Consider the following 72,089-nt stretch of genomic DNA (forward strand, 5'->3'; position numbering starts at 1 on the left):
AAAAATCGTTTTCTGCATTGTCCCATAACTTTGCATGGAAGCTTCAGAACATGAAATTTTCACCTCCCACTATAGCAGAAAGGGTCTTTCTAGTAGTTGCACATCAAATCTAAGCAGTCTGAAGTGTTTTTCCAAAGTTATTAACATTTTTACGTTTGGCGTACCGGAACCCACCTTATCTCAGGCTGAAAACACGTTTTGTGCATTGTGCCATAAATTCTCAGGGAAGATTCAGAAAATGAAATTTTCACCTCCCACTATAGCAGAAAGGGTCTTTCTAGTAGTTGCACATCAAATCTAAGCTGTCTGATGAGTTTTTCCAAAGTCATCAACATTTTCATGTTTGGCGTCCCGGAATCGACCTTATGTCAGTTTGAAAAATTGTTTTCTGCATTGTCCCATAATTTTCCAGGGAAGCTTCAGAACATGAAATTTTGACCTCCCACAAAAGCAGAAAGGGTCTTTCTAGTAGTTGCACATCAAATCTAAGTTGTCCGAAGTGTTTTTCGAAAGCTATCAGCATTTTTTAGGTTGGCGTTCCAGAAACGACCTTATCTCAGTCTGAAAATGCGTTTTCTGCATTGTTCCTTAACTTTGCAGGGAAGCATCAGAACATTAAATTTTCAGCTCCCACTATGACAAACACGTTCTTTCTAATAGTTGCACATCAAATCTAATCTGTCTGAAGTGTTTTTCCAAAGTTATCAACATTCTTATGTTTGGCGTTCCGGAATCAACCTTATCTCAGGCTGAAAACGCGTTTTACGCATTGTGCCATAACTTTGCAGGAAAGCTTCAGAACATGAAATTTTCAACTCCCACTATAGCAGAAAGGTTCTTTCTAGTAGTTGCACATCAAATCTAAGCTGTCTGAAGTGTTTTTCCTAAGTATTCAACATTTTTGTGTTTGGCGTTCTGGAACCCACCTTATCTCAGGCTGAAAACGCGTTTTCTGCATTGTGCCATAACTTTGCAGGGAAGCGTCAGAAAATGAAATTTTAACCACCCACTGTAGCAGAAAGGCTCTTTCTAGTAGTTGCACATCAAATCTAAGCTGTCTGAAGTGTTTTTCCAAAGTTATCAACAGTTTAATGTTTGGCGTTCCGGAACCCACCTTATCTCAGGCTGAAAAAGCATTTTGTGCATTGAGCCATTAATTTTCAGGGAAGATTCAGAAAATGAAATTTTCACCTCCCACTATTGCAGAAAGTGTCTTTCTAGTAGTTGCACATCAAATATAAGCTGTCTGAAATGTTTTTCCAAAGTTGTCAACATTTTTATGTTTGGCGTTCCGGAATCAACCTTATCTCAGGCTGAAAACGCGTTTTCTGCATTGTGCCACAACTATGCAGGGAAGCTTCTGAACATGAAATTTTAACCACCCACTGTAGCAGAAAGGCTCTTTCTAGTAGTTGCACATCATATCTAAGCTGTCTGAAGTGTTTTTCCAAAGTTATCAACATTTTTATGTTTGGCGTTCCGGAATCAACCTTATCTCAGGCTGAAAACGCGTTTTCTGCATTGTGCCACAACTATGCAGGGAAGCTTCTGAACATGAAATTTTAACCACCCACTGTAGCAGAAAGGCTCTTTCTAGTAGTTGCACATCATATCTAAGCTGTCTGAAGTGTTTTTCCAAAGTTATCAACATTTTTATGTTTGGCGTTCCGGAACCCACCTTGTCTCAGGCTGAAAACGCGTTTTCTGCATTGTGCCACAACTATGCAGGGAAGCTACTGAACATGAAATTTTAACCACCCACTGTAGCAGAAAGGCTCTTTCTAGTAGTTGCACATCATATCTAAGCTGTCTGAAGTGTTTTTCCAAAGTTATCCACATTTTAATGTTTGGCGTTCCGGAATTGACCTTATCTCAGCCTGAAAACGCGTTTTACGCATTGTGCCATAACTTTGCATAAAGCTTCAGAACATGAAATTTTCACCTCCCACTATCGCAGAAAGGGTCTTTCAAGTAGTTGCACATCAAATCTAAGCTGTCTGAAATGTTTTTTCCAAAGTTATCAACATTTTTATGTTTGGCGTTCTGGAACCCACCTTATCTCAGTCTGAAAACGTGTTTTTTGCATTGTGCCATAACTTTGCAGGGATGCATCAGAACATGAAATTTTCACCTGCCGCTATAGTAGAAAGGGTCGTTCTAGTAGTTGCACATCAAATCCAAGCTGTCTGAAGTGGCTTTCCAAAGTTATCAACATTTTTATGTTTGGAGTTCCGGAATCAACCTTATCTCAGGCTGAACACCCGTTTTCTGCATTGTGCCATAACTTTGCAGGGATGCATCAGAACATGAAATTTTTACATCCCACTATAGCAGAAAGGGTTTTTCTAGTAGTTGCACATCAAATCTAAGCAGTCTGAAGTGTTTTTCCAAAGTTATCAACCTTTTTATGTTTGGCGTACAGGAATCGACCTTATCTCAGGCTGAAAACGCGTTTTCTGCATTGTGCCATAACTTTGCAAGGAAGCTTCAGAACATGAAATTTTAAAATTGCGCTATAGCAGAAAAGGTCTTTCTAGTAGTTGTACATCAAATCTAAGCTGTCTGAAGAGTTTTTCCAAAGTTATCCACATTTTAATGTTTGGCGTTCCGGAATCGACCTTATCTCAGGCTAAAAACGCGTTATACGCATTGTGCCATAACTTTGCATAAAGCTTCAGAACATGAAATTTTCACCTCCCACTATAGCAGAAAGGGTCTTTCTAGTAGTTGCACATCAAATCTAAGCTGTCTGAAGTATTTTTCCAAAGTTACCAACATTTTTATGTTTGGCGTTATGGAACCCACCTTATCTCAGGCTGAAAACGCGTTTTCTGCATTGTGCCATAACTTTGCAGGGAAGCTTCAGAACATGAAGTTTTCACCACCCACTATAGCAGAAAGGGTCTTTCTACTAGTTGCACATCAGATCTAAGCTGTCTGAAATGTTTTTCCAAAGTTATCAACATTCTTATGTTTGGCGTTCCGGAGTCGACCTTATCTCAGGCTGAAAACGCGTTTTACGCATTGTGCCATAACTTTGGAGGGAAGCTTCAGAACATCGAATTTTCACCGCCCACTATATCAGAAAGGGTCTTTCTAGTAGTTGCACATCAAATCTAAGCAGTCTGAAGTGTTTTTCCAAAGTTATCAACCTTTTTATGTTTGGCGTACAGGAATCGACCTTATCTCAGGCTGAAAACGCGTTTTCTGCATTGTGCCATAACTTTGCAGGAAACTTCAGAATATGAAATTTTAACCTCCCACTATTGCAGAAAGGGTCTTTCTAGTAGTTGCACATCAAATCTAAGCTGTCTGAAGTGTTTTTCCAAAGTTATCTACATTTTCATGTTTGGCGTTCCGGAATCGACCTTATCTCAGGCTGAAAACGCGTTTTCTGCATTGTGCCATAACTTTTCAGGGACGCTTCAGAACATGAAATATTCGCCTCCCACTATAGCAGATAGGGTCTTTCTAGTAGTTGCACATCAAATCTAAGCTGTCTGAAGTGTTTTTCCAAAGTTATCAACATTTTTATGTTTGGCTTTATGGAACCCACCTTATCTCAGGCTGAAAACGCGTTTTCTGCATTGTGCCATGACTTTGCAGGTAAGCTTCAGAACATCAAATTTTCACCTCCCACTATAGCAGAAAGTGTCTTTCTAGTAGTTGCACATCAAATCTAAGCTGTCTGAAGTGTTTTTCCAAAGTTATCAACATTTTTATGTTTGGCGTTCCGGAATTGACCTTATGTCAGGCTGAAAACGCGTTTTCTGCATTGTGACATAGCTTTGCAGGGAAGCTTCAGAACATGAAATTTTAACCTCCCACGATAGCAGAAAGGGTCTTTCTAGTAGGTGCACATCAAATCGAAGCTTTTTGAATTGTTTTTCCAAAGTAATCAACACTTTTATATATGGTGTTCCGGAATCAACCTTATCTGAGGCTGAAAACGCGTTTTACGCATTGTGCCATAACTTTGCAGGAAAGCTTCAGAACATGAAATTTTCAACTCCCACTATAGCAGAAAGGCTCTTTCTAGTAGTTGCACATCAAATCTAAGCTGTCTAAATAGTTTTTCCAAAGTTATCAATATTTTTATGTTTGGCGTTCCGGAGTCGACCTTATCTCAGGCTGAAAACGCTTTTTACGCATTGTGCCACAACTTTGCATTAAGCTTCAGAACATGAAATTTTCACCTCCCACTATTGCAGAAAGGGTCTTTCTAGTAGTTGCACATCAAATCTAAGCTGTCTGAAGTGGCTTTCCAACGTTATCAACATTTTTATGTTTGACGTTCCGGAATCCACCTTATCTGAGGCTCAAAACGCGTTTTCTGCATTGTGCCATATATTCTAAGGGAAGGTTCAGAACATGAAATTTTCACCTCCCACTATAGCAGAAAGGGTCTTTCTAGTAGTTGCGCATCAAATCTAAGCTGTCTGAAGTGTTTTTCCAAAGTTATCAACATTTTTATGTTTGGCGTTCCGGAGTCAACCTTATCTCAGGCTGAAAACGCGTTTCACGCATTGTTCCATAACTTGGCAGGGAAGCTTCAGAACATGAAATTTTCACCTCCCACTATAGCAGAAAGTGTCTTTCTAGTAGTTGCACATCAAATCTAAGCTGTCTGAAGTGTTTTTCCAAAGTTATCTACATTTTTATGTTTGGCGTTCTGGAACCCACCTTATCTCAGTCTGAACACGTGTTTTTTGCATTGTGCCATAACTTGGCAGGGAAGCTTCAGAACATGACATTTTGACGTCCCACTATAGCAGAAAGGGTCTTTCTAGTAGTTGCACATCAAATGTAAGTGGTCTGAAGTGTATTTCAAAAGTTATCAACTTTTTTATGTTTGACGTTCTGAAATCAACCTCATCTCAGGCTGAAAACGCGTTTTACGCATTGTGCCATAACTTTGCAGGGAAATTTCAGAACATGAAATTTTCGGCTCCCACAGTAGCAGAAAGGGTCTTTCTAGTAGTTGCACATCAAATCGAAGCTGTCTGAAGTGTTTTTCCAAAGTTCTCAACATTTTTATGTTTGGCGTTCCGGAATCGACCTTATCTCAGGCTGAAAACGCGTTTTACGCATTGTGCCATAACTTTGCAGGGAAGCTTCAGAACATGATATTTTCACCTCCTACTATAGCAGAAAGGGTGATTCTCGTAGTTGCACATCAAATCTAAGCTGTCTGTAGAGTTTTTCCAAAGTTATCAACATTTTTATGTTTGGCGTTCTGAAATCAACCTCATCTCAGGCTGAAAACGCGTTTTACGCATTGTGCTATAACTTTGCAGGGAAGCTTCAGAACATGAAATTTTCTCCTCCCACTACAGCAGGAAGGGTCTTTCTCGTAGTTGCACATCAAATCTAAGCTGTCTGAAGTGTTTTTCGAAAGTTTTCAACATTTTTATGTTTGGTGTTCCTGAATCGACCTTATCTCAGGCCGAAAACGCGTTTTCTGCATTGTGCCATAACTTTGCAGGGAAGCTTCAGAACATGAAAATTTCACCTCCCACTATAGCAGAAAGGGTATTTCTAGTAGTTGCACATCAAATCTTTGTTGTCTGAAGTGTATTTCCATAGTTATCAACATTTTTATGTTTGGCGTTCTGGAACCCACCTTATCTCTGGCTGAAAACGCGTTTTCTGCATTGTGCCATAACTTTGCAGGGAAGCTTTAGAACATGAAATTTTCTCCTCCCACTATTGCAGAAAGGGTATTTCTAGTAGTTGCACATCAAATCTAAGCTGTCTGTAGAGTTTTTCCTGAGTTATCAACATTTTTATGTTTGGCGTTCTGAAATCAACCTCATCTCAGGCTGAAAACGCGTTTTACGCATTGTGCCATAACTTTGCAGGGAAGGTTCAGAACATGATATTTTCACCTCCCACTCTAGCAAAAAGGGTCTTTCTCGTAGTTGCACATCAAATCTAAGCTGTCTGAAGTGTTTTTCGAAAGTTTTCAACATTTTTATGTTTGGTGTTCCTGAATCGACCTTATCTCAGGCTGAAAACGTGTTTTTTGCATTGTGCCACAACTTTGCAGGGAAGCTTCAGAACATGAAATTTTAACCTCCCACTATAGCAGAAAGGGTCCTTCTAGTAGTTGCACATCAAATCTAAGCTGTCTGAAGTGTTGTTCCAAAGTGATCAACATTTTTACGTTTGGCGTTTCGGAACCCACCTTATCTCAGGCTTAAAACGCGTTTTCTGCATTGTGCCATAACTTCTCAGGGAAGCTTCAGAAAATGAAATGTTCACTTCCCACTATAGCAGAAAGGGTCCTTCTAGTAGTTGCACATCAAATCTAAGCTGTCTGAAGTGTTGTTCCAAAGTGATCAATATTTTTACGTTTGGCGTTTCGGAACCCACCTAATCTCAGGCTGAAAAGCGTTTTTACGCATTGTGCCATAACTTTTCAGGGAAGCTTCCGAACATGAAAGTTTTACCTCCCACTATAGCAGAAAGGGTCTTTCTAGCAGTTGCACATCAAATCTAAGCTGTCTGAAGTGTTGTTCCAAAGTGATAAACATTTTTCCGTTTGGCGTTTCGGAACCCACCTTATCTCAGGCTGAAAACGCATTTAACGCATTGTGCCATAACTTTTCAGGGAAGCTTCAGAACATGAAATGTTCGCCTCCCACTATAGCAGAAAGCGTCTTTCTAGTAGTTGCACGTCAAATCTAAGCTGTCTGAAGTGTTTTTCCATAGATATCAACATTTTTATGTTTGGGGTTCCTAAATCAACCTTATCTCTGGCTGAAAACGCGTTTTCTGCATTGTGCCATATCTTTGCAGGGAAACTTCAGAACATGAAATTTTCAACTCCCACTATAGCAGAAAGGTACTTTCTAGTAGTTGCGCATCAAATCTAAGCTGTCTAAAGTGTATTTCCAAAGTTATCAACATTTTTATGTTTGGCGTTGTGGAACCCACCTTATCTCAGACTGAAAATGCGTTTTCTGCATTGTGCCATAACTTTGCAGGGAAGCTTCAGAACATGAAATTTTCACTTCCCACTATAGCAGAAAGGGTCTTTCTAGTAGTTGCACATCAAATCTAAGCTGTCTGAAGTGTTTTTCCAAAGTTATCAACATTTTTATGTTTGGCGTTACAGAATCGACCTTATCTCAGGATGAAAAATTGTTTTCTGCATTGTTCCATAACTTTGCAAGGAATCTACAGAACATGAAATTTTCACCTCCCACTATAGCAGAAATGGTCTTTCTAGTATTTGCAGATCAAATCTAAGCTGTATGATGTGTTTTTCCAAAGTTATCAACATTTTTATGTTTGGCGTTCCAGAATCGACTTTATCTTAGGCTGAAAACGCGTTTTCCGCATTGTGCCATAACTTTGCAGGGAAGCTTCAGAACATGAAATTTTCACGTCCCACTATAGCAGAAAGGGTCTTACTAGTAGTTGCACATCAAATCTAAGCTGTCTGAAGTGTTTTTCGAAAGTTATCAACATTTTTATGTTTGGCGTTCCGGAATCGACCTTATCTCAGGATGAAAAATCTTTTTTTGCATTGTCCCATAACTTTGCAGGAAAGCTTCAGAACTTGAAATTTTCACGTCCCACTATAGGGGAAAGGGTCTTTCTAGTATTTGCACATCAAATCTAAGCTGTCTGAAATGTTTTTCCAAAATTATCAACATTTTTACGTTTGGCGTTCCAGAATCGACCTTATCTCAGGCTGAAAACGCGTTGTCTGCATGTGCCATAACTTTGCATGGAAGCTTCCGAACATGAAAATTTAACCTCCCACTATAGCAGAAAGGGTCTTTCTAGTAGTTGCAGATCAAATCTAAGTTGTCTGATGTGTTTTTCCAAAGTTATCAACATTTTTATGTTTGGCGTTCCGGAATCGACCTTATCTCAGGATGAAAATTCGTTTTCTGCATTGTCCCATTACTTTGCAGGGAAGCTTCAGAACATGAAATTTTCACGTCCCACTATAGCAGAAAGGGTCTTTCTAGTATTTGCACATCAAATGTAAGCTGTCTGAAGTGTTTTTCGAAAGTTTTCAACATTTTTATGTTTGGTGTTCCTGAATCGACCTTATCTCAGGCTGAAAACGCGTTTCCTTTATTGTGCCATAACTTTGCAAGGAATCTTCAGAACATGAAATTTTCACCTCCCACTACAGCAGAAAGTGTCTTTCTAGTAGTTGCACATCAAATCTAAGCTGTCTGAAATGTCTTTCCAAAGATATCAACATTTTTACGTTTGGCGTTCCGGAATCAACCTTATCTCTGGCTGAAAACGCATTTTCTGCATTGTGCCATCACTTTGCATAAAGCTTCAGAACATGAAATATTCGCCTCCCACTATAGCAGAAATGGTCTTTCTAGTAGTTGCACATCAAATCTAAGCTGTCTGTATAGTTTTTCCTGAGTTATCAACATTTTTATGTTTGCCGTCCCGGAACCCACCTTATCTCAGGCTGAAAACAGGTTTTCTGCATTGTGACATAACTTTGCAGGGAAGCTTCAGAACATGAAATTTTTAGGTCCCACTATAGCAGAAAGGGTCTTTTGAGTAGGTGCATATCAAATCAAAGCTGTTTGAAGTGTTTTTCCAAAGTTATCAACACTTTTATGTTTGGCGTTCCGGAATCGACCTTATCTCAGGCTGAAAACACGATTTACGGATTCTGCCATAACTTTGCAGGGAAGCTTCAGAACATGAAATTTTTACCTCCCACTATAGCAGAAAGGGTCTTTCTAGTAGTTGCACGTCAAATCTAAGCTGTCTGAAGTGTTTTTCCTGAGTTATCAACATTTTTATGTTTGGCGTTCTGAAATCAACCTCATCTCAGACTGAAAACGCGTTTTACGCATTGTGCCATAACTTTGAGGGAAGCTTCAGAACATGAAATTTTAACATCCCATTATAGCAGAAAGGGTATTTCTAGTAGTTGCACATCAAATCTAAGCTGTCTGAAGTGTTTTTCCAAAGTTATCAACATTCTTATGTTTGGCGTTCCGGAATCGACCTTATCTCAGGCTGAAAACGCGTTTCCTGCATTGTGCCATAACTTTGCAGGGAAGCTTCAGAACATGAAATTTTCACCTCCCACTACAGCAGAAAGGGTCTTTCTAGTAGTTGCACATCAAATCTAAGCTGTCTGAAGTGTTTTTCGAAAGTTATCAACATTTTTATGTTTGGCGTTCCGGAATCGACCTTATCTCAGGATGAAAAATCGTTTTCTGCATTGTCCCATAACTTTGCACGGAAGCTTCAGAACATGAAATTTTCACGTCCCACTATTGCAGAAAGGGTCTTTCTAGTATTTGCACATCAAATCTAAGCTGTCTGAAGTGTTTTTCGAAAGTTATCAACATTTTTGTGTTTGGCGTTCCGGAACCCACGTTATCACAAGCTGAAAACGCGTTTTCTGCATTGTCCCATAACTTTGCATACAAGCTTCAGACCAAGAAATTTTCACCTCCCACTATAGCAGAAAGGGTCTTTCTAGTAGTTGCACATCAAATCTAAGCTGTCTGAAGTGTTTTTCGAAAGTTATCAACATTTTTATTTTTGGCGTTCCGGAATCGACCTTATCTCAGGCTGAAAATGCGTTTTACGCATTCTGCCATAACTTTGCAGGGAAGCTTCAGAACATGAAATTTTCAGGTCCCACTATAGCAGAAAGGGGCTTTCTAATAGTTGCACATCAAATCTAAGCTGTCTGAAGTGTTTTTCCAAAGTAATCAACATTTTTACGTTTGGCGTCTTGGAAACCACCTTATCTCAGGCTGAAAACGCGTTTTCTGCATTGTGCCATAACTTTGCAGGGAAGCTTCAGAACATGAAATTTTCACCTCCCACTATAGCAGAAAGGTTCTTTCTAGTAGTTGCACATCAAATCTAAGCTGTCTGAAGTGTTTTTCCAAAGTTATCAACATTTTTATGTTTGGCGTTCCGGAAACGACCTTATCTCGGGCTGAAAACGCGTTTCCTGCATTGTGCCATAACTTTGCAGGGAAGCTTCAGAACATGAAATTTTCTCCTCCCACTGTAGCAGAAAGGGTCTTTCTAGTCGTTGTACATCAAATCTAAGCTGTCTGAAGTGTTTTTCCAAAGTTATCAACATTTTTATGTTTGGCGTCCCGAAATCGACCTTATCTCAGGATGAAAAATTGTTTTCCGCATTGTCCCATAACTTTCCAGGGAAGCTTCAGAACATGAAATTTTGACCACCCACTATAGCAGAAAGGGTCTTTCTAGTAGTTGCACATCAAATCTAAGCTGTCTGAAGTGTTTTTCCAAAGTTATCAACATTTTTATGTTTGGCGTCCCGGAATCGACCTTATCTCAGGATGAAAAATTGTTTTCCGCATTGTCCCATAACTTTCCAGGGAAGCTTCAGAACATGAAATTTTGACCACCCACTATAGCAGAAAGGGTCTTTCTAGTAGTTGCACATCAAATCTAAGCTGTCTGAAGTGTTTTTCCAAAGTTATCAACATTTTTAAGTTTGGCGTTCCGGAACCCACCTTATCTCAGGCTGAAAACGCGTTTTCTGCATTGTGCCATAACTTTGCAGGGAAGCTTCAGAACATGAAATTTTAACCTCCCACAATAGCATAAAGGGTCTTTCTTGTAGTTGCTCTTCAAATCTAAGCTTTCGGAAGTGTTTTTCCAAAGTTATCAACATTCTTATGTTTGGCGTTCCGGAATCGACCTTATCTCAGGCTGAAAACGCGTTTCCTGCATTGTGCCATAACTTTGCAGGGAAGCTTCACAACATGAAATTTTCTCCTCCCACTACAGCAGAAAGGGTATTTCTAGTAGTTGCACATCAAATCTAAGCTGTCTGTAGTGTTTTTTCAAAGTTATCATATTTCTATGTTTGGCGTTCCCGAATTGACCTTGTCTCATGCTGAAAACGCGTTTTCTGCATTGTGCCATCACTTTGCAGGAAAGCTGAAGAATATGAAATTTTCACCTCTCACTATAGCAGAATCGGTCTTTCTAGTAGTTGCACATCAAATCTAAGCTGTCTGAATTGTTTTTCCAAAGTTATCATATTTTTTTGTTTGGCGTTCCGGAACCCACCTTATCTCAAGCTGAAAACGTGTTTTCTGCATTGTGCCATAACTTTGGAGGGAAGCTTCAGAACATGAAATTTTAACCTGTCACCATAGCAGAATGGGTCTTTCTAGTAGTTGCACATCAAATCTAAGCTGTCTGAAGTGTTTTTCCAAAGTTATAAACATTTTTATGTTTGGAGTTCCGGAATCGATCTTATCTCCGGCTGAATACGCGTTTTCTTCATTGTGCCATAACTTTGCAGGGAAGTTTCAGAACTTGAAATTTACTCCTCCCACTATAGCAGAAATGGTCTTTCTAGTAGTTGCACATCAAATGTAAGCTGTGTGAAGTGTTTTTCCAAAGTTATCAACATTTTTATGTTTGGCGTTCCGGAATCGATCTTATCTCCGGCTGAAAACGCCTTTTCTGCATTGTGCCATAACTTTGCAAGGAAGCTTCAGAACAAAAAATTTTCACCTCCCACTATAGCAGAAACGGTCTTTCTAGTAGTTGCACATCAAATCTAAGCTGTCTGAAGTGTTTTTCCAAAGTTATCAACATTTTTATGTTTGGCGTTCCGGAATTGACCTTATGTGAGGCTGAAAACGCCTTTTCTGCATTGTGCCATAACTTTGCATGGAAGCTTCAGAACATGAAATTTTCACCTCCCACTTTAGCATAAAGGGTCTCTCTAGTAGTTGCACATCAAATCTAAGCTGTCTGAAGTGTTTTTCGGAAGTTATCAACATTTTTATGTTTGGCGTTCCGGAATCGACCTTATGTGAGGCTGAAAACGCGTTTTCTGCATTGTGCCATAACTTTGCATGGAAGCTTCAGAACATGACATTTTCACCTCCCACTATAGAATAAAGGGTCTCTCTCGTAGTTGCACATCAAATCTAAGCTGTCTGAAGTGTTTTTCGGAAGTTATCAACATTTTTATGTTTGGCGTTCCGGAATCGACCTCATGTGAGGTTGAAAACGCGTTTTCTGCATTGTGCCATAACTTTGCAGGGAAGCTTCAGAACATGAAATTTTCACCTCCCACGATAGCAGAAAGGGTCTTTCTAGTAGTTGCAGATCAAAACTAAGCTGTCTGAAATGTTTTTCCAAAGTTATCAACAGTTTCATGTTTGGCATTCCGGAATCGACCTTATCTCAGGCTGTAAACCCGTTTTTGCGTATGGTGCCATAACTTTGCTGGGAAGCTTCAGAACATCAAATGTTCACCTCCCACTACAGCAGAAAGGGTCTTTCTAGTAGTTGCACATCAAATCTAAGCTGTCTGAAGTGTTTTTTCCAAATTTATCAACATTTTTATGTTTGGCGTTCCGGAACACATCTTATCTCAGGCTGAAAACGCGTTTTTGCGTATGGTGCCATACCTTTGCAGGGAAGTTTCAGAACATGAAAATTTCACCTCCCACTATAGCAGAAAGGGTCATTCTAGTAGTTTCACGTGAAATCTAAGCTGTCTGAAGTGTTTTTCCAAAGTTATCAACATTTTTATGTTTGGCGTTCCGGAACCGACTTTATCTCTGGCTGACAACCTTTTTTTCCGCATTGTGCCATAACTTTGCAAGGAAGCTTCAGAACATGAAATTTTAACCTCCCACTATAGCAGAAAGGGTCTTTCTTGTAGTTGCTCATCAAATCTAAGCTGTCTGAAGTGTTTTTCCAAAGTTTTCAACATTTTTATGTTTGGCGTTCCGGAATCGACCATATCTCAGGCTGAAAACGCGTATTCTGCACTGTGCCTTAACTTTGCAGGGAAGCTTCAGAACATGAAATTTTCACCTCCCACTATATCAGAAAGGATCTTTCTCGTAGTTGCACATCAAATCTAAGCTGTCTGAAGTGTTTTTCCAAAGTTATCAACATTTTTATGTTTGGCGTTCCGGAACCCACCTTATCTCAGGCTGTAACCGCGTTTTCTGCTTTGTGCCATAACTTTGGAGGGAAGCTTCAGAACATGAAATTTTAACCTGCCACTATAGCAGAAAGGGTCCTTCTAGAAGTTGCACATCAAATCTAACCTGTCTGAAGTGTTTTTCCAAAGTTATCAACATTTTTATGTTTGGCGTTCTGGAACCCACCTTATCTCAGTCTGAAAACGTGTTTTTTGCATTGTGCCATAACTTTGCAGGGATGCCACAGAACATGAAATTCTCACCTCCCACTATAGTAGAAAGGGTCTTTCTAGTACTTACACATCAAATCTAAGCTGTCTGAAGTGTTTTTCCGAAGTTATCAACATTTTTATGTTTGGCGTTCCGGAACCCACCTTATCTCAAGCTGGAAACGCGTTTTCTGCATTGTGCCATAACTTTGCAGGGAAGCTTCAGAACATGAAATTTTCACCTCCCACGATAGCAGAAAGGGTCTTTCTCGTAGTTGCACCTCAAATCGAAGCTGTTTGAATTGTTTTTCCAAAGTTATCAACATTTTTATGTTTGGCGTTCTGGAACCCACCTTATCTCATGCTGAAAACGCGTTTTCTGTATTGTGCCATAACTTCTCAGGGAAGCTTCAGAAAATGAAATTTTCACATCCCACTATAGCAGAAAGGGTCTTTCTAGTAGTTGCACATCAAATCTAAGCTGTCTAAAGAGTTTTTCCAAAGTTATCAATATTTTTATGTTTGGCGTTCCGGAATCGACCTTATCTCAGGCTGAAAACGCGTTTCCTGCATTGTGGCATAACTTTGCAGGGAAGCTTCAGAACATGAAATTTTAACTTCCCACTATAGCAGAAACGGTCTTTCTCGTAGTTGCACATCAAATCTAAGCTGTCTGAAGTGTTTTTCCAAAGTTATCAACATTTTTATGTTTGGCGTACCAGAATCTATCTTATCTCAGGCTGAAGACGTGTTTTTTGCATTGTGCCATAACTTTGCAGGGAATCTTCAGAACATGAAATTTTCTCCTCCCACTATAGCAGAAAGGGTATTTCTAGTAGTTGCACATCAAATCTAAGCTGTCTGAAGTGTTTTTCCAAAGATATCAACATTCTTATGTTTGGCGTTCCGGAACCCACTTATCTCAGCCAGAAAACGCGTTTTACATATTTTGCCATAACTTTGCAGGGAAGCTTGAGAACATGAAATTTTAACATCCCACTATAGCAGAAAGGGTCTTTCTAGTAGTCTCACATCAAATCTAAGTTGTCTGAAGTGTTTTTCCAAAGTTATCAACATTTTTATGTTTGGCGCTCCAGAATCGACCTTATCTCAGGCTGAAAACGCGTTTTCTGCATTGTGCCATAACTTTGCAGGGAAGCTTCAGAACATGAAATTTTAACCTCCCACTATAGCAGAATGGGTCTTTCTAGTAGTTGCACATCAAATCTAAGCTGTCTGAAGTGTTTTTCCAAAGTTATCAATATTTTTATGTTTGGCGTTCCGGAATCGACGTTATCTCAGGCTGAAAACGCGTTTCCTGCATTGTGGCATAACTGTGTAGGGAAGCATCAGAACATGAAATTTTCACCTCCCACTGTAGCAGAAAGGGTCTTTCTAGTAGTTGCACATCAAATCTAAGCTGTCTGAAGTGTTTTTCCAAAATTATCAACATTTTTATGTTTGGCGTTCCGGAATCGACCTTATCTCAGGCTGAAAACGCGTTTTCTACATCGTGCCATAACTTTGCAGGGAATCTTCAGAACATGAAATGTTCACCTCCCACTACAGCAGAAAGGGTCTTTCTAGTAGTTGCAGATCAAATCTAAGCTGTCTGATGTGTTTTTCCAAAGTTATCAACATTTTTATGTTTGGCGTTCCGGAATCGACCTTATCTTAGGCTGAAAACGCGTTTTACGCATTGTGCCATAACTTTGCAGGGAAGCTTCAGAACATGAAATGTTCACCTCCCACTATAGCAGAAAGGGTCTTTCTAGTAGTTGCACATAAAATCTAAGCTGTCTGAAGTGTTTTTCGAAAGTTATCAACATTTTTATGTTTGGCGTTCCGGAATCGACCTTATCTCATGATGAAAAATCGTTTTCTGCATTGTCCCATAACTTTGCAGGGAAGCTTCAGAACATGAAATTTTCACGTCCCACTATAGCAGAAAGGGTCTTTCTAGTATTTGCACATCAAATCTAAGCTGTCTGAAATGTTTTTCCAAAGTTATCAACATTTTTATGTTTGGCGTACCGGAATCGACCTTATCTCAGGCTTAAAACGCGTTTTACGCATTGTGCCATAACTTTGCAGGGAACCTTTCGAACATGAAATTTTCACCTCCCACTATAGCAGAAAGGGTCTTTCTCGTAGTTGCACATCAAATCTAAGCTGTCTGAAGTGTTGTTCCAAAGTTATCAACATTTTTACGTTTGGCGTTCCGGAACCCACCTTATCTCAGGCTGAAAACTCGTTTTGTGCATTGTGCCATAACTTCTCAGGGTAGCTTCAGAACATGAAATTTTCACCTCACACTATAGCAGAAAGGGTCTTTCTAGTAGTTGCACGTCAAATCTAAGCTGTCTGAAATGTTGTCCCAAAGTTATCAACATTTTTACGTTTGGCGTTTCGGAACCCACCTTATCTCAGGCTGAAAACGCGTTTTCTGCATTGTCCCATAACTTCTCAGGGAAGCTTCAGAACATGAAATGTTCACCTCCCACTTAGCAGAAAGGGTCTTTCTAGTAGTTGCACATCAAATCTAAGCTGTCTGAAGTGTTTTTCCAAAGATATCAACATTTTTATGTTTGGCGTTCCAGAATCGACCTTATCTCTGGCTGAAAACGTATTTTCTGCATTGTGCCATAACTTCTCAGGGAAGCTTCAGATCAAGAAAATTTTAACCTCCCACTATAGCAGAAAGGGTTTTTCTAGTATTTGCTCATCAAATCTAAGCTGTCTGAATACTTTTTCCAAAATTATCAACATTTTTATGTTTGGCGTTCCGGAACCCACCTTATCTCAGGCTGAAAACGCGTTTTCTGTTCGGTGCCATAACTTTGCAGGGAAGCTTCAGAACTTGAAATTTTCACCTCCCACTGAAGCAGAAAGGGTCTTTCTAGTAGTTGCACATCAAATCTAAGTTGTCTGAAGTGTTTTTTAAAAGCTATCAACATTTTTTAGGTTGGCGTTCCAGAAACGACATTATCTCGGGCTGAAAACGCGTTTTCTGCATTGTGCCATAACTTTGCAGGGAAGCTTCAGAACATCGAATTTTCACCTCCCACTATAGCAGAAAGGGTCTTTCTAGTCGTTGTACATCAAATCTAAGCTGTTTGAAGTGTTTTTCCAAAGTTATCAACATTTTTATGTTTGGCGTTCCGGAACCCACCTTATCTCGGGCTGAAAACGCTTTTTCTGCATTGTGCCATAACTTTGCAGGGAAGCTTCAGAACATCGAATTTTCACCTCCCACTATAGCAGAAAGGGTCTTTCTAGTAGTTGCACATCAAATCTAAGCTGTCTGAAGTGTTTTTCCAAAGTTATCAACATTTTTAAGTTTGGTGTTCCGGAACCCTCGTTATCTCAGGCTGAAAACGCATTTTCTGCATTGTTCCTTAACTTTGCAGGGAAGCATCAGAACATGAAATTTTCAACTCCCACTATGACAAACAGGGTCTTTCTAATAGTTGCACATCAAATCTAATCTGTCTGAAGTGTTTTTCGAAAGTTATCTACATTTTTATGTTTGGCGTTCCGGAACCCACCTTATCTCAGGCTGAAAACGCGTTTTCTGCATTGTGCCATAACTTTGCAGGGAAGCTTCAGAACATGAAATTTTCATCTCCCACTGTGGCAGAAAGGGTCTTTCTCGTAGTTGCACATGAAATATAAGCTGTCTAAAGTGTTTTTCCAAAGTTATCAACATTTTTATGTTTGAAGTTCCGGAACCCACCTTGTCTCAGGCTGAAAACGCGTTTTCTGCATTGTGCCATAACTTTGAAGGAAAGCTTCAGAACATGAAAGTTTCACCTCCCACTATAGCAGAAAGGGTCTTTCTAGTAGTTACACATCAAATCTAAGCTATCTAAAGTGTTTTTCCAAAGTTATCAACATTTTTATGTTTGGCGTTCCGGAACCCGCCTCATCTCTGGCTGAAAAAGCGTTTTCTGCTTTGTCCCATAACTTTGCTGGGAATCTTTAGAACATGAAATTTTAACCTCCCACAATAGCATAAAGGGTCTTTCTTGCAGTTGCAAATCAAATCTAAGCTGTCTGGAGTGTTTTTCCAAAGTTATCAACGTTTTCACGTTTGGCGTTCCGGAACCCACCTTATCTCAGGCTGAAAACGCGTTTTCTGCATTTTGCCATAACTTTGCAGGGGGCTTCACAACATGAAATTTTCACCTCCCACTATAGATGAAAAGGTCTTTCTAGTAGTTGTACATCAAATCTAAGCTTTCTGAAATGTTTTTTCCAAATTTATCAACATTTTTATGTTTGGCGTTCCAGACTTGACCTTATCTCAGCCTGAAAACGCGTTTTCTGCATTGAGCCATAACTTTGCTGGGAATCTTTAGAACATGACATTTTAACCTCCCACAATAGCTTAAAGGGTCTTTCTTGTAGTTGCACATCAAATCTAAGCTATCTGAAGTGTTTTTCCAAAGTTATCAACATTTTTATGTTTGGCTTTCCGGAACCCACCTCATCTCTGGCTGAAAAAGCGTTTTCTGCTTTGTGCCATAACTTTGCTGGGAATATTTAGAACATGAAATTTTAACCTCCCACAATAGCATAAAGGGTCTTTCTTGTAGTTGCACATCAAATCTAAGCTGTCTGAAGTGTTTTTCCAAAGTTATCAACATTTTTACGTTTGGCGCTCCGGAACCCACATTACCTCTGGCTGAAAACGCGTTTTCTGCATTGTGCGATAACTTTGCTGGGAATCTTTAGATCATGAAATTTTAACCTCCCACTATAGCATAAAGGGTCTTTCTTGTAGTTGCACATCAAATCTAAGCTGTCTGAAGTGCTTTCCCAAAGTGATCAACATTTTTATGTTTGGCGTTCCGGAACCCACCTTTTTTCAGGTTGAAAAGGCGTTTTCTGCATTGTGCCATAACTTTGCAAGGAAGCTTCAGAACATGAAATTTTAACCTCCCACTGTAGCAGAAAGGGTCTTTCTATTAGTTGCACATCAGATCTAAGCTGTCTGAAGTGTTTTTCCAAAGTTATCAACATTTTTAAGTTTGGTGTTCCGGAACCCACCTTATCTCAGGCTGAAAACGCGTTTTCTGCATTGTTCCTTAACTTTGCAGGGAAGCATCAGAACATGAAATTTTCAACTCCCACTATGACAAACAGGGTCTTTCTAATAGTTGCACATCAAATCTAATCTGTCTGAAGTGTTTTTCGAAAGTTATCAACAATTTTATGTTTGGCGTTCCGGAACCCACCTTATCTCAGGCTGAAAACGCATTTTCTGCTTTGTGCCATAACTTTGCTGGGAATATTTAGAACATGAAATTTTAACCTCCCACAATAGCATAAAGGGTCTTTCTTGTAGTTGCACATCAAATCTAAGCTGTCTGAAGTGTTTTTCCAAAGTTATAAACATTTTTATGTTTGGCGTTCTGGAACCCACCTTATCTCAGGCAGAAAACGCGGTTTCTGCATTGTTCCTTAACTTTGCAGAGAAGCTTCAGAACATGAAATTTTCACCTCCCACTATAGCAGAAAGGGTCTTTCTAGTCGTTGCACATTAAATCTAAGCTTTCTGATATGTTTTTCCAAAGTTATCAACATTTTTACGTTTGCCGCTCTGGAACCCACATTATCTCGGGCTGAAAACGCGTTTTCTGCATTGTGCCATAACTTTGCAGGGAAGCTTCAGAACATGAAATTTTAACCTCCCACTGTAGCAGAAAGGGTCTTTCTAGTAGTTGCACATCAAATCTAAGCTGTCTGAAGTGTTTTTCGAAAGTTATCAACATTTTTCTGTTTGGCGTTCCGGAACCCACCTTGTCTCAGGTTGAAAACGCGTTTTATGCGTTGTGCCATAACTTTGACGGAAAGCTTCAGAACATGAAAGTTTCACCTCCCACTATAGCAGAAAGAGTCTTTTTAGTAGTTACACATCAAATCTAAGCTGTCTGAAGTGTTTGTCCAAAGTTATCAATATTTTTATGTTTGGCGTTTCAGAATCGACCTTATCTCAGGCTGAAAGCGCGTTTCACGCATTGTCCCATCACTTTCCAGGGAAGCTTCAGAACATGAAATTTTGACCTCCCACTCTAGCAGAAAGGGTCTTTCTAGTAGTTGCACATCAAATCTAAGCTGTCTGAAGTGTTTTTCGAAAATTATCAACATTTTTATGTTTGGCGTTCCGGAATTGACCTTATCTCAGGCTGAAGACGCGTTTTACGCATTGTGCCATAACTTTGCAGGCAAGTTCCAGAAAATGAAATTTTCACCTCCCACTATAGCAGAAAGGGTCTTTCTAGTAGTTGCACGTCAAATCTAAGCTGTCTGAAGTGTTTTTCCAAATGTATCAACATTTTTATGTTTGGCGTTCCGGAATCGACCTTATCTCAGGCTGAAAACGCGTTTTCTGCATTGTGCCATAACTTTGCAAGGAAGCTTCAGAACATGAAATTTTAACGTCCCACTATTGCAGAAAGTGTCTTTCTAGTAGTTGCACATCAAATCTAAGCTGTCTGAAATGTTTTTTCCAAAGTTATCAACATTTTCATGTTTGGCTTTCCGGGCCCCACCTTATCTCACACTGAAAACGCATTTTCTGCATTGTGCCATAACTTTGCAGGGAAGCTTCAGAACATGAAATTTTCACCTCCCACTGTACCAGAAAGGGTCTTTCTCGTAGTTGCACATGAAATATAAGCTGTCTAAAGTGTTTTTCCAAAGTTATCAACATTTTTATGTTTGGCGTTCCGGAACCCACCTTGTCTCAGGCTGAAAACGCGTTTTCTGCATTGTGCCATAACTTTGAAGGAAAGCTTCAGAACATGAAAGTTTCACCTCCCACTATAGCAGAAAGGGTCTTTCTAGTAGTCACACATCATATCTAAGCTATCTAAAGTGTTTTTCCAAAGTTATCAACATTTTTATGTTTGGCGTTCCGGAACCCGCCTCATCTCTGGCTGAAAAAGCGTTTTCTGCTTTGTGCCATAACTTTGCTGGGAATCTTTAGAACATGAAATTTTAACCTCCCACAATAGCATAAAGGGTCTTTCTTGTAGTTGCACATCAAATCTAAGCTGTCTGGAGTGTTTTTCCAAAGTTATCAACGTTTTTACGTTTGGCGTTCCGGAACCCACCTTATCTCAGGCTGAAAACCCGTTTTCTGCATTTTGCCATAACTTTGCAGGAAGCTTCACAACATGAAATTTTCATCTCCCACTATAGATGAAAAGGTCTTTCTAGTAGTTATACATCAAATCTAAGCTTTCTGAAATGTTTTTTCCAAAGTTATCAACATTTTTATGTTTGGCGTTCCGGAAACCACCTTATCTCTGGCTGAAAAAGCGTTTTCTGCTTTGTGCCATAACTTTGCTGGGAATATTTAGAACATGAAATTTTAACCTCCCACAATAGCATAAAGGGTCTTTCTTGTAGTTGCACATCAAATCTAAGCTGTCTGAAGTGGTTTCCCAAAGTGATCAACATTTTTATGTTTGGTGTTCCGGAACCCACCTTATCTCAGGCTGAAAACGCGTTTTCTGCATTGTTCCTTAACTTTGCAGGGAAGCATCAGAACATGAAATTTTCAACTCCCATTATAACAAACAGGGTCTTTCTAATAGTTGCACATCAAATCTAATCTGTCTGAAGTGTTTTTCGAAAGTTATCAACATTTTTATGTTTGGCGTTCCGGAACCCACCTTATCTCAGGCTGAAAACGCGTTTTCTGCATTGTGCCATAACTTTGCAGGAAGCTTCAGAACATGAAATTTTCACCTCCCACTATAGCAGAAAGGGTCTTTCTAGTAGTTGCACATCAAATCTAAGCTGTCTGAAGTGGTTTCCCAAAGTTATCAACATTTTTATGTTTGGCGTTCCGGAACCCACCTTTTTTCAGGCTGAAAACGCGTTTTCTGCATTGTGCCATAACTTTGCAGGGAAGCTTCAGAACATGAAATTTTCAGCTGCCACTATAGCAGAAAGGGTCTTTCTAGTAGTTGCACATCAAATCTAAGTTGTCTGAAATGTTTTTTCCAAATTATCAACATTTTTATGTTTGGCGTTCCGGAACCCACCTTATCTCAGGCTGAAAACGTGTTTTCTGCATTGTGCCATAACTTTGCAGGGAAGCTTCAGAACATGAAATTTTATCCTCCCACTCTAGCAGAAAGGGTCTTTCTAGTAGTTGCTCATCAAATCTAAGCTGTCTGAAGCGTTTTTCCAAAGTTATAAACATTTTTATGCTTGGCGTTCCGAAACCCACCTTATCTCAGGCTGAAAACGCGGTTTCTGCATTGTGCCATAACTTTGCAGGGAAGCTTCAGAACATGAAATTTTCAACTCCCACTACAACAGACAGGGTCTTTGTAGTAGTTGCACATCAAATCTAAGCTGTCTGAAGTGTTTTTCCAAAGTTATCAACATTTTTAAGTTTGGCGTTCCGGAACCCACCTTATCGCAGGCTGAAAACGCGTTTTCTGCATTGTTCCTTAACTTTGCAGGGAAGCATCAGAACATGAAATTTTCAGCTCCCACTATGACAAACAGGGTCTTTCTAATAGTTGCACATCAAATCTAATCTGTCTGAAGTGTTTTTCGAAAGTTATCAACATTTTTCTGTTTGGCGTTCCGGAACTCACCTTGTCTCAGGTTGAAAACGCGTTTTATGCATTGTGCCATAACTTTGACGGAAAGCTTCAGAAGATGAAAGTTTCACCTCCCACTATAGCAGAAAGAGTCTTTTTAGTAGTTACACATCAAATCTAAGCTGTATGAAGTGTTTTTCCAAAGTTATCAATATTTTTATGTTTGGCGTTCCGGAATCGACCTTATCTCAGGCTGAAAGCGCGTTTCACGCATTGTCCCATCACTTTCCAGGGAAGATTCAGAACATGAAATTTTCACCTCCCACTATAGCAGAAAGGGTTTTTTTAGTAGTTGCACATCAAATCTAAGCTGTCTGAAGTGTTTTTCGAAAGTTATCAACATTTTTATGTATGGCGTTCCGGAATCGACCTTATCTCAAGCTGAAAACGCGTTTTCTGCATTGTGCCATAACTTTGCAGGGAAGCTTCAGAACATGAAATGTTCACCTCCCACTATAGCAGAAAGGGTCTTTCTAGTATTTGCACATCAAATCTAAGCTGTATGAAGTGTTTTTCCAAAGTTATCAACATTTTTATGTTTGGCGTTGCGGAATCAACCTTATCTCAGGCTGAAAACGCGTTTTCTGCATTGTGCCATAACTTTGCAGGCAAGCTTCAGAACATGAAATTTTCAACTCCCACTGTAACAGACAGGGTCTTTCTTGTAGTTGCACATCAAATCTAAGTTGTCTGAAGTGTTTTTCGAAAGCTATCAATATTTTTTAGGTTGCCGTTCCGGACACGGCCTTATCTTGGGCTGAAAACGCGTTTTCTGCATTGTGCCATAACTTTGCAGGGAAGCTTCAGAACATGAAATTTTCACCTCCCACTATAGCAGAAAGGGTCTTTCTATTAGTTGCACATCAAATCTAAGCTGTCTGAAGTGTTTTTCCAAAGTTATCAACATTCTTATGTTTGGCGTTTCGGAATCAACCTTATCTCAGGCTGAAAACGCGTTTTCAGCATTGAGCCATCACTTTGCAGGAAAGCTGCAGAATATTAAATTTTCACCTCCCACTATAGCAGAAAGGGTCTTTCTAGTAGTTGCACATCAAATCTAAGCAGTTTGAAGTGTTTTTCCAAAGTTATCAACATTTTTATGTTTGGCGTTCCGGAATCAACCTTATCTCAGGCTGAAAACGCGTTTTACGCATTGCGCCATAACTTTGCAGGAAAGCTTCAGAACATGAAATTTTCAATTCCCACCACTAAAGCAAAAAGGGTTTTTCTCCTACTTGCACATCAAATGTAAGCTGTCTGAAGTGTTTTTCGATAGTTTTCAACATTTTTATATTTGGCGTTCCAGAATCGACCTTATCTCAGGCTGAAAACACGTTTTCTGCATTGTGCCATAACTTTGCAGGGAAGCTTCAGAACATGAAATTTTCAACTCCCTCTACAGCAGAAAGGGTCTTTCTCGTAGTTGCACGTCAAATCTAAGCTGTCTGAAGTGTTTTTCCAAAGTTATCAACATTTTTATGTTTGGCATTCCAGAATCGACCTTATCTCTGGCTGAAAACGCGTTTTCTGCATTGTGCCTTAACTTTGCAGGGAAACTTCAGAACATGAAATGTTCACCTCCCACTATAGCAGAAAGGGTCTTTCTAGTAGTTGCACATCAAATCTAAGCTGTCTGAAGTGTTTTTCCAAAGTTGTCAACATTTTTATGTTTGGCGTTCCGGAACCCACCTTTTCTCAGGCTGAAAATGCGTTTTCTGCATTGTGCCACAACTTTGCTGGGAAGCTTCAGAACATGAAATTTTCAACTCCCACTATAGCAGAAACGGTCTTTCTAGTAGTTACACATCAAATCTAAGCTGTCTGTAGTGTTTTTCCAAAGTTGTCAACATTTTTATGTTTGATGTTCCGGAATCTACCTTTTCTCAGGCTAAAAACGCGTTTTCTGCATTGTGCCATAACTTTGCAGGGAAGCTTCAGAACATGAAATTTTCTCCTCCGACTATAAGCATAAAGGGTCTCTCTAGTAGTTGCACATCAAGTCTAACCTGTCTGAAGTGTTTTTCCAAAGTTATCAACATTTTAATGTTTGGCGTTCCGGAACCCACCTTTTGTCAGGCTGAAAATGCGTTTTCTGCATTGTGCCACAGCTTTGCAGGGAAGCTTAAGAACATGAATTTTTAACCTCCCACAATAGCAGAAAGGGTCTTTCTAGTAGTTGCACATCAAATCTAAGCTGTCTGAAGTGTTTTTCCAAAGTTATCAACATTTTTATGTTTGGCGTTGCGGAACCCACCTTTTGTCAGGCTGAAAACGCGTTTTCTGCATTGTTCCATAACTTTGCAGCGAAGCTTCAGAACATGAAATTTTAACCTCCCACTATAGCAGAAAGGGTCTTTCTCGTAGTTACACATCAAATCTAAGCTGTCTGAAGTGTTTTTCGAAAGTTTTCAAGATTTGTATGTTTGGTGTTCCTGAATCGACCTTATCTCAGGCTGAAAACGCATTTTACGCATTGTGCCATAACTTTGCAGGAAAGCTTCAGAACATGAAATTTTCACCTCCCATTATAGCAGAAAGGGTCTTTCTAGTAGTTGCACATCAAATCTAAGCTGTCTGAAGTGTTTTTCCGAAGTTATCAACATTTTTATATTTGGCGTACCGGAATCGACCTTATGTGAGGCTGAAAACGCGTTTTCTTCATTGTGCCATACCTTTGCAGGGAAGCTTCAGAACATGACATTTTCACCTCCCACTATAGCATAAAGGGTCTTTCTAGTTGTTGCACATCAAATCTAAGCTGTCTGAAGTGTTTTTCCGAAGTTATCAACATTTTTATGTTTGGCGTTCCGGAATTGACCATATGTGAGGCTGAAAACGCGTTTTCTGCATTGTGACATACCTTTGCAGGGAAGCTTCAGAACATGAAATTTTAACCTCCCACGAAAGCAGAAAGGGTCTTTCTAGTAGTTGCACATCAAATCGAAGGTGTTTGAATTGTTTTTCCAAAGTTATCAACACTTTTATGTTTGGTTTTCCGGAATCAACCTTATCTTAGGCTGAAAACGCGTTTTACGCATTGTGCCATAACTTTGCAGGAAAGCTTCAGAACATGAAATTTTCAACTCCTACTATAGCAGAAAGGGTCTTTCTAGTAGTTGCACATCAAATCTAAGCTGTCTAAAGAGTTTTTCCAAAGTAATCAATATTTTTATGTTTGGCGTTCCGGAATCGACCTTATCTCAGGCTGAAAACGCGTTTCCTGCATTGTGGCATAACTTTGCAGGGAAGCTTCAGAACATCGAATTTTCAATTCCCATTATAGCAGAAAGGGTCTTTCTCATTCTTGCACATAAAATCTAAGCTGTCTGAAGTGTTTTTCCAGAATTATGAACATTTTTATCTTTGGCGTTCCGGAATCGACCTTATCTCAGGTTGAAAACGCGTTTTACGCATGGTGCCATAACTTTGCAGGGAAGCTTCAGAACATCGAATTTTCACCTCCCACTATAGCAGAAACGGTCTTTCTAGTAGTTGCACATCAAATATAAGCTGTCTGAAGTGTTTTTCCAAAGTTATAAACATTTTTATGTTTGACATTCCGGAATCGACCTTATGTGATGCTGAAAACTCGTTTTCTGCAATGTGCCATAACTTTGCAGGAAAGCTTCAGAACATGAAATTTCTACATCCCACTATAGCAGAAAGGGTCTTTCTAGTAGTTGCACATCAAATCTAAGCTGTTTGAAGTGTTTTTCCAAAGTAATCAACATTTTTATTTTTGACGTTCCGGAATCAACCTAATCTCAGGCTGAAAACGCATTTTACGCAATGTGCCATAACTTTGCAGGAAAGCTTCAGAACATTAAATTTTCACCTCCCACTATAGCAGAAAGGGTCTTTCTAGTACTTGTACAACTAATCTAAGCTGTCTGAAGTGTTTTTCCGAAGTTATCAACATTTTTATGTTTGGCGTTCCGGAATTGACCATAAGAGGAGCTGAAAACGCGTTTTCTGCGTTGTGACATAACTTTGCAGGGAAGCTTCAGAACATGAAATTTTCATCTCCCACTATAGCAGAAAGGGTCTTTCTAGTAGTTGCACATCAAATCTAGGCTGTCTGAAGTGTTTTTCCAAAGTTATCAACATTTTTATGTTAGGCGTTCCGGAATCAACCTTATCTCAGGCTGAAAACGCGTTTTCTGCATTATGCCATCACTTTGCAGGAAATCTGCAGAATAAGAAATTTTCACCTCCCACTATAGCAGAAAGGGTCTTTCTAGTAGTTGCACATCAAATCTAAGCTGCCTGAAGTGTTTTTCGAAAGTTATCAACATTTTTTTGTTTGGCGTTCCGGAACCCGCCTTATCTCAGGCAGAAAATGACTTTTCTGCCTTGTGCCATAACTTTGCAGGGAAGCTTCAGAACATGACATTTTCACATCCCACTATAGCAGAAAGGGTCTTTCTAGTAGTTGCACATCAAATCTAAGCTGTTTGACGTGTTTTTCCAAAGTTATCAACATTTTTATGTTTGGCGTTCCGGAATCGACCTTATCTCAGGCTGAATACACGTTTTCTGCATTGTGCCATAACTATGCAGGGAAGTTTCAGAACATGAAATTTACACCTCCCACTATAGCAGAAATGGTCTTTCTAGTACTTGCACATCAAATCTAAGCTGTCTGAAGTGTTTTTCGGAAGTTATTAACATTTTTATGTTTGGCGTTCCGGAATTGACCTTATGTGAAGCTGAAAACGCGTTTTCTGCATTGTGACATAACTTTGCAGGGAAGTTTCAGAACATGAAATTTACACCTCCCACTATAGCAGAAAGGGTCTTTCTAGTAGTTGCACATCAAATCGAAGCTGTTTGAATTGTTTTTCCAAAGTTATCAACATTTTTATGTTTGGCGTTCTGGAACCCACCTTATCTCAGGCTGACAACGCGTTTTCTGCATTGTGCCATAACTTTGCAGGGAAGCTTCAGAACATGAAATTTCTACATCCCACTATAGCAGAAAGGGTCTTTCTAGTAGTTGCACATCAAATCGAAGCTGTTTGAATTGTTTTTCCAAAGTTATCAACACTTTTATGTTTGGTGTTCCGGAATCAACCTTACCTCAGGCTGAAAACGCGTTTTACGCATTGTGCCCTAACTTTGCAGGGAAGTTTCAGAACATGAAATTTTCACCTCCCGCTATTATAGAGAGGGTCTTTCTAGTAGTTGCACATCGAATCTAAGCTGTCTGAAATGTTTTTCCAAAGTTATCAACATTTTTATGTTTGGCGTTCTGGAACCCACCTTATCTCAGTCTGAAAACGTGTTTTTTGCATTGTGCCATAACTTTGCAGGGATGCCACAGAACATGAAATTTTCACCTGCCGCTGTAGTAGAAGGGGTCGTTCTAGTAGTTGCACAAAGAAATTCTAATCTGTCTGAAGTGTTTTTCCAAAGTTATCAACATTTTTATGTTTGGCGTTCCGGAACCCACCTTATCTCAGGCTGAAAACGCGTTTTCTGCATTGTGCCATAACTTTGCAAGGAAGCTTCAGAACATGAAATTTTATAATTGCGCTATAGCAGAAAAGGTCTTTCTAGTAGGTGTACATCAAATCTAAGCTCTCTGAAGTGTTTTTCCAAAGTTATCCACATTTTAATGTTTGGCGTTCCGGAATCGACCTTATCTCAGGCTGAAAACGCGTTTTACGCATTGTGCCATAACTTTGCATAAAGCTTCAGAACATGAAATTTTCACCTCCCACGATAGCAGAAAGGGTCTTTCTAGTAGTTGCAGATCAAAACTAAGCTGTCTGAAATGTTTTTCCAAAGTTATCAACAGTTTTATGTTTGGCATTCCGGAAACGACCTTATCTCAGGCTGTAAACGCGTTTTACGCATGGTGCCATAAATTTGCTGGGAAGCTTCAGAACATCAAATTTTCACCTCCCACAATAGCAGAAACGGTCTTTCTAGTAGTTGCTCATCAAATCTAAGCTGTCTGAAGTGTTTTTCCAAAGTTATCTACATTTTTATGTTTGGCGTTCCGGAATCGAACTTATCTCAGGCTGAAAACGTGTTTTCTGCATTGTGCCATAGCTTTGCAGGGAAGCTTCAGAACATGAAATTTTCACCTCCCACTATAGCAGAAAGGGTCTTTCTAGTAATTGCAAATCAAATCTAAGCTGTCTGAAGTGTTTTTCCAAAGTTATCAACATTTTTATGTTTGAAGTTCCGGAATCGACTTTATCTCAGGCTGAAAACGTGTTTTACGCATTGTGCCATAACTTTGCATAAAGCTTCAGAACATTACATTTTCACATCCCACCATAGCAGAAAGGGTCTTTCAAGTAGTTGCACATCAAATCTAAGCTGTCTGAAATGTTTTTCCAAAGTTATCAACATTTTTATGTTTGGCGTTCTGGACCCCACCTTATCTCAGTCTGACAACGTGTTTTTTGCGTTGTGCCATAACTTTGCAGGGAAGCTTCAGAATATGATATTTTAACCTCCCGCTATTGCAGAAAGGGTCTTTCTTGTAGTTGCACATCAAATCTAAGCTGTCTGAAGTGTTTTTCCAAAGTTATCAACATTTTTATGTTTGGCGTTCCGGAACCCACCTTATCTCAGGCTGAAAACGCGTTTTCTCCATTGTGCCATAACTTTGCAGGGAAGCTTCAGAACATGAAATTTTCACCTCCCACTATAGCAGAAAGGGTCTTTCTAGTACTTGCACATCAAATCTAAGCTGTCTGAAGTGTATTTCAAAAGTTATCAACTTTTTTATGTTTGGCGTTCCTGAATCAACCTTATCTCAGGCTGAAAACGCGTTTAACGCATTGTTCCATAAATTTGCAGGGAAGCTTCAGAACATCGAATTTTCAACTCCCACTATAGCAGAAAGGGACTTTCTAGTAGTTGCACATCAAAGCTAAGCTGTCTGAAGTGTTTTTCCAAAGTTATCAATATTTTTATCTTTGGTGTACCGGAATCGACCTTATCTCAGGCTGAAAACGCGTTTTCTGCATTGTGCCATAACTTTGCAAGGAAGCTTCAGAACATGAAATTTTAAACTTGCGCTATAGCAGAAAAGGTCTTTCTAGTAGTTGTACATCAAATCTAAGCTGTCTGAAGTGTTTTTCCAAAGATATCCACATTTTAATGTTTGGCGTTCCGGAATCGACCTTATCTCAGGCTGAAAACGCGTTTTACGCATTGTCCCATAACTTTGCATCAAGCTTCAGAACATGAAATTTTCACCTCCCACGATAGCAGAAAGGGTCTTTCTAGTAGTTGCAGATCAAAACTAATCTGTCTGAAATGTTTTTCCAAAGTTATCAACAGTTTAATGCTTGGCATTCCGGAATCGACCTTATCTCAGGCTGTAAACGCGTTTTACGCATGGTGCCATAACTTTGCTGGGAAGATTCAGAACATGAAATTTTCACCTCCCTCTATAGCAGAAAGGGTCTTTCTAGTAGTTTCACGTGAATTCTAAGCTGTCTGAAGTGTTTTTCCTAAGTTATCAACATTTTTATGTTTGGCGTTCCGGAATCGACTTTATCTCAGGCTGAAAACGTGTTTTCCGCATTGTGCCATAACTTTTCAAGGAAGCTTCAGAACAAGAAATTTTAAACTTCCACCATTGCAGAAAAGGTCTTTCTGGTAGTTGCACATCAAATCTAAGCTGTCTGAAGTGTTTTTCCAAACTTTTCAACATTTTTATGTTTGGCGTTCGGGAACCCACCTTATCTCAAGCTGAAAACGCGTTTTCTGCATTGTGCCATAACTTTGCAGGAAACTTCAGAATATGAAATTTTAACCTCCCACTATTGGAGAAAGGGTCTGTCTTGTTGTTGCACATCAAATCTAAGCTGTCTGATGTGTTTTTCCAAAGTTATCAACATTTTCATGTTTGGCGTTCCGGAATCGACCTTATCTCAGGCTGAAAACGCGTTTTACGCATTGTGCCATAACTTTGCAGGAAACTTCAGAATATGAAATTTTAACCTCCCACTATTGCAGAAAGGGTCTGTCTTGTTGTTGCACATCAAATCTAAGCTGTCTGATGTGTTTTTCCAAAGTTATCAACATTTTTATGTTTGCCGTTTTGGAACCCACCTTATCTCAGTCTGAAAACGTGTTTTCTGCATTGTGCCATAACTTTTCAGGGAAGCTTCAGAACATGAAATTTTCACCTCCCACTACAGCAGAAAGGGTCTTTCTAGTAGTTGCAGAGCAAATCTAACCTGTCTGAAGTGTTTTTCCAAAGTTATCAACATTTTTATGTTTGGCGTTCTGGAACCCACCTTATCTCAGGCTGAAAACGCGTTTTCTGCATTGTGCTATAACTTTGCAGGGAGACTTCAGAACATGAAATTTTAACCTCCCACTATAGCAGAAAGGGTATTTCTAGTAGTTGCACATCAAATCTAAGTTGTCTGAAGTGTTTTTCCAAAGTTATCAACATTCTTATGTTTGGCGTTCCGGAACCCACCATATTTCAGACTGAAAACGCGTTTTACATATTTTGCCATAACTTTGAGGGAAGCTTCAGAACATGAAATTTTAACATCCCACTATAGCAGAAAGGGTATTTCTAGTAGTTGCACATCAAATCTAAGTTGTCTGAAGTGTTTTTCCAAAGTTATCAACATTCTTATGTTTGGCGTTTCGGAATCGACCTTATCTCAGGCTGAAAACGCGTTTCCTGCATTGTGGCATAACTTTGCAGGGAAGCTTCAGAACATGAAATTTTCAACTCCCACTGTAGCAGAAAGGGTCTTTCTAGTAGTTGCACATCAAATCTAAGCTGTCTGAAGTGTTTTTCCAAATTTATCAACATTTTTATGTTTGGCGTTCTGGAACCCACCTAATCTCAGGCTGAAAACGCATTTTCTGCATTGTGCCATAACTTTTCAGGGAAGCTTCAGAACATGAAATGTTCGCCTCCCACTATAGCAGATAGGGTCTTTCCAGTATTTGCACATCAAATCTAAGCTGTCTGAAGTGTTTTTCCAAAGTTATCAACATTTTTATGTTTGGCGTTCTGGAACCCACCTTATCTCAAGCTGAAAACGCGTTTTCTTCATTGTGCCATAACTTTGCAGGGAAGCTTCAGAACATGAAATTTTCACCTCCCACTAGAGCAGAAAGGGTCTTTCTCATAGATGCACATCAAATCTAAGCTGTCTGAAGTGTTTTTCGAAAGTTTTCAACATTTTTATGTTTGGTGTTCCTGAATCGACCTTATCTCAGGCCGAAAACGCGTTTTACATATTTTGCCATAACTTTGCAGGGAAGCTTAAGAACATGAAATTTTAACATCCCACTATAGCAGAAATGGTCTTTCTAGTAGTTGCACATCAAATCTAAGCTGTCTGAAGTGTTTTTCGAAAGTTTTCAACATTTTTATGTTTGGTGTTCCTGAATCGACTTTATCTCAGGCCGAAAACGCGTTTTCTGCATTGTGCCATAACTTTGCAGGGAAGCTTCAGAACATGAAAATTTCACCTCCCACTATAGCAGAAAGGGTCTTTCGAGTAGATGCACATCAAATCTAAGCTGTCTGAAGTGTTTTTCGAAAGTTTTCAACATTTTTATGTTTGGTGTTCCTGAATCCACCTTATCTCAGGCCGAAAACGCGTTTTCTGCATTCTGCCATAACTTTGCAGGGAAGCTCCAGAACATGAAAATTTCACCTCCCACTATAGCAGAAAGGGTCTTTCTAGTAGTTGCACATCAAATCTAAGCTGTCGAAAGTGTTTTTCCAAAGTTATCAACATTTTTATGTTTGGCGTTCCGGAATCGACCTTATCTCAGGCTGAAAACGCGTTTTCTGCATTGTGCCATAACTTTGCAGGGAAGCTTAAGAACATGAAATTTTAACATCCCACTATAGCACAAATGGTCTTTCTAGTAGTTGCACATCAAATCTAAGCTGTCTGAAGTGTTTTTCCAAAGTTATCAACATTTTTATGTTTGGCGTTCTGGAACCCACCTAATCTCAGGCTGAAAACGCGTTTTCTTCATTGTGCCATAACTTTGAAGGGAAGCTTCAGAACATGAAATTTTCACCTCCCACTAGACCAGAAAGGGTCTTTCTCGTAGATGCGCATCAAATCTAAGCTGTCTGAAGTGTTTTTCGAAAGTTTTCAACATTTTTATGTGTGGTGTTTCTGAATCGACCTTATCTCAGGCTGAAAACGCGTTTTCTGCATTGTGCCATAACTTTGCAGGGAAGCTTCAGAACATGAAAATTTCACCTCCCACTAGAGCAGAAAGGGTCTTTCTCGTAGATGCACATCAAATCTAAGCTGTCTGAAGTGTTTTTCCAAAGTTATCAACATTTTTATGTTTGGCGTTCCGGAATCGACCTTATCTCAGGCTGAAAACGCGTTTTCTGCATTGTGCCATAACTTTGCAGGGAAGCTTCAGAACATGAAATTTTAACCTCCCACAATAGCAGAATGGGTCTTTCTAGTAGTTGCACATCAAATCTTAGCTGTCTGAAGTGTTTTTCTAAAGTTCTCAACATTTTTATGTTTGGCGTTCTGAAATCAACCTCATCTCAGGCTGAAAACGCGTTTAACGCATTGTGCCATAACTTTGCAGGGAAGCTTCAGAAAATGAAATTTTAACCTCCCACTATAGCAGAAAGGGTCTTTCTAGTAGTTGCACATCAAATCTAAGCTGTCGAAAGTGTTTTTCCAAAGTTATCAACATTTTTATGTTTGGCGTTTCGGAATCGACCTTATCTCCGGCTGAAAACGTGTTTTCTGCATTGTGCCATAACTTTGCAGGGAAGCTTCAGAACATGAAATTTTAACCTCCCATTATAGCAGAAAAGGTCATTCTAGTAGTTGCACATCAAATCTAAGCTGTCTTGAAGTGTTTTTCTAAAGTTATCAACATTTTTATGTTTGGCGTTCCGGAATCAACCTTATCTCAGGCTGAAAACACGTTTTCTGCATTGTGCCATAACTTTGCAGGGAAGCTTCAGAAAATGAAATTTTCACCTCCCACTATAGCAGAAAGGGTCTTTCTAGTAGTTGCACATCAAATCTAAGCTGTCTGAAGTGTTTTTCCAAAGTTATCAACATTTTTATGTTTGGAGTTCCGGAATCGACCATATCTCAGGCTGAAAACGCGTTTTCTGCATTGTGCCATAACTTTGGAGGGAAGCTTCAGAACATGAAATTTTCTCCTCCCACTATAGCAGAAAGGGTATTTCTAGTAGTTGCACATCAAATCTAAGTTGTCTGAAGTGTTTTTCCAAAGTTATCAATATTTTTATGTTTGGCGTTCCGGAACCCACCTTATCTCAGGCTGAACACGCGTTTTCTGCATTGTGCTATAACTTTGCAGGGAATCTTCAGGACATAAAATTTTCACCTCCCACAATAGCCGAAAGGGTCTTTCTAGTAGTTGCACATCAAATCTAAGCTGTCTGAAGTTTTTTTCCAAGGTTATCAACATTTTTATGTTTGGCGTTCTGGAACCCACCTAATCTCAGGCTGAAAACGCGTTTTCTGCATTGTGCCACAACTTTTCAGGGAAGGTTCAGAACATGAAATGTTCGCCTCCCACTATAGCAGATAGGGTCTTTCTAGTATTTGCACATCAAATCTAAGCTGTCTGAAGTGTTTTTCCAAAGTTATCAACATTTTTATGTTTGGCGTTCTGGAACCCACCTTATCTCAAGCTGAAAACGCGTTTTCTGCATTGTGCCATAACTTTTCAGGGAAGCTTCAGAACATGAAATGTTCGCCTCCCACTAGAGCAGATAGGGTCTTTCTAGTATTTGCACATCAAATCTAAGCTGTCTGAAGTGTTTTTCCAAAGTTATCAACTTTCTTATGTTTGGTGTTCCGGAATCGACCTTATCTCAGGCTGAAAACGCGTTTCCTGCATTGTGGCATAACTTTGCAGGGAAGCTTCAGAACATGAAATTTTCAAATCCCACTGTAGCAGAAAGGGTCTTTCTAGTAGTTGCACATCAAATCTAAGCTGTCTGAAGTGGCTTTCCAAAGTTATCAACATTTTTATGTTTGGCGTTCCGGAATCGACCTAATCTCAAACTGAAAACGCGTTTTACGCATTGTGCCATAACTTTGGAGGGAAGCTTCAGAATATCGAATTTTGACCACCCGCTATATCAGAAAGGGTCTTTCAAGTAGTTGCACATCAAATCTAAGCTGTCTGAAGTGTTTTTCCAAAGTTATCAACATTCTTATGTTTGGCGTTTCGGAATCGACCTAATCTCAGGCTGAAAACGTGTGTTACGCATGGTGCCATAACTTTGCAGGGAAGCTTCAGAACATGACATTTTCACCTCCCACTATAGCAGAAAGGGTCTTTCTAGTAGTTGCACATCAAATCTAAGCTGTCTGAAGTGTTTTTCCAAAGTTATCTACTTTTTTATGTTTGGCGTTCTGGAACCCATCTTATCTCAGTCTGAAAATGTGTTTTCTGCTTTGTGCCGTAACTTTGCTGGGAAGCCTCAGAACATGAAATTTTCACCTCCCACTATAGCAGAAAGGGTCTTTCTAGTAGTTGCACTTCAAATATAAGCTGTCTGAAGTGTTTTTCCAAAGTTATCAACATTCTTATGTTTGGCGTTCCAGAAACGACCTTATCTCAGGCTGAAAACGCGTTTTACGCATTGTGCCACAACTTTGCAGGGAAGCTTCAAACATGAAATTTTCACCTCCCACTATAGCAGAAAGGGTCTTTCTAGTAGTTTCAGGTGAAATCTAAGCTGTCTGAAGTGTTTTTCCAAAGTTATCAACATTTTTATGTTTGGCGTTCCGGAATCGACTTTATCTCAGACTGAAAACGTGTTTTCCGCATTGTGCCATAACTTTGCAAGGAATCTTCAGAACATGAAATTTTAAATTTCCACTATTGCAGAAAGGGTCTTTCTGGTAGTTGCACATCAAATCTAAGCTGTCTGAAGTGTTTTTCGAAAGTTTTCAACATTTTTATGTGTGGTGTTTCTGAATCGACCTTATCTCAGGCTGAAAACGCGTTTTCTGCATTGTGCCATAACTTTGCAGGGAAGCTTCAGAACATGAAAATTTCACCTCCCACTAGAGCAGAAAGGGTCTTTCTCGTAGATGCACATCAAATCTAAGCTGTCTGAAGTGTTTTTCCAAAGTTTTCAACATTTTTATGTTTGGCGTTCGGGAACCCACCTTATCTCAGGCTGAAAACGTGTTTTACGCATTGTGCCATAACTCAGCATAAAGCATCAGAACATGAAATTTTCACCTCCCACTATAGCAGAAAGGGTCTTTCTAGTAGTTGCAGTTCAAATCTAAGCTGTCTGAAGTGATTTTCTAAAGTTGTCCACATTTTTATGTTTGGCGTTCCGGAACCCACCTTATCTCAGGCTGAAAACGCGTTTTCTGCATTGTGCCATAACTTTGCTGGGACGCTTCAGAACATGAAATTTTCATCTCCCACAATAGCATAAAGGGTCTTTCTAGTAGTTGCACATCAAATCTAAGCTGTCTGAAGTGTTTTTCCAAAGTTATCAACATTTTTATGTTTATCGTTCCGGAATCGACCTTATGTCAGGCTGAAAACGCGTTTTACGCATGGTGCCATAACTTTGCAGTGAAGCTTCAGAACATCGAATTTTCACCTCCCACTATAGCAGAAAGGGTCTTTCTAGTAGTTGCAGATCAAATCTAAGCTGTCTGAAATGTTTTTCCAAAGTTATCAAAATTTCTATGTTTGGCGTTCTGGAACCCACCTTATCTCAGTCTGAAAACGTGTTTTACGCATTGTGCCATAACTTTGCAGGGATGCCACAGAACATGAAATATTCACTTGCCGCTATAGTAGAAAGGGTCTTTCTAGTAGTTGCACATCAAATCTCAGCTGTCTGAAATGTTTTTCCATAGTTATCAACATTTTTATGTTTGGCGTACCGGAATCGACCTTATCTCAAGCTGAAAACGCGTTTTCTGCATTGTGCCATAACTTTGCAGGGAAGCTTCAGAACATGAAATTTTCACCTCCCACTATAGCAGAAAGGGTCTTTCTAGTAGTTGCACATCAAATGTAAGCGGTCTGTAGTGTATTTCAAAAGTTATCAACTTTTTTATGTTTGACGTTCCTGAATCGACCTTATCACAGGCTGAAAACGCGTTTTACGCATTGTTCAATTACTTTGCCGTGAAGCTTCAGAACATGAAATTTTCACCTCCCACTATAGCAGAAATGGTCTTTCTAATCGTTTCACGTGAAATCTAAGCTGTCTGAAGTGTTTTTCCAAAGTCATCAACATTTTTATGTCTGGAGTTCCGGAATCGACTTTATCTCAGACTGAAAACGTGTTTTCCGCATTGTGCCATAATTTTGCAAGGAAGCTTCAGAACATGAAATTTTAAACTTCCACTATAGCAGAAAGGGTATTTCTGGTAGTTGCACATCAAATCTAAGCTGTCTGAAGTGTTTTTCCAAAGCTCTCAACATTTTTATGTTCAGCGTTACGGAATCGAGCTTATCTCAGGCTGAAAACGCGTTTTACGCATTGTGCCATAACTTTGCATAAAGCTTCAGAACATTACATTTTCACATCCTACTACAGCAGAAAGGGTCTTTCTAGCAGTTGCACATCAAATCTAAGCTGTCTGAAGTGTTTTTCCAAAGTTATCAACATTTTTATGTTTGGCGTTCCGGAATCAACCTTATCACAGCCTGAAAACGCGTTTTCTGCTTTGTGCCATAACTTTGCAGGGAAGCATCAGAATATGAAATTTTCAACTCCCAATATTGCAGAAAGAGTCTGTCTTGTAGTTGAACATCAAAACTAAGCTGTCTGAAGTGTTTTTCCAAAGTTATCAACATTTTTATGTTTGGCGTTCCGGAATCGACCTCATCTCAGGCTGAAAACGCGTTTTACGCATTGTGCCATAACTTTCCAGGGAAGCTTCAGAACATCGAATTTTCACCTCCCACTATAGTAGAAAGGGTCTTTCTAGTAGTTGCACTTCAAATCTAAGCTGTCTGAATTGTTTTTCCAAAGTTATCAACATTTTTATGTTTGGCGTTCCGGAATCGACCTTATCTCAGGCTGAAAACGCGTTTTACGCATTGTGCAATAACTTTCCAGGGAAGCTTCAGAACATCGAATTTTCACCACCCACGATAGCAGAAAGGGTCTTTCTAGTAGTTGCACATCAAATCTAAGCTGTCTGAAGTGTTTTTCCAAATTTATCAACTTTTTATGTTTGGCGTTCCGGAATCGACCTTATCTCAGGCTGAAAACGCGTTTTACGCATTGTGCCATAACTTTGCAGGGAAGCTTCAGAACATGAAATATTCACATGCCACTATAGCAGAAAGGGTCTTTCTAGTAGTTGCACATCAAATCTAAGCTGTCTGAAGTGTTTTTCCAAAGTTATAAACATTTTTATGTTTGGCGTTCCGGAACCCACCTTATCTCAGGCTGAAAACGCGTTTTCGGAATTGTGCCATAATTTTGCAGGGAAGCTTCAGAACATGAAATTTTAAACTTGCGCTATAGCAGAAAGGGTCTTTCTAGTAGTTGTACATCAAATCTAAGCTGTCTGAAGTGGCTTTCCAAAGTTATCAACATTTTTATGTTTGGCGTTCCGGAATCGACCTAATCTCAAACTGAAAACGCGTTTTACGCATTGTGCCATAACTTTGGAGGGAAGCTTCAGAATATCGAATTTTGACCACCCGCTATATCAGAAACGGTCTTTCAAGTAGTTGCACATCAAATCTAAGCTGTCTGAAGTGTTTTTCCAAAGTTATCAACATTCTTATGTTTGGCGTTTCGGAATCGACCTAATCTCAGGCTGAAAACGTGTTTTACGCATGGTGCCATAACTTTGCAGGGAAGCTTCAGAACATGACATTTTCACCTCCCACTATAGCAGAAAGGGTCTTTCTAGTAGTTGCACATCAAATCTAAGCTGTCTGAAGTGTTTTTCCAAAGTTATCTACTTTTTTATGTTTGGCGTTCTGGAACCCACCTTATCTCAGTCTGAAAACGTGTTTTTTGCATTGTGCCATAACTTTGCAGGGAAGCCACAGGACATGAAATTTTCACCTGCCGCTATAGTAGAAAGGGTCTTTCTAGTAGTTGCACATCAAATCTAAGCTGTCTGAAGTGTTGTTCCAAAGTTATCATATTTTTTTGTTTGGCGTTCCGGAACCCACCTTATCTCAGGCTGAAAACGCGTTTTAGGAATTGTGCCATAACTTTGCAGGGAAGCGTCAGAACATGAAATTTTAAACTTGCGCTATAGCAGAAAGGGTCTTTCTAGTAGTTGTACATCAAATCTAAGCTGTCTGAAGTGTTTTTCCAAAGTTATCAACATTTTAATGTTTGCCGTTCCGGAATCGACCTCATCTCAGGCTGATAACGCGTTTTACGCATTGTGCCATAACTTTGCAGGGAAGCTTCAGAACAAGAAATTTTCACCTCCCACTATAGCAGAAAGGGTCTTTCTAGTAGTTGCACATCAAATCTAAGCTGTCTGAAGTGGCTTTCCAAAGTTATCAACATTTTTATGTTTGACGTTCCGGAATCAACCTTATCTCAGGCTGAACACCCGTTTTCTGCATTGTGCCATAACTTTGCAGGGATGCATCAGAAAATTCCATTTTAAAGTTCCACAATAGCAGAAAGGGTCTTTCTAGTAGTTGCACATCAAATCTAAGCTGTCTGATATGTTTTTCCAAAGTTATCTACTTTTTTCTGTTTGGCGTTCCGGAATCGACCTTATCTCAGACTGAAAACGCGTTTTACGCATTGTGCCATAACTTTGCAGGGATGCATCAGTACATGAAATTTTCACCTCCCACAATAGCATATAGGGTCTTTCCAGCAGTTGCACATCAAATCTACGCTGTCTGAAGTGTTCTTCCAAAGTTATCAAAATTTTTATGTTTGGCGTTCCGGAACCCACCTTATCTCAGGCTGTCAGCGCGTTTTCTGCATTGTGGCATAACTTTGGAGGAAAGCTTCAGAACATGAAATTTTCAACTCCCACTGTAGCAGAAAGGGACGTTCTAGTAGTTGCACATCAAATCTAAGCTGTCTGAAGTGTTTTTCGAAAGTTATCAACATTTTTATGTTTGGCGTTCCGGAATCGACCTTATCTCAGGATGAAAACGCGTTTTCGGAATTGTGCCATAATTTTGCAGGGAAGCTTCAGAACATGAAATTTTAAACTTGCGCTATAGCAGAAAGGGTCTTTCTAGTAGTTGTACATCAAATCTAAGCTGTCTGAAGTGGCTTTCCAAAGTTATCAACATTTTTATGTTTGGCGTTCCGGAATCGACCTAATCTCAAACTGAAAACGCGTTTTACGCATTGTGCCATAACTTTGGAGGGAAGCTTCAGAATATCGAATTTTGACCACCCGCTATATCAGAAACGGTCTTTCAAGTAGTTGCACATCAAATCTAAGCTGTCTGAAGTGTTTTTCCAAAGTTATCAACATTCTTATGTTTGGCGTTCCGGAACCCACCTTATCTCAGGCTGTCAGCGCGTTTTCTGCATTGTGGCATAACTTTGGAGGAAAGCTTCAGAACATGAAATTTTCAACTCCCACTGTAGCAGAAAGGGACGTTCTAGTAGTTGCACATCAAATCTAAGCTGTCTGAAGTGTTTTTCGAAAGTTATCAACATTTTTATGTTTGGCGTTCCGGAATCGACCTTATCTCAGGATGAAAAATCGTTTTCTGCATTGTCCCATAACTTTGCATGGAAGCTTCAGAACATGAAATTTTGACCTCCCACTATAGCAGAAAGGGTTTTTCTAGTAGCTGCACATCAAATCTAAGCTGTCTGAAGTGTTTTTCCAAAGTTATCAACATTTTTATCATTGGCGTTCCGGAATCAACCTTATCTCAGGCTGAAAACGCATTTTCTGCATTGTGCCATAACTTTGCAGGGAAACTTCAGAACATGAAATTTTCACCTCCCACTATAGCAGAAAGGGTCTTTCTAGTAGTTGCACATCAAATCTTAGATTTCTGAAGTGTTTTTTCAATGTTATCATATTTTTATGTTTGGCGTTCCGGAATTGACCTTGTCTCATGCTGAAAACGCGTTTTACGCATTGTGCCGAAACTTTGCAGGGAACCTTCAGAACATCAAATTTTCACTTCCCACAATGGCAGAAAGGGTCTTTCTAGTAGTTGCACATCAAATGTAAGCGGTCTGAAGTGTATTTCAAAAGTTATCAACTTTTTTATGTTTGACGTTCCTGAATCGACCTTATCACAGGCTGAAAACGCGTTTTACGCATTGTTCAATTACTTTGCCGTAGTAGCTTCAGAACATGAAATTTTCACCTCCCACAATGGCAGAAATGGTCTATCTAGTAGTTGGACATCAAATCTAAGCTGTCTGAAGTGTTTTTCCAAAGTCATCAACATTTTTATGTCTGGAGTTCCGGAATCGACCTTATCTCAGGCTGAAAACGCGTTTTACGCATTGTGCCACAACTTTGCAGGGAAGCTTCAGAACATGAAATTTTCACCTCCCACTATAGCAGAAAGGGTCTTTATAGTAGTTTCACATCAAATCTAAGCTGTCTGAAGTGTTTTTCCAAAGTTATCAACATTTTTATGTTTGGCGTTCCGGAATCGACCTTATCTCAGGCTGAAAACGCGTTTTACGCATTGTGCAATAACTTTCCAGGGAAGCTTCAGAACATCGAATTTTCACCACCCACGATAGCAGAAAGGGACTTTCTAGTAGTTGCACATCAAATCTAAGCTGTCTGAAGTGTTTTTCCAAAGTTATCAACATTTTTATGTTTGGCATTCCTGAATCGACCTTATCTCAGGCTGAAAACGCGTTTTCTGCATTGTGCCATAACTTTGGAGGGAAGCTTCAGAACATGAAATTTTCTCCTCCCACTATAGCAGAAAGGGTATTTCTAGTAGTTGCACATCAAATCTAAGTTGTCTGAAGTGTTTTTCCAAAGTTATCAATATTTTTATGTTTGGCGTTCCGGAACCCACCTTATCTCAGGCTGAACACGCGTTTTCTGCATTGTGCTATAACTTTGCAGGGAATCTTCAGGACATAAAATTTTCACCTCCCACAATAGCCGAAAGGGTCTTTCTAGTAGTTGCACATCAAATCTAAGCTGTCTGAAGTTTTTTTCCAAGGTTATCAACATTTTTATGTTTGGCGTTCTGGAACCCACCTAATCTCAGGCTGAAAACGCGTTTTCTGCATTGTGCCACAACTTTTCAGGGAAGGTTCAGAACATGAAATGTTCGCCTCCCACTATAGCAGATAGGGTCTTTCTAGTATTTGCACATCAAATCTAAGCTGTCTGAAGTGTTTTTCCAAACTTATCAACATTTTTATGTTTGGCGTTCTGGAACCCACCTTATCTCAAGCTGAAAACGCGTTTTCTGCATTGTGCCATAACTTTTCAGGGAAGCTTCAGAACATGAAATGTTCGCCTCCCACTAGAGCAGATAGGGTCTTTCTAGTATTTGCACATCAAATCTAAGCTGTCTGAAGTGTTTTTCCAAAGTTATCAACTTTCTTATGTTTGGTGTTCCGGAATCGACCTTATCTCAGGCTGAAAACGCGTTTCCTGCATTGTGGCATAACTTTGCAGGGAAGCTTCAGAACATGAAATTTTCAACTCCCACTGTAGCAGAAAGGGTCTTTCTAGTAGTTCCACATCAAATCTAAGCTGTCTGAAGTGTTTTTCCAAAGTTATCAACATTTTTATGTTTGGCGTTCTGGAACCCACCTAATCTCAGGCTGAAAACGCGTTTTCTGCATTGTGCCACAACTTTTCAGGGAAGGTTCTGAATATGAAATGTTCGCCTCCCACTATAGCAGATAGGGTCTTTCTAGTATTTGCACATCAAATCTAAGTTGTCTGAAGTGTTTTTCCAAAGTTATCAACATTTTTATGTTTGGCGTTCTGGAACCCACCTTATCTCAAGCTGAAAACGCGTTTTCTGCATTGTGCCATAACTTTTCAGGGAAGCTTCAGAACATGAAATGTTCGCCTCCCACTATAGCAGATAGGGTCTTTCTAGTAGTTGCACATCAAATCTAAGCTGTCTGAAGTGTTTTTCCAAAGTTATCAACATTTTTATGTTTGGCGTTCCGGAATCGACCTAATCTCAAACTGAAAACGCGTTTTACGCATTGTGCCATAACTTTGGAGGGAAGCTTCAGAATATCGAATTTTGACCACCCGCTATATCAGAAACGGTCTTTCAAGTAGTTGCACATCAAATCTAAGCTGTCTGAAGTGTTTTTCCAAAGTTATCAACATTCTTATGTTTGGCGTTTCGGAATCGACCTAATCTCAGGCTGAAAACGTGTTTTACGCATGGTGCCATAACTTTGCAGGGAAGCTTCAGAACATGACATTTTCACCTCCCACTATAGCAGAAAGGGTCTTTCTAGTAGTTGCACTTCAAATATAAGCTGTCTGAAGTGTTTTTCCAAAGTTATCAACATTCTTATGTTTGGCGTTCCGGAAACGACCTTATCTCAGGCTGAAAACGCGTTTTACGCATTGTGCCACAACTTTGCAGGGAAGCTTCAAACATGAAATTTTCACCTCCCACTATAGCAGAAAGGGTCTTTCTAGTAGTTTCAGGTGAAATCTAAGCTGTCTGAAGTGTTTTTCCAAAGTTATCAACATTTTTATGTTTGGCGTTCCGGAATCGACTTTATCTCAGACTGAAAACGTGTTTTCCGCATTGTGCCATAACTTTGCAAGGAATCTTCAGAACATGAAATTTTAAATTTCCACTATAGCAGAAAGGGTCTTTCTGGTAGTTGCACATCAAATCTAAGCTGTCTGAAGTGTTTTTCCAAAGTTGTCAACATTTTTATGTTTGGCGTTCCGGAACCCACCTTATCTCAGGCTGAAAACGCTTTTTCTGCATTGTGCCATAACTTTGCATAAAGCTTCAGAACATTACATTTTCACATCCTACTACAGCAGAAAGGGTCTTTCTAGCAGTTGCACATCAAATCTAAGCTGTCTGAAGTGTTTTTCCAAAGTTTTCAACATTTTTATGTTTGGCGTTCGGGAACCCACCTTATCTCAGGCTGAAAACGTGTTTTACGCATTGTGCCATAACTCTGCATAAAGCATCAGAACATGAAATTTTCACCTCCCACTATAGCAGAAAGGGTCTTTCTAGTAGTTGCAGTTCAAATCTAAGCTGTCTGAAGTGACTTTCCAAAGTCATCAACATTTTTATGTTTGGCGTTTCGGAATCGACCTTATCTCAGGCTGAAAACGCGTTTTACGCATTATGCCATAACTTTGCATAAAGCTTCCGAACATTAAATTTTCACATCCCACTATAGGAGAAAGGGTCTTTCTCGTAGTTGCACATCAAATCTAAGCTGTCTGAAGTGTTTTTCTAAAGTTGTACACATTTTTATGTTTGGCGTTCCGGAACCCACCTTATCTCACGCTGAAAACGCGTTTTCTGCATTGTGCCATAACTTTGCTGGGACGCTTCAGAACATGAAATTTTCATCTCCCACAATAGCATAAAGGGTCTTTCTAGTAGTTGCACATCAAATCTAAGCTGTCTGAAGTGTTTTTCCAAAGTTATCAACATTTTTATGTTTATCGTTCCGGAATCGACCTTATGTCAGGCTGAAAACGCGTTTTACGCATGGTGCCATAACTTTGCAGTGAAGCTTCAGAACATCGAATTTTCACCTCCCACTATAGCAGAAAGGGTCTTTCTAGTAGTTGCAGATCAAATCTAAGCTGTCTGAAATGTTTTTCCAAAGTTATCAAAATTTCTATGTTTGGCGTTCTGGAACCCACCTTATCTCAGTCTGAAAACGTGTTTTACGCATTGTGCCATAACTTTGCAGGGATGCCACAGAACATGAAATATTCACTTGCCGCTATAGTAGAAAGGGTCTTTCTAGTAGTTGCACATCAAATCTCAGCTGTCTGAAATGTTTTTCCATAGTTATCAACATTTTTATGTTTGGCGTACCGGAATCGACCTTATCTCAAGCTGAAAACGCGTTTTCTGCATTGTGCCATAACTTTGCAGGGAAGCTTCAGAACATGAAATTTTCACCTCCCACTATAGCAGAAAGGGTCTTTCTAGTAGTTGCACATCAAATGTAAGCGGTCTGAAGTGTATTTCAAAAGTTATCAACTTTTTTATGTTTGACGTTCCTGAATCGACCTTATCACAGGCTGAAAACGCGTTTTACGCATTGTTCAATTACTTTGCCGTGAAGCTTCAGAACATGAAATTTTCACCTCCCACAATGGCAGAAATGGTCTATCTAGTAGTTGGACATCAAATCTAAGCTGTCTGAAGTGTATTTCCAAAGTCATCAACATTTTTATGTCTGGAGTTCCGGAATCGAGCTTATCTCAGGCTGAAAACGCGTTTTACGCATTGTGCCATAACTTTGCATAAAGCTTCAGAACATTACATTTTCACATCCTACTACAGCAGAAAGTGTCTTTCTAGCAGTTGCACATCAAATCTAAGCTGTCTGAAGTGTTTTTCCAAAGTTATCAACATTTTTATGTTTGGCGTTCCGGAATCAACCTTATCACAGCCTGAAAACGCGTTTTCTGCTTTGTGCCATAACTTTGCAGGGAAGCATCAGAATATGAAATTTTCAACTCCCAATATTGCAGAAAGAGTCTGTCTTGTAGTTGAACATCAAAACTAAGCTGTCTGAAGTGTTTTTCCAAAGTTATCAACATTTTTATGTTTGGCGTTCCGGAATCGACCTCGTCTCAGGCTGAAAACGCGTTTTACGCATTGTGCCATAACTTTCCAGGGAAGCTTCAGAACATCGAATTTTCACCTCCCACTATAGTAGAAAGGGTCTTTCTAGTAGTTGCACTTCAAATCTAAGCTGTCTGAATTGTTTTTCCAAAGTTATCAACATTTTTATGTTTGGCGTTCCGGAATCGACCTTATCTCAGGCTGAAAACGCGTTTTACGCATTGTGCAATAACTTTCCAGGGAAGCTTCAGAACATCGAATTTTCACCACCCACGATAGCAGAAAGGGTCTTTCTAGTAGTTGCACATCAAATCTAAGCTGTCTGAAGTGTTTTTCCAAAGTTATCAACTTTTTATGTTTGGCGTTCCGGAATCGACCTTATCTCAGGCTGAAAACGCGTTTTACGCATTGTGCCATAACTTTGCAGGGAAGCTTCAGAACATGAAATATTCACATGCCACTATAGCAGAAAGGGTCTTTCTAGTAGTTGCACATCAAATCTAAGCTGTCTGAAGTGTTTTTCGAAAGTTATCAACATTTTTATGCTTGGCGTTCCGGAACCCACCTTATCTCAGGCTGAAAACGCGTTTTCGGAATAGTGCCATAACTTTGCAGGGAAGCTTCAGAACATGAAATTTTAAACTTGCGCTATAGCAGAAAGGGTCTTTCTAGTAGTTGCACATCAAATCTAAGCTGTCTGAAGTGTTTTTCCAAAGTTATCAACATTTTTATGTTTGGCGTTCCGGAACCCACCTTATCTCAGGCTGAAAACGCGTTTTCATCATTGTGCCATAACTTTGCATAAAACTTTAGAACATGAAATTTTCACCTCCCACTATAGCAGAAAGGGTCTTTCTAGTAGTCGCAGATTAAATCTAAGCTGTCTGAAATGTTTTTCCAAAGTTTTCAACTTTTTTATGTTTGGCGATCTGGAACCCACCTTATCTCGGTCTGAAAACGTGTTTTTTGCATTGTGCCATAACTTTGCAGGGAAGCCACAGGACATGAAATTTTCACCTGCCGCTATAGTAGAAAGGGTCTTTCTAGTAGTTGCACATCAAATCTAAGCTGTCTGAAGTGTTGTTCCAAAGTTATCATATTTTTTTGTTTGGCGTTCCGGAACCCACCTTATCTCAGGCTGAAAACGCGTTTTAGGAATTGTGCCATAACTTTGCAGGGAAGCGTCAGAACATGAAATTTTAAACTTGCGCTATAGCAGAAAGGGTCTTTCTAGTAGTTGTACATCAAATCTAAGCTGTCTGAAGTGTTTTTCCAAAGTTATCAACATTTTAATGTTTGCCGTTCCTGAATCGACCTTATCTCAGGCTGAAAACGCATTTTCTGCATTGTGCCACAACTTTGCAGGCAAGCTTCAGAACATGAAATATTCACATGCCACTATAGCAGAAAGGGTCTTTCTAGTAGTTGCACATCAAATCTAAGCTGTTTGAAGTGTTTTTCCAAAGTTATCAACATTTTTATGTTTGGCGCTCAGGAATCGACCTTATCTCAGGCTGAAAACACGATTTACGCATTCTGCCATAACTTTGCAGGGAATCTTCAGAACATGAAATTTTCATATTCCGCTATAGCAGAAAGGGTCTTTCTAGTAGTTGCACATCAAATCTAAGCTGTCTGAAGTGTTTTTCGATAGTTTTCAACATTTTTATATTTGGCGTTCCTGAATCGACCTTATCTCAGGCTGAAAACGCGTTTTCTGCATTGTGCCGTAACTTTGCAGGGAATCTTCAGAACATGAAATTTTCACCTCCCATAATAGCAGAAAGGGTCTTTTTAGTAGTTGCACATCAAATCTAAGCTGTTTGAAGTCTTTTTCCAAAGTTATCAACATTTTTATGCTTGGCGCTCCGAAACCCACCTTATCTCAGGCTGAAAACTCGTTTTCTGCATTGTGCCATAACTTTGCAGAGAAGATTCAGAACATGAAATTTTCACCTCCCACTATAGCAGAAAGGGTCTTTCTAGTAGTTGCACATCAAATCTAAGCTGTCTGAACTGTTTTTCCAAAGTTATCAACATTTTAATGTTTGCCGTTCCGGAATCGACCTTATCTCAGGCTGAAAACGCGTTTTACGCATTGTGCCATAACTTTGCATAAAGCTTCAGAACATGAAATTTTCACCTCCCACTATAGCAGAAAGGGTCTTTCTAGTAGTTGCACATCAAATCTAAGCTGTCTGAAATGTTTTTCCAAAGTTTTCAACTTTTTTACGTTTGGCGTTCTGGAACCCACCTTATCTCAGGCTGAAAACGTGTTTTTTGCATTGTGCCATAACTTTGCAGGGATGCCACAGAACATGAAAATTTCACCTGCCGCTATAGTAGAAAGGGTCTTTCTAGTAGTTGCACGTGAAATCTAAGCTGTCTGAAGTGTTTTTCCAAAGTTATCAACATTTTTATGTTTGGCATTCCAGAATCGACCTTATCTCAGGCTGAAAACGCGTTTTCTGCATTGTGCCATAACTTTGCAGGGAAACGTCAGAACATGAAATTTTCACCTCCCACTATAGCAGAAAGGGTCTTTCTAGTAGTTGCACATCAAATCTAAGATGTCTGAAGTGTTTTTTCAATGTTATCATATTTTTATGTTTGGCGTTCCGGAATTGACCTTGTCTCATGCTGAAAACGCGTTTTCTGCAATGTGCCATAACTTTGCAGGGAAGCTTCAGAACATGACATTTAAACATCCCACGATAGCAGAAAGGGTCTTTCTAGTAGTTGCACATCAAATCTAAGCTGTTTGAAGTGTTTTTCCAAAGTTATCAACATTTTTATGTTTGGCGTTCCGGAATCGACCTTATCTCAGGCTGAAAACGCGTTTTCTGCAATGTGCCATAACTTTGCAGGGAAGCTTCAGAACATGAAATTTTCAACTTCCACTATAGCAGAAAGGCTTTTTCTAGTAGTTGCACATCAAATCTAAGCTGTCTGAAGTGTTTTTCCAAAGTTATCAACATTTTTATGTTTGGCATTCCAGAATCGACCTTATCTCTTGCTGAAAACGCGTTTTCTGCATTGTGCCATAACTTTGCAGGGAAACTTCAGAACATGACATTTTCACCTCCCACTATAGCATAAAGGGTCTCTCTAGTAGTTGCACATCAAATCTAAGCGTTCTGAAGTGTTTTTCCGAAGTTATTAACATTTTTATGTTTGGCGGTCCGGAATTGACCTTATGTGAGGCTGAAAACGCGTTTTCTGCATTGTGCCATAACTTTGCAGGGAAGCTTCCGAACATGAAATTTTCAACTCCCACTATAGCAGAAAGACTTTTTCCAGTAGTTGCACATCAAATCTAAGCTGTCTGAAGTGTTTTTCCAAAGTTATCAACATTCTTATGTTTGGCGTTCCGGAATCAACCTTATCTCAGGCTGAAAACGCGTTTTACGCATTGTGGCATAACTTGCAGGGAAGCTTCAGAACATGAAATTTTCTCCTCCCACTATAGCAGAAAGGCTTTTTCCAGTAGTTGCACATCAAATCTAAGCTGTCTGAAGTGTTTTTCCAAAGTTATCAACATTTTTTTGTTTGGTGTTCCTGAATCGACCTTATCTCAGGATGAAAAATCGTTTTCTGCATTGTCCCATAACTTTGCAGGGAAGCTTCAGAACATGAAATTCTGACCTCCCAATAAAGCAGGAAGGGCCTTTCTAATAGTTGCACATCAAATCTAAGCTCTCTGATGTGCTTTTCCAAAGTTATCAACATTGTGTTTTTCCAAAGTTATCAACATTCTTATGTTTGGCGTTCCGGAATCAACCTAATCTCAGGCGGAAAATGCGTTTTACGCAATTTGCCATAACTTTGCAGGAAAGCCTCAGGACATGAAATTTTCACCTCCCACTTTAGCAGAAAGGGTCTTTCTAGTAGTTGCACATCAAATCTAAGCTGCCTGAAGTGTATTTCCAAAGTTATCAACATTTTTATGTTTGGCGTTCTGGTATCCACCTTATCTCAGCCTGAAAACGCGTTTTCTGCAATGTGCCATAGCTTTGCTTGGAAACTTCAGAACATGAAATTTTCACCTCCAACTATAGCAGAAAGGGCCTTTCTAGTAGTTGCACATCAAATCTAAGCTGTTTGAAGTGTTTTTCCAAAGATAACCCCATTTTTATGTTTGGCGTTCCAGAAACAACCTTATCTCCGGCTGAAAACGCGTTTTACGCAATTTGCCATAACTTTGCAGGAAAGCTTCAGAACATGAAATTTTCACCTCCCACAATAGCAGAAAGGGTCTTTCTCGTAGTTGCGCATCAAATCTAAGCTGTCTGAAGTGTTTTTCGAAAGTTTTCAACATTTTTATGTTTGGTGTTCCTGAATCGACCTTTTCTCAGGCTGAAAACGCGTTTTCTGCATTGTGCCATAACTTTTCAGGGAACCTTCAGATCATGAAATGTTCATTTCCCACGATAGCAGAAAGGGTCTTTCTAGTAGTTGCACATCAAATCTAAGCTGTCTGAAGTGTTTGTCCAAAGTTATCAACATTTTTATGTTTGGCTTTCCGGAATCGACCTTATCTCAGGCTGAAAACGCATTTGACGCATTGTGCCATAACTTTGCAGGGAAGCTTCAGAACATGAAATTTTCACCTCCCACTATACCAGAAAGGGTCTTTCTAGTACTTGCACATCAAATCTAAGCTGTCTGAAGTGTTTTTCCGAAGTTATTAACATTTTTATGTTTGGCGTTCTGGAATTGACCTTATGTGAGGCTGAACACCAGTTTTCTGCGTTGTGCCATAACATTGCAGGGAAGCTTCAGAACATGACATTTTCAACTCCCACTATAGCAGAAAGGGTTTTTCTAGTAGTTGCATATGAAATCTAAGCTGTCTGAAGTGTTTTTCGAAAGTTATCAACATTTTTATGTTTGGCGTTCTGGAACCCACCTTATCTCAGGCTAAAAACGCGTTTTCTGGATAGTGCCATAACTTTGCAGGGAGACTTCAGAACATGAAAGTTTAACATCCCACTATAGCAAAATGGGTCTTTCTAGTAGTTGCACATCAAATCTAAGCTGTCTGAAGTGTTTTTCCAAAGTTATCAACATTCTTATGTTTGGCGTTCCGGAATCAACCTAATCTCAGGCGGAAAACGCGTTTTACGCATTGTGGCATAACTTGCAGGGAAGCTTCAGAACATTAAATTTTCACCTCCCACTATAGCAGAAAGGGTCTTTCTAGTAGTTGTACATCAAATCTAAGCTGTCTGAAGTGTTTTTCCAAAGTTATCAACATTTTTATGTTTGGCGTTCTGGAACCCACCTTATCTCAGGCTGAAAACGCGTTTTATGCATTGTGCCATAACTTTGCAGGGAAGCTTCAGAAAATGAACTTTTCACCTCCCACTATAGCAGAAAGGGTCTTTCTAGTAGTTGCACATCAAATCTAAGCTGTCTGAAGTGTTGTTTCAAAGTCATCATCATTTTTACGCTTGGCGTACCGGAACCCACCTTATCTCAGGCTGAAAACGCGTTTTCTGCATTGTGCCATAACTTCTCAGGGAAGCTTCAGAACATGAAATGTTCACCTCCCACTATAGCAGAAAGGGTCTTTCTAGTAGTTGCACATCAAATCTAAGCTGTATGAAGTGTTTTTCGAAAGTTATCAACATTTTCATGTTTGGTGTTCCGGAATCGACCTTATCACAGGATGAAAAATCGTTTTCTGCATTGTCCCATAACTTTCCAGGGAAGCTTCAGAACATGAAATTTTGACCTCCCACTATAGCAGAAAGGGTCTTTCTAGTAGTTGCACATCAAATCTAAGCTGTCTGTAGTGTTTTTCGAAAGTTATCATCATTTTTATGTTTGGCGATCCGGAACCCACCTTATCTCAAGCTGAAAACGCATTTTCTGCATTATGCCATAACTTTGCAGGGAAGCTTCGGAACATGAAATGTTCACCTCCCACTATAGCAGAAAGGGTCTTTCTAGTAGTAGCACATCAAATCTTAGCTGTCTGAAGTGTTGTTCGAAAGTTATCAACATTTTTATGTTTGGCGTTCCGGAACCCACCTTATCTCAGGCTGAAAACGCTTTTTACGCTTTGTGCCATAACTTTGCAGGGAAGCTTCAGAAAATGAAATTTTCACCTCCCACTATAGCAGAAAAGGGATTTTCTCGTAGTTGCATATCAAATCTCAGCTGTCTGAAGTGTTTTTCCAAAGTTATCAACATTTCTATGTTTGGCGTTCCGGAATCAACCTTATCTCAGGCTGAAAACGCGTTTTCTGCATTGTGCCAAAACTTTGTAGGTAAGCTTCATAACATGAAATTTTAACCTCCCACAATAGCAGAAAGGGTCTTTCTAGTAGTTGCACATCAAATCTAAGCTGTCTGAAGTGTTTTTCCAAAGTTATCAACATTTTTATGTTTGGCGTTCCGGAATCTACCTTATCTCAGGCTGAAAACGCTTTTTACGCTTTGTGCCATAACTTTGCAGGGAAGCTTCAGAAAATGAAATTTTCACCTCCCACTATAGCAGAAAAGGGATTTTCTCGTAGTTGCATATCAAATCTCAGCTGTCTGAAGTGTTTTTCCAAAGTTATCAACATTTCTATGTTTGGCGTTCCGGAATCGACCTTATCTCTGGCTGAAAACATGTTTTCTACATTGTGCCATAACTTTGCAGGGAAGCTTCAGAAAATGAACTTTTCACCTCCCACTATAGCAGAAAGGGTCTTTCTAGTAGTTGCACATCAAATCTAAGCTGTCTGAAGTGTTGTTTCAAAGTCATCATCATTTTTACGGTTGGCGTTCCGGAACCCAACTTATCTCAGGCTGAAAACGCGTTTTCTGCATTGTGCCATAACTTCTCCTGGTAGCTTCAGAACATGAAATGTTCACCTCCCACTATAGCAGAAAGGGTCTTTCTAGTAGTTGCTCATCAAATCTAAGCTGTCTGAAGTGTTTTTCCAAAGTTATCAACATTTTTATGTTTGGTGTTCCGGAATCGACCTCATCTCAGGATGAAAAATCGTTTTCTGCATTGTCCCATAACTTTCCAGGGAAGCTTCGGAACATGAAATGTTCACCTCCCACTATAGCAGAATGGGTCTTTCTAGTAGTTGCACATCAAATCTAAGCTGTCTGAAGTGTTTTTCCAAAGTTATCAACATTTTTATGTCTGGCGTTCCGGAACTCACCTTATCTCAGGCTGAAAACGCTTTTTACGCTTTGTGCCATAACTTTGCAGGGAAGCTTCAGAAAATGAAATTTTCACCTCCCACTATAGTAGAAAAGGGATTTTCTCGTAGTTGCATATCAAATCTCAGCTGTCTGAAGTGTTTTTCCAAAGTTATCAACATTTCTATGTTTGGCGTTCCGGAATCAACCTTATCTCAGGCTGAAAACGCATTTTCTGCATTGTGCCATAACTTTGCAGGGAAGCTTCACAACATGAAATTTTCACCTCCCACTATAGCAGAAAGGGTCTTTCTAGTAGTTGCACATCAAATCTAAGCTGTCTGAAGTGTTTTTCGAAAGTTATAATATTTTTTATGTTTGGCGTTCCGGAATCGACCTAATCTCAGGATGAAAATGCGTTTTCTGCATTGTCCCATAACTTTCGAGGGAAGCTTCATAACATGAAATTTTGACATCCCACTATAGCAGAAAGGGTCTTTCTAGTAGTTGCACATCAAATCTAAGCTGTCTGAAGTGTTTTTCCAAAGTTATCAACATTTTTATGTTTTGCGTTCCGGAATCGACCTTTTCTCAGGCTTAAAACGCGTTTTATGCATTGTGCCATAACTTTGCAGGGAACCTTTAGAATATTAAATTTTCACCTCCCACTATAGCAGAAAGGGTCTTTCTAGTAGTTGCACATCAAATCTAATCTGTCTGAAATGATGTTCCAAAGTTATCAACATTTTTAAGTTTGGCATTTCGGAACCCACCTTATCTCAGGCTGAAAACGCGTTTTCTGCATTGTGCCTTAACTTCTCAGGGAAGCTTCAGAACATGAAATGTTCACTTCCCACTATAGCAGAAAGGGTCTTTCTCGTAGTTGCACATCAAATCTAAGCTATCTAAAGTGTTTTTCCAAAGTTATCAACATTTTTATGTTTGGCGTTCCGGAATCAACCTTATCTCAGGCTTAAAACGCGTTTTACGCATTGTGCCATAACTTTGCAGGGAACCTTTAGAACATGAAATTTTCTCCTCCCACTATAGCACAAAGGGTCTTTCTAGTAGTTGCACATCAAATCTAAGCTGTCTGAAGTGTTTTTCCAAAGTTATCAACATTTTTATGTTTGGCGTTCCGGAATCGACCTTATCTGAGGCTGAAAGTGCGTTTTACGCATTGCGCCATAACATTGCAGGGAACCTTTAGAACATGAAATTTTCACCTCCCACTATAGCAGAAAGGGTCTTTCTAGTAGTTGCACATCAAATCTAAGCTGTCTGAAGTGTTGTTCCAAAGTTATCAACATTTTTACGTTTGGCGTTCCGGAACCCACCTTATCTCGAGCTGAAAACGCGTTTTCTGCATTGTGCCATAACTTTGCAGGAAACTTCAGAATAAGAAATTTTAAACACCCCCTGTTGCAGAAAGGGTCTTTCTAGTAGTTGCAGATCAAATCTAAGCTGTCTGAAATGTTTTTCCAAAGTTATCAACATTTTCATGTTTGGCGTTCCGGAATCGACCTTATCTCAGGCTGAAAACACGTTTTACGCATTGTGCCATAACTTTGCATAAAGCTTCAGAACATGAAGTTTTCACCTCCCACTATAGCAGAAAGGGTCTTTCTAGTAGTTGCTCGTCAAATCTAAGCTGTCTGAAGTGTTTTTCCAAAGTTATCAACATTTTTATGTTTGGCATTCCAGAATCGACCTTATCTCTGGCTGAAAACGCGTTTTCTGCATTGTGATATAACTTTGCAGGGAAGCTTCAGAACATGAAATTTTCTCATCCCACTATAGCAGAAAGGGTCTTTCTAGTAGTTGCACATCAAATCTAAGCTGTCTGAAGTGTTCTTCCAAAGTTATCAACATTTTTATGTTTGGCGTTCCGGAATCGACCTTATCTCAGGCTGAAAACGCGTTTTACGCATTGTGCCATAACTGTGCATAAAACTTCAGAACATTACATTTTCACAACCCACTATAGCAGAAAGGGTCTTTCTCGTAGTTGCACGTCAAATCTAAGCTGACTGATGTGATTTTCCGAAGTTATCAACATTTTTATGTTTGGCGTTCCGGAATCAACCTTATCTCAGGCTGTAAAAGCGTTTTCTGCATTGTGCCATAACTTTGGAGGGAAGCTTCAGAACATGAAATTTTAACCTGCCACTATAGCAGAAAGGGTCCTTCTTGTAGTTGCACATCAATTCAAACCTGTCTGAAGTGTTTTTCCAAAGTTATCAACATTCTTATGTTTGGCATTCCAGAATCGACCTTATCTCAGGCTGAAAACGCGTTTTCTGCATTGTGCCATAACTTTGCAGGGAAGCTTCAGAACATGAAATTTTCAACTCCCACTACAGCAGAAAGGCTTTTTCCAGTAGTTGCACATCAAATCTAAGCTGTCTGAAGTGTTTTTCCAAAGTTATCAACATTTTTATGTTTGGCTTTCCGGAATCGACCTTATCTCTGGCTGAAAACGCGTTTTCTGCTTTATGCCATAACTTTGCTGGGAATCTTCAGAACATGAAATTGTCACCTCCCACTATAGCAGAAAGTGGCTTTCTAGTAGTTGCACATCAAATCTAAGCTGTCTGATGAGTTTTTCCAAAGTTAACACCATTTTTATGTTTGGCGTTCCAGAAAAAACCTTATCTCAGGCTGAAAATGCGTTTTCCGCATTGTTCCATAACTTTGCAGGGAAGCTTCAGAACATGAAATTTTCAACTCCCACTATAACAGACAGGGTCTTTCTAGTAGTTGCACATCAAATATAAGTTGTCTGAAGTGTTTTTCCAAAGTTATCAACATTCTTATGTTTGGCGTTCCAGAAAAAACCTTATCTCAGACTGAAAACGTGTTTTCTGCATTGTGCCATAACTTTGCAGGGAAGCTTCAGAACATGAAATTTTCACCTCCCACTATAGCAGAAAGGGTCTTTCTAGTAGTTGCACATCAAATCTAAGCTGTCTGAAATGTTTTTCCAAAGTTATCAACATTTTCACGTTTGGCGTTCCGGAACCCACCTTATCTCAGGCTGAAAACGCGTTTTCTGCATTGTGCCATAACTTTGCAGGGAAGCTTCAAAACATGAAATTTTCACCTCCCACTATTGCAGAAAGTGTCTTTCTAGTAGTTGCACATCAAATCTAAGCTGTCTGATGAGTTTTTCCAAAGTTATCAACATTTTCAAGTTTGGCGTCCCGGAACCCACCTTATCTCAGGCTGAAAATGCGTTTTCCGCATTGTTCCATAACTTTGCAGGGAAGCTTCAGAACATGAAATTTTCACCTCCCACTATAACAGACAGGGTCTTTCTAGTAGATGCACATCAAATATAAGTTGTCTGAAGTGTTTCTCGAAAACTATCAACATTTTTATGTTTGGCGTTCCGGAAACGACCTTATCTCGGGCTGAAAACGCGTTTTCTGCATTTGTGCCATAACTTTGCAGGGAAGCTTCAGAACAAGAAATTTTCACCTCCCACTATAGCAGAAAAGGTCTTTCTAGTAGTTGCACATCAAATCTAAGCTGTCTGAAATGTTTTTTCCAAAGTTATAAACATTTTTATGTTTGGCGTTCCGGAACCCTCCTTATCTCAGGCTGAAAACGCATTTCCTGCATTGTGCCATAACTTTGCAGGGAAGCTTCAGAACATGAAATTTTCAGCACCACTATAGCAGAAACGGTCTTTCTAGTCGTTGTACATCAAATCTAAGCTATCTGAAGTGTTTTTCCAAAGTTATCAACATTTTTACGTTTGGCGCTCCGGAACCCACATTATCATAGGCTAAAAACACGTTTTTTGCATTGTGCCATAACTTTGCAAGGAAGCTTCAGAACAAGAAATTTTCACCTCCCACTATAGCAGAAACGGTCTTTCTAGTAGTTGCACTTCAAATCTAAGCTGTCTGAAATGTTTTTCCCAAAGTTATCAACATTTTTATGTTTGGCGTTCCGGAACCCACCTTACCTCAGGCTGAAAACGTGTTTTCTGCATTGTTCCTTAACTTTGCCGGGAAACTTCAGAACATGAAAGTTTCAACTCCCACTATAACAGACAGGGTCTATCTAGTAGTTGCACATCAAATCTAAGTTGTCTGAAGTGTTTTTCGAAAGCTATCAACATTTTTATGTTTGGCGTTCCGGAACCCACCTTATCTCAGGCTGAAAACGCATTTTCTGCATTGTGCCATAACTTTGAAGGAAAGCTTCAGAACATGAAAGTTTCCCCTCCCACTATAGCAGAAAGGGTCTTTCTAGTAGTTTCACATCAAATATAAGCTGTCTGAAGTGTTTTCCCAAAGTTATCAACATTTTTATTTTTGGCGTTCCGGAAAACATCTTATCTCAGGCTGAAAACGCGTTTTCTGCATTGTGCCATAACTTTGAAGGAAAGCTTCAGAACACGAAAGTTTCACCTACCACTATAGCAGAAATTGTCTTTCTAGTAGTTGCACATCAAATCTAAGCTGTCTGAAATGTTTTCCGAAAGTTATCAACATTTTTATGTTTGGCGTTCCGGAATCGACCTTATCTCAGGATAAAAAATCGTTTTCTGCATTGTCCCATAACTTTGCAGGGAAACTTGAGAACATGAAATGTTCACGTCCAACTATAGCAGAAAGGGTCTTTCTAGTAGTTGCACATCAAATCTAAGCTGTTTGAAGTGTTTTTCCAAAGTTATCTGTCACGGGAACGAAGGGACGAGGGAGCTAAAGCCACGTAGGAGGACGTGGTGTAGGACCCAAGTGCAAGTGGTTGTAGGCACAGGAGGCAGGAGGGAATTATAAATAATATTTAATAATTAAACAAACTAAAACAGAACAGAAAGCGTCACCGAACCGGGAGAAACAGAGCGAACACAGAATGTAAAAACAGAGTAACCAATACTAAAGGAAGTGCACAAACATGAGTAAAAAGTCAAAACAGAAAGCGTCACCGAACCGGGAGTTAAATGAACTTAAATCACAAATGAGACCGAGAATAAACTACAAAAGAAACCAAGAAACACGGCAAACAGCAAGAAACCAAAAACACTAACTCAAGGCAGCAGGGTTAAACAGTGTAACAAAAGAACTAGCAAGCGCACAGAACAAGAGAACGAAAACAAAGAGAGCCACGAGTTCAATTAACTTGTTAGCAAACAGAACTAAAAGCCGAACACAGGAAGAGACACGAGAACCAGGAGAGCTAGCAAATGGAACGAAAGAAGCCGAACACAGGGAGAGACACGAGAACCAGGAGAGCTAGAGCCGTGTGCCAAAGGAACAGAGGGAGACAAGCAAAACCAGGACTCGGAGCCTGGAAGCGGAGCGATGACATTATCAACATTATTATGTTTGGCGTTCCGGAATCAACCTTATCTTAGGCTGAAAACGCCTTTTCTGCATTGTGCCATAACTTTGCACGGAAGCTTCAGAACATGAAATTTTCACCTCCCGCTATAGTAGAAAGGGTCTTTCTAGTAGTTGCACATCAAATCGAAGCTGTCTGAAGTGTTTTTCCAGAATTATCAACATTTTTATGTTTGGCGTTCCGGAATCGACCTTATCTCAGGCTGAAAACGCGTTTTACGCATGGTGCCATAACTTTGCAGTGAAGCTTCAGAACATCGAATTTTCACCTCCCACTATAGCAGAAAGGGTCTTTCTAGTAGTTGCACATCAACTCTAAGCTGTCTGAAGTGTTTTTCAAAGGTTATCATATTTTTATATTTGGCGTTCCGGAATTGACCTTATCTCAGGCTGAAAACGCGTTTTCTGCTTTGTGCCATAACTTTGCAGGGAAGTTTCAGAACTTGAAATTTACACCTCCCAGTATAGCAGAAATGGTCCTTCTAGACGTTGCACATCAAATGTAAGCTGTGTGAAGTGTTTTTCCAAAGTTATCAACATTTTCATGCTTGGCGTTCCGAAACCCACCTTATCTCAGGCTGAAAACGCGTTTTCTGCATTGTGCCATAACTTTGCAGGAAAGCTGCATAATATGAAATTTTCACCTCCCACTATAGCAGAAAGGGTCTTTCTAGTAGTTGCACATCAAATCTAAGCTGTCTGAAGTGTTTTTCCAAAGTTATCATATTTCTATGTTTGGCGTTCCAGAATTGACCTTGTCTCATGCTGAAAACGCGTTTTCTGCATTGTGCCATAACTTTGCAGGGAAGCTTCAGAACATGAAATTTTCACCTCCCACTATAGCAGAAAGGGTCTTTCTAGTAGTTGCACATCAAATCTAAGCTGTCTGATGGGTTTTTCGAAAGTTATCAACATTTTTTTGTTTTGCATTCCGGAACCCACCTTATCTCAGGCTGAAAACGCTTTTTCTGCTTTGTGCCATAACTATCCAGGGAAACTTCAGAACATGACATTTTCACATCCCACTATAGCAGAAAGGGTCTTTCTAGCAGTTGCACATCAAATCTAAGCTGTCTGAAGTGTTTTTTCAAAGTTATCATATTTTTATGTTTGGCGTTCCGTAATTGACCTTGTCTCATGCTGAAAACGCGTTTTCTGCATTGTGCCATAACTTTGCAGGGAAGCCTCAGAACATGAAATTTTCACCTCCCACTATAGCAGAAAGGGTTTTTCTAATAGTTGCACATCAAATCTAAGCTGTTTGAAGTGTTTTTCCAAAGTTATCAACATTTTTATGTTTGGCGTTCCGGAACCCACCTTATCTCTGGCTGAAAACGCGTTTTCAGCATTGTGCCATAACTTTGCAGTGAAGCCTCAGAACATGAAATTTTCACCTCCCACTATAGCAGAAAGGGTCTTTCTAGTAGTTGCACATCAAATCTAAGCAGTCTGAAGTGTTTTTCCAAAGTTATCAACCTTTTTATGTTTGGCGTACAGGAATCGACCTTATCTCAGGCTGTGAGCGCGTTTTCTGCATTGTGCCATAACTTTGCAAGGAAGCTTCAGAACATGAAATTTTAAAATTGCGCTATAGCAGAAAAGGCCTTTCTAGTAGTTGTACATCAAATCTAAGCTGTCTGAAGTGTTTTTCCAAAGTTATCCACATTTTAATGTTTGGCGTTCCGGAATCGACCTTATCTCAGGCTGTAAACGCGTTTTTGCGTATGGTGCCATAACTTTGCTGGGAAGCTTCAGAACATCAAATTTTCACCTCCCACTATAGTAGAAAGGGTCTTTCTAGTAGTTGCACATCAAATCTAAGCTGTCTGAAGTGTTATTCCAAAGTTATCAACATTTTTATGTTTGGCGTTCCGGAATCGACCTTATCTCAGGCTGAAAACGCGTTTTACGCATTGTGCCATAACTTTGCATAAAGCTTCAGAACATTACATTTTCACATCCCACTATAGCAGAAAGGGTCTTTCTCGTAGTTGCACGTCAAATCTAAGCTGACTGATGTGTTTTTCCGAAGTTATCAACATTTTTATGTTTGGCGTTCCGGAATCAACCTTATCTCAGGCTGAAAACGCGTTTTACGCATTGTGCCATAACTTTGCAGGATAGCTTCAGAACATGAAATTTTCAATTCCCACTAAAGCAGAAAGGGTTTTTCTCCTACTTGCACATCAAATCTAAGCTGTCTGAAGTGTTTTTCGATAGTTTTAAACATTTTTATGTTTGGGGTTCCGTAATTGACCTTGTCTCATGCTGAAAACGCGTTTTCTGCATTGTGCCATAACTTTGCAGGGAAGCTTCAGAACATGAAATTTTCAACTCCCACTATAGCAGAAAGGCTTTTTTCAGTAGTTGCACATCAAATCTAAGCTGTCTGAAGTGTTTTTCCAAAGTTATCAACATTTTTATGTTTGGCTTTCCGGAATCGACCTTATCTCTGGCAGAAAACGCGTTTTCAGCATTGTGCCATAACTTTGCAGGGAAGCCTCAGAACATGAAATTTTCAGCTCCCACTATAGCAGAAAGGGATTTTCTAATAGTTGCACATCAAATCTAAGCTGTTTGAAGTGTTTTTTCAAAGTTATCATATTTTTATATTTGGCGTTCCGTAATTGACCTTGTCTCAGGCTGAAAACGCGTTTTCTGCATTGTGCCATAACTTTGCAGGGAAGCTTCCGAACATCAAATTTTCACCCCCCACTATAGCAGAAAAGGGTCTTTCTAGTAGTTGCACATCAAATCTAGGCTGTTTGAAGTGTTTTTCCAAAGTTAACACCATTTTTATGTTTGGCGTTCCAGAAACAACCTTATCTCAGGTTGAAAACGCGTTTTCTGCATTGTGCCATAACTTTTCAGGGAAGCTTCAGAACATGAAATGTTAACCTACCACTATAGCGGATAGGGTCTTTCTAGTAGTTGCACATCAAATCTAAGCTGTCTGAAGTGTTTTTCCAAAGTTATCAACATTTTAATGTTTGGCGTTACAGAATCGACCATATCTCAGGATGAAAAATTATTTTCTGCATTGTCCCATAACTTTCCAGGGAAGCTTCAGAACATGAAATTTTGACCTAACACTATAGCAGAAAGGGTCTTTCCAGTAGTTGCACATCAAATCTAAGCTGTCTGAAGTGTTTTTCGAAAGTTATCAACATTTTTATGTTTGGCGTTCCGGAATCGACCTTATCTCAGGCTGAAAACGCGTTGTCTGCATTGTGCCATAACTTTGCATGGAAGCTTCCGAGCATGAAATTTTTACCTCCCACTATAGCAGAAAGGGTCTTTCAAGTAGTTGCATATCAAATCTAAGCTGTCTGAAGTGTTATTCCAAAGTTATCAACATTTTTACGTTTGGCGTTCCGGAATCAACCTTATCTCAGGCTGAAAACGCGTTTCCTGCATTGTGCCATAACATTGCAGGGAAGCTTCAGAACATGAAATTTTCACCTCCCACTATAGCAGAAAGGGTCTTTCTAGTAGTTGCACATCAAAGCTAAGCTGCCTGAATTGTTTTTCCAAAGTTATCAACGTTTTTTTGTTTGGCGTTCTAGAACCCACCTTATCTCAGTCTGAAAACGCGTTTTCTGCATTGTGCCATAACTTTGCAGGGAAGCTTCAGAACATGAAATTTTCACCGCCCACTATAGCAGAAAGGGTATTTCTAGTAGTTGCACATCAAATCTAAGCTGTCTGAAGTGTTTTTCCAACGTTATCAACATTTTTATGTTTGGCGTTCCGGAATCGACCTTATCTCAGGCTGAAAAGCCATTTTCTGCATTGTGCCATAACTTTGCAGGGAATCTTCAGAACATGAAATTTTCAGATCCCACTATAGCAGAAAGGGTCTTTCTAGTACTTGCACATCAAATCTAAGTTGTCTGAAGTGTTTTTCCAAAGTTATCAACATTTTTATGTTTGGCGTTCCGGAATCGACCTTATCACAGGCTGAAAACGTGTTTTGTGCATTGTGCCATAACTTTGCAATGGAGCTTCAGAACATGAAATTTTTACTTCCCAAGACAGCAGAAATGGTCTTTCGAGTAGTTGCTCATCAAATCTAAGCTGTCTGAAGTGTTTTTCCAAAGTTATCAACATTTTTATGTATGGCGTTCCGGAACCCACCTAATCTCAGGCTGAAAACGCGTTTTCTGCTTTGTGGTATAACTATGCAGGGAAGCTTCAGAACATGAAATTTTCACATCCCACTATAGCAGAAAGGGTCTTTCTAGTAGTTGCACATCAAATTTAAGCTGTCTGAAGTGTTTTTCCAAGGTTATCAACTTTTCTTATGTTGGCGTTCCGGAATCGACCTTATCTCAGGCTGAAAACGCGTTTTACGCATTGTGCCATAAGTTTGCAAGGAAGCTTCAGAATATGAAATTTTCACCACCCACTATAGCAGAAAGGGTCTTTCTAGTAGTTGCAAATCAAATCTTAGTTGTCTGAAGTGTTTTTCAAAAGTTATCAACATTTTTATGTTTGGCGTTCCGGAATCGACCTTATCTCAGGCTATAAACGTCTTTTCTGCATTGTGCCATAACTTTGCAGGGAAGCTTTAGAACATGAAATTTTCAAATCCCACTATAGCAGAAATGTTCTTTCCAGCAGTTGCACATCAAATCTAAGCTGTCTGAAGTGTTTTTACAAAGTTATCAACATTTTTATTTTTGGCGTTCCGGAACCCACCTTATGTCAGGCTGAAAATGCGTTTTCTGCATTGTGCAATAACTTTGCAGAGAAGCTTCAGAACATTAAATTTTCACCTCCCACTGCAGCAGAAATGTTCTTTCCAGCAGTTGCACATCAAATCTAAGCTGTCTGAAGTGTTTTTACAAAGTTATCAACATTTTTATGTTTGGTGTTCGAGAACCCACCTTATCTCAGGCTGAAAATGCGTTTTCTGCATTGTGCCACAAAATTTGCAGGGAAGCTTCAGAACATGAAATTTGCACCTGCCACTACAGCAGAAATGTTCTTTCCAGCAGTTGCACATCAAATCTAAGCTGTCTGAAGTGTTTTTCTGAAGTTATCAACATTTTTATGTTTGGCGTTGCGGAATCAACCTGATCTCAGGCTGAAAACGCGTCTTCTGCATTGTGCCATAACTTTGCAGGGAAGCTTCTGAACATGAAATGTTCACCTCCCACTATATCAGAAAGGGTCTTTCAAGTAGGTGCACATCAAATCTAAGCTGTCTGCAGTTTTTTTTCCAAAGTTATCAACATTTTTATGTTTCGCGTTCCGGAATCGACCTTATCACAGACTGAAAACGCGTTTTCTGCATTGTGCCATAACTTTGCAGGGAAGCTTCAGAACATGAAATTTTCACCTCCCACTATAGCAGAAAGGGTCTTTCTAGTAGTTGCACATCAAATCTAAGCTGTCTGAAGTGTTTTTCCAAAGTTATCAACATTTTTATGTTTTTGGCGCACCGGAACCCACCTTATCTCAGGCTGAAAACGCGTTTTCTGCATTGTGCCACAACCTCTCAGGGAAGCTTCAGAACATGAAATTTTCACCTCCCAAAATAGCATAAAGGGTCTTTCTAGTAGTTGCACATCAAATCTAAGCTGTCTGAAGTGTTTTTCCAAAGTTATCAACATTTTTATGTTTGGCGTTCTGGAATCGACCATATCTCAAGTTGAAAACGCGTTTTCTGCATTGTGCCATAACTTTGCAGGGAAGCTTCAGAACATGAAATTTTCAGTTCCCACTATATCAGTAAGGGTCTTTCTCGTAGTTGCACATCACATCTAAGCTGTCTGACATGTTTTTCCAAAGTTAACAACATTTTTATGTTTGGCGTTCCGGAATCGACCTTATTTCAGGCTGAAACGCGTTTTCTGCAATGTGCCATAACTTTGCAGGGAAGCTTCAGAACATGAAATTTTCAACTCCCACTATATCAGAAAGGATCTTTCTAGTAGTTGCACATCACATCTAAGCTGTCTGACGTGTTTTTCCAAAGTTAACAACATTTTTATGTTTGGCGTTCCGGAATCGACCTTATCTCAGGCTGAAAACGCGTTTAATGCACTGTTCCAGAACTTTGCAGGGAAGCTTCCGAACATCGAATTTTCACAAACCACTATAGCAGAAAGGGTCTTTCTCGTAGTTGCAAATGAAATCAAAGCTGTCTGATGTGTTTTTCCGAAGTTATCAACATTTTTATGTTTGGCGTTCCGGAATCGACCGTATCTCAGGCTGAAAACACGTTTTCGGAATTGTGCCATAGCTTTGCAGGGAAGCTTCAGAACATGAAGTTTTCACCTCCCACAATAGCAGAAAGGGTCTTTCTAGTAGTTACACATCAAATCTCAGCTGTCTGAAGTGTTTTTCCAAAGTTATCAACATTTTTATGTTTGGCGTTCCGGAACCCACCTTATTACAGGCTGTGAGCGCGTTTTCTGCATTGTGCCATAACTTGGGAGGAAAGCTTCAGAACATGAAATTTTCAATTCCCATTATAGCAGAAAGGGTCTTTCTCATTCTTGCACATCAAATCTAAGCTGTCTGAATTGTTTTTCCAAAGTTATCAACATTTTTATGTTTGGCGTTCCGGATCGCACCTTATTGAAAATGCCTTTTCTGCATTGTGCCATAACTTTGCAGGGAAGCTTCAGAACATGAAATTTTCACCTCCCACTATTGCAGAAAGGGTCTTTCTATTAGTTGCACGTCAAATATAAGCTGTCTGAAGTGTTTTTCGAAAGTTATCAACATTTTTATGTTTGGCGTTCCAGAATCAACCTTCTCTCAGGCTGAAAACGCGTTGTCTGCATTGTGCCATAACTTTGCATGCAAGCTTACGTACATGAAATTTTCACCTCCCACTATAGCAGAAAGGGTCTTTCTAGTAGTTGCACATCAAATCTAACCTGTCTGAAGTGTTTTTCCAAAGTTATCAACATTCTTATGTTTGGCGTTCCGGAATCAACCTTATCTCAGGCTGAAAACGCGTTTCCTGCATTGTACCATAACATTGCAGGGAAGCTTCAGAACATGAAATTTTCACCTCCCACTATAGCAGAAAGGGTCTTTCTAGTAGTTGCACATCAAAGCTAAGCTGCCTGAAGTGTTTTTCGAAAGTTATCAACATTTTTTTGTTTGGCGTTCCGGAACCCACCTTATCTCAGGCAGAAAATGCCTTTTCTGCCTTGTGCAATAACTTTGCAGGGAAGCTTCAGAACATGAAATTTTCACTTCCCACTATAGCAGAAAGGGTCTTTCTATTAGTTGCACGTCAAATATAAGCTGTCTGAAGTGTATTTCAAAAGTTATCAACTTTTTTATGTTTGATGTTCCTGAATCGACCTGATCACAGGTTGAAAACGCGTTTTACGCATTGTTCCATAACTTTGCCGTGAAGCTTCAGGACATGAAATTTTCACCTCCCACAATGGCAGAAAGGGACTTTCTAGTAGTTGCAAGTCAAATCTAAGCTGTGTGAAGTGTTTTTCGAAAGTTATCAACATTTTTCTGTTTGGCGTTCCGGAATCGACTTTATCTCAGGCTGAAAACCTTTTTTTCCGGATTGTGCCATAACTTTGCAAGGAATCTTCAGAACATGAAATTTTCACCTCCCACTATAGCAGAAAAGGTCTTTCTGGTAGTTGCTCATCAAATCTAAGCTGTCTGAAGTGTTTTTCCAAAGTTTTCAACATTTTTATGTTTGGCGTTCGGGACCCCACCTTATCTCAAGCTGAAAACGCGTTTTCTGCATTGTGCCATAACTTTGCAGTAAACTTCAGAATAAGAAATTTTAACCTCCCACTATTGCAGAAAGGGTCTTTCTGGTAGTTGCACATCAAATCTAAGCTGTCTGAAGTGTTTTTCCAAAGTTATCAACACTTTTATGTTTGGCGTTCCGGAACACATCTTATCTCAGGCTGAAAACGCGTTTTCTGCATTGTGCCATACCTTTGCAGGGAAGCTTCAGAACATGAAATTTTTACCTCCCACTATAGCAGAAAGGGTCTTTCTAGTAGTTGCACATCAATTGTAAGCGGTCTGAAGTGTATTTCAAAAGTTATCAACTTTTTTATGTTTGACGTTCCTGAATTGACCTGATCACAGGTTGGAAACGCGTTTTACGCATTGTTCCATAACTTTGCCGTGAAGTTTCAGGACATGAAATTTTCACCTCCCACAATGGCAGAAAGGGTCCTTCTTGTAGTTGCAAATCAAATCTACGCTGTCTGAAGTGTTTTTCCAAAGTTATCAACATTTTTATGTTTGGCGTTCCAGAATCGACCTTATCTCAGGCTAAAAACGCGTTTTTAGCATTGTGCCACAACTATGCATAAAGCTTAAGAACATGAAATTTTCACCTCCCACTATGGCAGAAAGGGTCTTTCTAGTAGTTGCACATAAAATCTAAGTTGTCTGATGTGTAGTTCCAAAGTTATCAACATTTTTATGTTTGGCGTTCCGGAACTCACCTTATCTCACGCTTAAAACGCGTTTTCTGCATTGTGCCATAACTTTGCAGGGAAGCTTCAGTATATGAAATTTTCACCTCCCACTATAGCAGAAAGGGTCTTTCTAGTAGTTGCACATCAAATCTAAGCTGTCTGTAGAGTTTTTCCTGAGTTATCAACATTTTTATGTTTGGCGTTCTGAAATCAACCTCATCTCAGGCTGAAAACGCGTTTTCTGCATTGTGCCATAACTTTGCAGGGAAGCTTCAGAACATGATATTTTCACCTCCCACTATAGCAGAAAGGGTATTTCTAGTAGTTGCACAACAAACTAAGCTGTCTGAAGTGTTTTTCGAAAGTTATCAACATTTTTCTCAGGCTGAAAACGCGTTTTCTGCATTGTGCCATAACTTTGCAGGGAACCTTCAGAATCAGAATCAGAATCAGAATCAGAATCAAATTTATTGCCATGGTCAGTGGGGAGCCCACTGACTAGGAAAGTGCCTTGGAATAAAGTGCAACAAAAAACAAATAAAATAAAATAAATAGAATAACATTACAACAAGGCTGTTCATGTATTTAACAATCTGACGGCCGAGGGAAAGAAGCTGTTCCTGTGATGGGAGGTTCTGGTCTGGATGGACCGTAGCCTCCTGCCAGAGGGAAGAGGAACAAACAGTCTATGTCCAGGGTGAGAAGGGTCGGCTCTGATCCGACCTGCACGTCTCTGGGTCCTGGAGACATACAGGTCATGAAGAGGTGGCAGGCTGCAACCGATCACCTTCTCAGCAGAATGTACGATGCGCTGCAGTCTGCTCTTGTCCCTGGAGGTGGCACTGTTGTACCAGACGGTGATAGAGGAGGTGAGGATGGACTGGATGATGGCTGTGTAGAACTCCACCAGCAACTTCGTCGGCAGTCGTAGTTTTCGTAGCTGCCTCAGAAAGAACATTCTCTGCTGGGCCTTCCTGATGAGGGACCTGATGGTTGGCTCCCATTTGAGGTCCTCAGTGATGGTGGTTCCCAGGAAGCAGAAGGAGTCCACAATAGGAATCGATAAACCAGCCAACATGAGAGGGGACGGAGGAGCTGTTACTCTCCTGAAGTCTATGACCATCTCCACTGTCTTCTGAGCGTTGAGCTCCAGGTTGTTGTGGCTGCACCAGGACACCAGCCGCTCCACCTCCCTCCTGTAAGCCGACTCATCTCCATCTGAGATGAGCCCGATGATGGTGGTGTCGTCCGCAAACTTGATCAGCTTCACGGACTCGTGGCTGGAGGTGCAGCAGTTAGTGTACAGGGAGAAGAGCCATGGAGAGAGAACACAGCCCTGAGGAGACCCAATGTTGAGGGTCCGAGTGTCAGAGACAGTCATCCCCAGCCACACACGCTGACTTCGGCTGGTCAGGAAGTCTGTAATCCATCTGCAGAGGGAGTCAGGCACGTCCAGCTGGCGAAGCTTGTCTTCAAGCAGAGTTGGAAGAATTGTATTAAAGGCAGAGCTGAAGTCCACAAACAGGATCCTGGCATAGGTTCCTGGGGAGTCCAGATGCTCCAGAACGAAATGTAGGGCCTGGTTCACTGCATCGTCCACAGATCTGTTGGCTCTGTAGGCAAACTGCAATGAGTCCAGGTGAGAAGCAGTGATGGACTTCAGGTGAGAGAGAACCAGGCGCTCAAAGGACTTCATGACCACAGACGTCAGTGCCACCGGTCTGTAGTCATTCAGTCCAGTGATCCTGGCCTTCTTGGGAACAGGGATGATAGTGGAGGACTTAAAGCAGGCAGGAACATGACAGGACACCAAGGAAGCATTGAAGATGTCCGTGAACACTGGAGCCAGCTCAGCAGCACAATGCTTCAGGATGGCAGGGGAAACTCTGTCCGGACCTGCCGCCTTCCGAAGGTTCAGCCTCCTGAACTGAGTGAGCACGTCTTGCTCCATGATGTCAAGAGAAAGAGGGGGGAGGTGAGGGGGTGGCTCATCAAAAGTGACTGTGATCTTTGCTGTCTCAGTGACATCGTTGGTCTTAGTTGTGTCACTAAGAGACAGCACAGTCCTTTGTTGTAAAGTGGAACATGGGGCTGGAGAGACCACAGAGGTGCTGGGGCAAAATGGCTGCTCAAAGCGACAATAAAAGTTGTTCAGGTCCTGTGCAAGAGTGAGGTTGTTCAGACTGTGGGGGGCACGTGGCTTGTAGTTAGTGACCACCTTGAGCCCTCTCCACACCGCAGCCGAGTCATTGGCTGAGAACTGCTGCGTGAGTTTGTCAGAGTATGCGGCCTTAGCTTTCTTCAGCTCCCTCTGAAACCGATACTTCATCTCTTTGTAGCAGTTCCTGTCCCCACTCTTGCGCGCTGCCTCCTTCTCCCGTCTAATCTGGCTGAGTTTAGCTGTGAACCAAGGTTTGTCATTTGCATAACTCACCTTGGTGTGCGTTGGAACTATGCACTCTTCACAGTAGCTGATCCATGAAGTCACAGTGTCTGTATATTCATCCAGATTATTGGTCGCAGCCCTGAACACCTCCCAGTCTGTGGTCTCCATGCAAGACTGCAGCTCCTCTTTAGCTTCACTTGTCCAGATCTTCATGCTCCTCACGACAGGCTTTGCCAGCTTCAGCTTCTGCTTGTATGTAGGAACAAGATGAACCATCAAGTGGTCAGAGAGTCCCAGTGCAGCTCGAGGGAGGGCGGTATAGGAGTTGCGGAGCGATGAGTAACAGTGATCTAGCACGCTCTGCTCTCTGGTGGGACATTTTACAACCTGCCTGTACCTGGGAAGCTCCTCACTCAGATTTGCCTTGTTGAAGTCACCAAGCACAATCACAGGAGAGTCCGGGAAAGTTCGCTCCACATGCAGGACCTGATCCGCGAGCGCACTCTGAGCCTCACGTACATCCGCGCTGGGCGGGATATACACGGCAGCCAGAATGAATGAAGCGAACTCACGTGGGGAGTAAAACGGCTTACAGTTCACGATCAGACATTCCAGAGAGGGAGAGCAGTGCTGGAAGATCACCGTCACGTCCGTACACCAGCGATTGTTGATGTAGAAACACAGTCCTCCGCCTTTGGTTTTGCCGGTGAGCTCCGGAACCCGGTCCGCGCGGTGAAGCTGGAAATCCTACAGATGAAGGGCAGTGTCCGGGATGAGATCGCTCAACCACGTCTCCGTGAAACACAAAACACAAGAGGAGGAGAAGTCTCTGTTCCGTCTCAACATCAGCGCCAATTCATCCATCTTATTGCTGAGCGAGCGGACGTTGGAGAGGATTATCCCGGGAAGTGGAGTGCGCGATCCTCTTCGACGAAGACGAACGAGCGCACCGGCACGTTTCCCACTCCTCCTCAGTTTCTTCCGCCCCGCCAAAAGATGAACTAACTCCGCAACTGACACCAAAAATACTGGTAGTAAGTCAGACGGAGTCATAGCCCTGATGTTCATCAACTGATCTTGTGTGTACGAACACGCAGATGCTCCATCAAAACACAAAAATAAACAAAATAACATGCACGGTAATTCCAGGCCAGCATTCGTCGGCGCCATCTTGAATTAGATCATGAAATATTCATTTCCCACTATAGCAGAAAGGGTCTTTCTAGTAGGTGCACATCAAATCGAAGCTGTCTGAAGTGTTTTTCCTAAGTTATCAACATTTTTATGTTTGGCGTTCCGGAATCGACCTTATCTCAGGATGAAAAATCGTTTTCTGCATTGTCCCATAACTTTGCAGGGAAGCTTCAGAACATGAAATTCTGACCTCCCACTATAGCAGGAAGTGTTTTTCTAGTAGTTGCACATCAAATCAAAGCTGTCTTGAAGTGTTTTTCTAAAGTTATCAACATTTTTATGTTTGGCGTTCCGGAACCCACCTTATCTCAGCCTGAAAACGCGTTTTACATATTTTGCCATAACTTTGCAGGGAAGCTTCAGAACATGAAATTTTAACATCCCACTATAGCAGAAAGGGTCTTTGTAGTAGTTGCACATCAAATCTAAGCTGTTTGAAGTGTTTTTCCAAAGTTAACACCATTTTTATGTTTGGCGTTCCAGAAACAACCTTTTCTCAGGCTGAAAACGCGTTTTACGCAATTTGCCCTAATTTTGCAGGAAAGCTTCAGAACATGAAATTTTCACCTCCCACTATAGCAGGAAGTGTTTTTCTGGTAGTTGCACATCAAATCTAAGCTGTCTGAAGTGTTTTTCCAAAGTTATCAACATTTTTATGTTTGGCGTTACGGAATCGACCTTATCTCCAGCTGAAAACGCGTTTTCTGCATTGTGCCATAACTTTGCAGGGAAGCTTCAGAACATGAAATTTTAACCTCCCACTATAGCAAAAAAGGTCATTCTAGTAGTTGCACATCAAATCTAAGCTGTCTTGAAGTGTTTTTCTAAAGTTATCAATATTTTTATGTTTGGCGTTCCGGAATCGACCTTATCTCAGGCTGAAAACGCGTTTTCTGAATTGTGCCGTAACTTTGCAGGGAAGCTTCAGAACATGAAATTTTAACTTCGAACTATAGCAGAAAGGGTCTTTCTACTAGTTGCACATCAAATCTAAGCTGTCTGAAGTGTTTTTCCAAAGTTATCAACATTTTTGTGTTTGGCGTTCTGGAACCCACCCTATCTCAGGCTGAAAACGCGTTTTCTGCATTGTGCCATAACTTTTCAGGGAGACTTCAGAACATGAAATTTTCTCCTCCCACTATAGCAGAAAGGGTATTTCTAGTAGTTGCACATCAAATCTAAGTTGTCTGAAGTGTTTTTCCAAAGTTATCAACATTCTTATGTTTGGCGTTCCGGAATCAACCTTATCTCAGACTGAAAACGTGTTTTCTGCATTGTGCCATAACTTTGCAGGGAAACTACAGAACATGAAATTTTCACCTCCAACTATAGCAGAAAGGGTCTTTCCAGTAGTCGCACAGCAAATCTAAGCTGTTTGAAGTGTTTTTCCAAAGTTAACACCACTTTCATGTTTGGCGTTCCAGAAACAACCTTATCTCAGCCTGAAAACGCGTTTAACATATTTTGCCATAACTTTGCTGGGAAGCTTCAGAACATGAAATTTTCTCCTCCCACTATAGCAGAAAGGGTCTTTCTAGTAGTTGCACATCAAATCTAAGCTGTCAGAAGTGTTTTTCCAAAGTTATCAACATTCTTATGTTTGGCGTTCCGGAATCAACCTTATCTCAGGCTGAAAACGCGTTTTACGCATTGTGCCATAACTTTGCAGGAAAGCTTCAGAACATGAAATTTTCTCCTCCCACTATAGCAGAAAGGGTATTTCTAATAGTTGCACTTCAAATCTAAGTTGTCTGAAGTGTTTTTCCAAAGTTATCAACATTCTTATGTTTGGCGTTCCGGAATCAACCTTATCTCAGGCTGAAAACGCGTTTTACGCATTGTGCCATAACTTTGCAGGAAAGCTTCAGAACATGAAATTTTCTCCTCCCACTATAGCAGAAAGGGTATTTCTAGTAGTTGCACATCAAATCTAAGCTGTCTGAAGTGTTTTTCCAAAGTTATCAACATCTTTATGTTTGGCGTTCCGGAATCGACCTTATCTCAGACTGATAACGTGTTTTCTGCATTGTGCCATATCTTTGCAGGGAAACTTCAGAACATGGAATTTTCACCTCCAACTATAGGAGAATGGGTCTTTCTAGTAGTTGCACATCAAATCTAAGCTGTTTGAAGTGTTTTTCCAAAGTTAACACCATTTTTATGTCTGGCGTTCCAGAAACAACCTTGTCTTAGGCTGAATACTCGTTTTACGCAATTTGCCATAACTTTGCAGGAAAGCTTCAGAACATGAAATTTTTACCTCCCACTATAGCAGAAAGGGTCGTTCTAGTAGTTGCACATCAAATCTAAGCTGTCTGAAGTGTTTTTCCAAAGTTATCAACATCTTTATGTTTGGCGTTCCGGAATCAACCTTATCTCAGACTGAAAACGTGTTTTCTGCATTGTGCCATATCTTTGCAGGGAAACTTCAGAACATGAAATGTTCACCTCCCACTATAGCAGAAAGGGTCTTTCTAGTAGTTGCACATGAAATCTAAGCTGTCTGAAGTGTTTTTCCAAAGTTATCAATATTTTTAGGTTTGGCTTTCTGAAATCAACCTCATCTCAGGCTGAAAACGCGTTTTACGCGTTGTGCCATAACTTCTCAGGGAAGCTTCAGAACATGAAATTTTCTCCTCCCACTATAGCAGAAAGGGTATTTCTAATAGTTGCACTTCAAATCTAAGTTGTCTGAAGTGTTTTTCCAAAGTTATCAACATTCTTATGTTTGGCGTTCCGGAATCAACCTTATCTCAGACTGAAAACTTGTTTTCTGCATTGTGCCATAACTTTGCAGGGAAACTTCAGAACATGAAATTTTAACTTCGCACTATAGCAGAAAGGGTCTTTCTAGTAGTTGCTCATCAAATCTAAGCTGTCTGAAGTGTTTTTCCAAAGTTATCAATATTTTTATGTTTGGCGTTCCGGAATCGACCTAATCTCAGGCTGAAAACGCGTTTTCTGCATTGTGCCATAACTTTGCAGGGAAGCATCAGAACATGAAATTTTCACCTCCCACTATAGCAGAAACGGTCTTTCTAGTAGTTGCAC

Source organism: Synchiropus splendidus, chromosome 19 (genome assembly GCF_027744825.2).
Source record: "Synchiropus splendidus isolate RoL2022-P1 chromosome 19, RoL_Sspl_1.0, whole genome shotgun sequence".
Lineage (NCBI taxonomy): Eukaryota > Metazoa > Chordata > Actinopteri > Syngnathiformes > Callionymidae > Synchiropus > Synchiropus splendidus.